This window comes from Quercus suber, unplaced genomic scaffold (assembly GCF_002906115.3).
Source record: "Quercus suber isolate HL8 unplaced genomic scaffold, Cork oak 2.0 scaffold_208, whole genome shotgun sequence".
In the NCBI taxonomy this organism is placed as follows: Eukaryota; Viridiplantae; Streptophyta; class Magnoliopsida; order Fagales; family Fagaceae; genus Quercus; species Quercus suber.
Genome location: NW_027069666.1, coordinates 460,966 through 530,880, shown reverse-complemented (window position 1 = coordinate 530,880; position 69,915 = coordinate 460,966). Strand labels below are relative to the sequence as shown.

The 69,915-nt window shown below is 36.7% G+C and overlaps 2 protein-coding genes across 3 annotated transcripts; one reads left to right on the top strand and one right to left on the bottom strand.

The window, feature by feature from the left end:
* Nucleotides 1-31,374: 31,374 nt before the first annotated feature.
* LOC112012381 (transcription factor bHLH35) lies at nucleotides 31,375-37,684 on the bottom strand. Of its 2 annotated transcripts, none has more exons than XM_065779441.1 (5): nucleotides 37,491-37,684; nucleotides 37,228-37,390; nucleotides 36,767-37,000; nucleotides 36,451-36,621; nucleotides 31,375-31,764 (listed from the first exon to the last, which is right to left on the bottom strand). In XM_065779441.1, the coding sequence occupies exons 1-5, from the start codon at nucleotides 37,571-37,573 to the stop codon at nucleotides 31,675-31,677; spliced, it is 741 nt and encodes a 246-aa protein (XP_065635513.1). In that variant the 5' UTR covers nucleotides 37,574-37,684; the 3' UTR covers nucleotides 31,375-31,674. The 2 variants fall into 2 exon arrangements, with proteins under 2 accessions (XP_065635513.1, XP_065635514.1); XM_065779442.1 differs by lacking the exon at nucleotides 31,375-31,764 and adding an exon at nucleotides 31,803-31,933.
* A 21,903-nt stretch (nucleotides 37,685-59,587) lies between these two features.
* LOC112015769 (MDIS1-interacting receptor like kinase 2-like) lies at nucleotides 59,588-66,050 on the top strand. Its single transcript, XM_065779457.1, has 7 exons — nucleotides 59,588-60,569; nucleotides 60,669-62,030; nucleotides 62,113-62,381; nucleotides 62,519-62,523; nucleotides 62,589-62,629; nucleotides 64,708-65,000; nucleotides 65,481-66,050. The coding sequence occupies exons 1-7, from the start codon at nucleotides 59,588-59,590 to the stop codon at nucleotides 66,048-66,050; spliced, it is 3,522 nt and encodes a 1,173-aa protein (XP_065635529.1).
* Nucleotides 66,051-69,915: the final 3,865 nt, after the last annotated feature.

The following is a 69,915-nucleotide window of genomic DNA, read 5'->3' as shown; positions in this document are numbered from 1 at the left end:
TTTACCATCCCAAAAACTACTTTATTAATTATGATGTCGCGGAAGCCTGAAGAAAGCACACACGATGCTCTCTTGATGAAACAGAAACTAAACTGTTAGTTTCTGGTAGTAAACCTCGAATCCACGAGGGGTTTCCCTGAATCCACAAGGAGATAAAACTGGAATCCACCAAAAGAGAAAATTGACAAAGTGTCGTGTTTATTGAAAATAGTCTGTTTTGCCTTTGACGGCTACAAAACATATAAATACTGAGCAAAAACGTTTAAAACCCTAATTCGCACTAATTAAGCGATTAGGTGACAAAATTACCGAATTTTACCAAAAATGGCAAAATTGAGTTAAACGCAGAATCATAAACTACTAACCTTAAGGGTCGTCCCAAAACAGACGGGACCTTATTCTGACTTTTAAACTAAAAGTTATTAAGGAAAAACAAATATTACTATAAATAGCAAAAACATTGTTTTCGGGGCCTTAACGAAGGAATTTGCCTAAAATTTGGCGACGTTCATGTTATCATGAGTCTGGATCAGAACGCCGTTTCCCTTCAACCTACCAAATTTCATGCAATTCCGACACTGTTACCTCTGATGGTCCCTACTGGCACCCCCCTTTGATCTTGCGTTGTGACTTCCTGTGCCCTTGCTGCTCCAAGAAGGCACGTGCTGTCTGTTCTACATCAAATTATACCATATTATTTTACAATACACCCACCATCCCAAAACTCTATTTTTTTCCCATTTTAAATATTTAAATATTCTTTTTTAATCCTTTTTTTTTTAACTATTTCGCTTTTTTTCTCCCTTTTCCTCTCTTTCTCCCTCAACCTTTAGCACCGGCTTCAACCTCTAGCAAAACCATACCTAGCAAAATCACCACAAGCAAATCACAACAAAAAATCACCAAAATCAATAGAAACTTAACCATAAAAAAATCACCCAGAAACTTAACCAACCATAAAAAAATCACCCATAGCCACGCCGATCTCACAACCACAACAACTACCAAACAGCCACTGACCTAGTCTTCAAGCCGTCGCTTCCGCCACCGTTGTCACCCAAATCCGACCCAAACATCAGAAACCCATGCCCAACGGCGATCTTCACATCCCATGCCCAACGCCCAACTTCAATCTCCATGCTCAATGGCGACCTCCACATCCCACGCCCAATGCCAATCTCTACGCCCAACACTAATCACCACACCCAATGCCGATCTCCACCCCACACGCAAACATCGATCTCTGCGCCAAACCCCAAACACCGATCTCCATGCCACCACACTAATCTGCAACGAGAGAGAAAGAGAGAGAAGAAAAATAATGAGTGGGTGGTGGCTTGCCATGGTCGGTGACAGTGAGTCAAACCATGGTGTGGTGGCTATGGGGTTTTGAGTCTGAAGAGAGAAGAGCAAAATGAGAGAAAGAAGGAAGATAGAGAAAAGAAAAGAAATAATGAGAGAAAAAGATGTTACTGTAGCACAATTGTAAAAATTTTTACAATTCCAAATGTTTACAAGTCCAAATATTGGGTGATTTTTGGCTCCTAATGCTAAATAATTCTTACATTTCCCATTTGACATTCCCACTGGAGGTGCTCTTACCGTTAACATATCCTTAACAATTATCTTAACAATTATCTTAAAAGTACTACTTTTGTTTTTTCCATTTTCTTTGTTCAATGTCTTTCCTCAATAATTGAATAGATCAAATCACAGTTTTTATTACCCAATGTGACGTGTGGTAATGTGACGTATCACTTGGGGAAGAGAGAGACGCAACCATTGTAGGGCAACATATAATTGGCAACCATTTTTAATAATGTTTTCATGCAAAAAGAAAAAGAAAAAGAAAAAGGAAAAAAAAGAAAAAAAAAATCTTACCACGATATCATGGGCGACATCATTTGTCTTGTTCGGCAATGAATTGCCCCTCATCTAGCCATCTTCCATTGGCTATGCAAAAAAAATAAAATAAAATCTTATCACGATATCATGGGCGACACCATTTGTCTTGTTCGGCAATCAATTGCCTAGCCATCTTCCATTGGCTTAGCAATTGAAGCACCCTTCTTCCAATCAACTTCAAGCGTCTTTATATTTGGGATATATAATATATTGTATCAAGCAGTTTACATCAATTGTACTTGATTCTCAAAATATAAATATATATATATATATATATCACTTGTACTCAAGTGCTATATATCAAACTTATATCCTCGTATCAATTGGAAAGTGTTGATGACCACTTGAGAAGTTCATATTCATCTTCATATTTCCGTGTCTTACTAATTATTTCTTTTATTTCATAATACGTGATCAACATAAAACTGTCCAAATTAAAGCAACAGGTGGGTCTGTTTAATATTTTTGAGCTATGTTCACGGTCTTTAGTGCGCTTTGAGTGCTTGATGTAGGTGTGATTTTGATCATAATTTTTTTATTATCTAATTTATCTTCTCTTACACCATTAGTTCCATACTTTTATTCTAAGATCATAAACATACCAAATATGATCATTTCCAATGTCACAGGGCATAACTAAGAAATATTTTTTTTTGGGCCAAACTTATTTTCATAGATTATATCTTTAAAAATAATATAAAGGGTTTTTTTAAAAATAATCCACAAACCTTTTTTTTTTGCAAAAAATAGTATTATTTTTATTATTTATTATTAAAAATAGCGCTTTGGCCTTTGGGAGAATAATTTAGGAGAATAGTTTCATTGCAAACTGCCTAAGGCAGTTAAGGCAGATGAAAACAGTAACGACGAAGATAAACAAGAGTTATGAACTTTATTTGAAGGCATTTTGAGCAGTTTTGAGAAGAAATTTCTTTTCCATTATAAAAGTTCCTGAATCCTCTATAACTCGTACTGCAGAATTCGGGCTTCGCCTTACGGACTTGTTCCTGAAGTTGAATGATGTGGGCGGACTTGAGACTTGCAAAGAGGTTTTGATAGAAGCTACCATATAGCCTAAAAAGTGTCCCCAATTTTTTACAAGTAAATTCCTCCTCCATCAACCATCATTGTATTTAACTTTTGGGTTTTCTAATCTCTGCTTTTAGATATTTTATCTGTATATTCTTAGTTTCAATGCTAATAAGAATGGCTGGACTTATGGTGACCACTAATGTGGTCCATGTGGATATTATATTGTTGTTTTGGATAAAATAATCATTTGTTCGCCTGTTTAGGGAATCGAAAACCATGGAGGGTTGTATTACTATATGGTCCACCTGCAAGAGGGAAGAACATTGTAGCAAAGGCAATTGTAGCAGAAGCAAAATAAACTTTCTTTAGGTAATATATATGCATATATTTTTACCAAAACCAATACCAATGCATAGCAAGCTATTGGATTACAATAATTGATGATGAAAGAATTATACATGGCAAGAGATATAAAAGAATTATGCATATATATATATATATATATTGTATGTTGTAAACGTGAAGGAATTAGAATGGTTAAACCTTTTCTTTAATTGACTTTTCGTGGTTGCCTTACTTGAAATAATTTTACCACTACTGCAAATTCTGTAGTTGGTAGTCACAAGATCTTGTAAACGGAAGATGATAAAAATTGCTTTCAGCATATAAAAACAGAAAAAAGGAAAAAAGGAAAAAAAAAAAAAAAAAAGAGTTACGGATGATGATAGTATGTTCACTATCCAGTTGTTTATGTTTCATTTCTCATTAATTAAATTACACCATCAATGTGTTTTCTCCCTCATGAACTTGGGAATATAGCTTACAAGTAACGTGAAAAAGATCCTGAGTGGAAAATTAAGAACAAATACTATTTTCTAGTATTCTAAGGCCTGCGTTTTAGGGACTCGTTACCCGTCATTTTGACACAGCTGAATACATGGATATATGGTATGAGATATATGGAATTGCTTTTTCCTCTCTTTTTCTCAATGGTGTTGCCTTACGTTATTCATTTTGAGTCACCAAAAATCTTTCTATCCTAAATTCCTAAATACCTTTTCATATCTGTATCTATAGACTTCATGTCATCCAATGATTCATATATTACTTACTGTTTCTCTAACATTTTCTGGAACAGTCCCATGGCATCACCATGACATGGAAGATTGATGTGCAAGAAATATATACAAAAAGTACTCTTATATTTGTATTTTAGCCTCACTTTTATGCTATTTTGTGATTAATTATAAGTTGTCTTTGTTTATAGGTAATAAAGGATTTACATACAAAGTGAGCCTAGGCCAATTTTCAAGCTGAGTTAAGGCCCAAGTGTGAAGCATGAAGTAAAGATTCCCCAAAGTGAACATCCAACCCAGGCGTGAATTCAAGAGAAGACAAAAACAAAGAAAGAAAAAAACATAAGAAGAAGCCCAAGTTTCAATTCAACATGGATGAAGTTTGCAAGGAAATAACCTCCTCAATAGAGGTGTGCAAAAAACCACCGACCCAACCCAACCCGCCGGGTTGGGTTGTTTTAGGGTTTGGTGGGTTGAGTTGGGTTACAAAAAAAATTTTATAATGGGCCGGGTTAGGTTTGGGTCATAAAATTACAAATCCGCCAAACCCGACCCGACCCACCGACCCACCAATATTTAATATATATTTAAAATATATTATATATTAATAAATTTTTTTTTTAAACTAGTTGTAGGGCACTTATATATATTTAAATATATATATATATATTATATTTAATAATTTTTTAAAAAAACCAGCTGTAGAGTAGAACTTTCTTGGTTCCTCCGACTAATACTAATTTAATATATATATATATATATATTATATAATTAAATTTTTTTTAAATAACCAGCTCTTCCTATCTCATATAAAAGCCAATTAGTTCACACAAACCTTAATAAATTACTATTGTTGTTTAGTAATTAGTGTTGTTTACCTTTAAGGAGTTATATTAATACTAATCTTTGGGTTTTTTTAATATATTAATATTTATATTTTTTTTCTACTCAATTTAATAATAATAAAAAAAATTTGTCAAACCCATGGGTTCAACCCGACCCAACCTGACCCATGTGGGTTGGGTTGGGTTGGGTTGGACTTATGTGATTGGTTGGGTTGGGTCAAATTTTTTTGACCCACCATAGTGGGTTGGGTCAAAAGATTCTCTTAACCCGACCCATGCACACCCCTACTCCTAAAATCAAGCAATGGGGCGTGTCACAAAAGAAATAGGAGTCAGCGTTTAAAGCAAGGAATCCCTTGCATGTGCGTGGCTTGGAAATATGAATTCCTTGTTCTACTTGTATTAGGATTATAGCATAGTGTGTCAAGCGGCTCTTTTCTTATATAAGTCCCTAGGTCAGTTTGTACGTTAACCAGGAAAAAAAAAAAAAAAAAAAAAAAAAGGGCTAGGACTGTATTGTGATTATTTCTTTCTCAATTTTATTTGTCTAGCTTAATTCTTAGTATTTTATTTTTGTGTTTTATTTCAACAAACATGAGTAGCTAAATTTTCAATTAGGGTTAAGATTATCAGTATTATTTATGTAATTTAATTTTCCTACAATAGTTGTTTTTTAATGATTCAAATTGTTCTTGCTTCATACTAATTGACTATGATATGATTCTTAATATGAGTTCAATATGATCATGTTTTTCTCCTGATTTTGGATTTATCTTAATTAATTGAATGCTTGGTTTATAGTTGTTTGATTTTAAAATTAGATATCTTTTGTGATTTGTTTGTTAACTTACACAATTGATAATTTGATTTTATAATTAGGAAGCGAAAAAGGGCATGTTTTAGATTTTTAAAATAAGAGTTTTAATGATAATATTTTCCAGGATAGTAAGATTGACTTCTAGATTATCTTGCAAAGGGTTGGAAAAAATTAATGATCATGAATATATACTTATATGAATTAACAAAGCGGATTTTGAAACCTTAATTTCTTTATCTTGTTTGTTTACATCTTTTATGAGATATACATCCCAAAGGTACTTGTAAATTTTTCATTTTTAAAAATTCAACCCAAACAATTCATACCAAGTACCAACATTAAGAATTTTTCATAATTATTTCATTAAAGATTCTCCCAAAGTAAGTCAGAAATCTATGCAATAATTACAAGGACTATTGACCACAAAATAATGGAGCTCTAAATAAATATAATTACATATCATTAACTTGTCCTATAAGTGGAAATAAAGTCATAACCACTCGTAGATACAAAAGAATGAGTCAAGTATACTCTAGGATGTACATTATTTAAATATCATCATTACAAAGTCCAGCCTTCATTCGTAGTTAGTCTAACTACTACTAGCCACAAACACCTGTCTCAAAATGATCGTTGCCTACTTTGAAAAATGTTTGTAAAAAAATGAAATGAGATGAAATAGAGCCCAGTAAGTAGCACAATTAATGGAGGTAGGTGAAATGCAAGTTTCATGATGATATATAGTTTACAAAGTTTGGGAAATTCTAACTAAATACTGCAAGATCATTTTCAATAATAATATGATGACAAGAATGATTAAGTAATGAAATGTAAAGCTTCTCAAAATAAATACTATAAAACTATATACTATAATCTGTGAGCACTAACAATATAATTTCCAAAGCCATAAAATCTAACAAAAGGTAAATTATCACAAAGATATCACACTACCATATAGACCGGTCAAGGGAGCCTCTCATTTGCAATTAGCATGATATTGTCATTTCTGGTATGTAGTCTCTTGGCCCCATAGGCAGCAATCTCACCCACACACAATCAAGGAACCTCTTTCCCCTATGGGTAGTGGGAAAGAACGTGTCATCCAAAGTAAAAGAATACTAACTTGGATTTGACACCATTGTCATAATGACTTTAGAAATCAAATCGGGTGATCACTAAGAAATCACACATGGCATGGAGTTAAAACAACATAAAACTTACAAGTTACATGTATTTTCAAATACATAGTTTATATCCAGGTAATTTTAGAAAAAACATTAAACAATCAAAATTTTCATAATGTTTGTAAGGTTTTCAATTTCATTCTTTGTTAAAAATAAATTTCTATCAATTTTGAAAATAATACAAGACAAGATAAGCACCTTTAAATTTTCCAAAATACCATAAAATCCATGAATTACTTATCAAAGATTAAATCAAAGATGCTTATATTTTCCATGTCAACAATTCATGCATTTCCTCGTATGTAATATTAAATATGATGCGCTTTTCATATATAATCATATATAATAGGGTCACAACACAATACTTTTTAGAAAAACATAATTCCACAAATAATTTTCCAAAATGTGTTTAACCCAAAAACAATGTTTATGCAACATAGTTATTTTCGAAAAGTCCCATTAAAAAGTTACTTATCTTACAACCCACAAAAGTCTAATTCTCCAAATTCCAAAGGAGATTAGCTAGAACCTAAACAATATTAAGCAAGTCTATCACAATAAACATAAGACTTGAAATTGTATCTTGCTACAAATTAGGAATTGCCAAATAAGCAGCTAATTAGGCAAGCCTAGTATTTAACCTCACAAATAATATATTCTACTTCGAAAGTTTCTCAACAAATTAATTCACAAGATATAGGCTCCAATTTATAAAATTAACCTATCATACTCATAAATCATTCAAGGTATTATCTCTAACATCAAAGCCTCAACCCATTATAAGTAGTTTCCACAAAATTTATATAACATTATCAAGGGACGCATGACACCAAAATCATAATATCCTCCAGGACAAGCAATTTAGAACTTCAACTAACTCCAAATAAACCCAGTAGTAATGGAAAAATTAGATTTACCAACTATCACATGTTATAACTCAAAACATCTAAATTTCCACCACAAATAAGCCTTAAATAACCACCATTAATACAACCATAAACCCACTCATCAAATAAATCCACCAAGACAAAATCCATACATATAAATACAAGAATATCACTTCCAAAGCTCATAAATCACATGAATATCATTATCAAAGCTTAGATTAAAAGAACTTCAATCAAAAGTATAAAACCCACTAAAAAGATTAGAATTTTTTACCTCAAATAAAAGGGATGAAGATGCTTAGAGGTTTGTAAGGATTTTCCAATGATCTTGCCTGAAAAACGATGGTGGAGATGGTGGTGTGGAGTGGGTACTAGTGTGAGAGTGTAAGGGAGTGAGAGGAGCGTTTGTGTGTTTGTGGAAAAAAGAAAAAAGAAAAAGAAAGTGATGGCTGGCCAAGAGAGAAAAGAGATAGTGAGAATGTGTGGTGGGGAATGGTTGGGTAGGTGGGGCAAGTGGGACACAAAAATTTGACCTTTATTTTCTTTTCTCTTTTTGGAAGCTGGGATATGTTACAATGAGATAATTTTATAAAAAAAAATTAGTATTTAACTAGTGCAATGTACGAGAACATTTCACATATTTTAAATCCAATCAAGTTCAAATAACAATACATTAAACTTTATCGGGTAATCTTACGCATCCATTCGTTTGTCCTTATTGTAATCAATTCTTCATGCTTTTTATTTTTATTTATTTTTTAATTAATACATTGTTCCAATAAAATAGTGACGCATAATTAGTGCCTTTGGTGTAATTGCAATACAATTTATATATTAGCATAATCTTTAGCATAAAATAAATTATAAATTATTTAAAATTGCATGTACAAATATTTATGTAAGATATTATGAAGAATTTGATAGATCATAGATCAATGTAACAGCTCTTGTTTTTACATTAAAAATTGTATAAAAATTCACTACATTAGAAACATAGTAAAAAATAATTTACAATTTACTGAGGCAATAGTTGAGAAGTTAATGGAGCAATGTCTTTCCATTCTGCTTTTCAACAACATTTAACATTAACCTATTTTCAAAATACAACACATTAACTGAAATTTATTATTATTTAATTAATATTTAATGATATTTTTGAAAAAAAAAAAAAAAAACCCTCTTATAAAACTTAATTAAACCGTCACCATAGGCCCCGAAATTAGTGGCATCGACTAGCTTGAAAAAAGTGTTTTCCATCTTTTCTCTAGTCGCATAGGCCACCTTACATTCCTCATTCGATGTTGCCTCTCTTTCTGTGAATGAAGAGACAGAGATAGATGTTCTACTCAATTGAAAGCTAGTCTTAAAAATGAAACATAGTCACCCCTACCTTCATGGACTCTGTTAGGTTCTAAAAATTTAGAACAATTGGCAAACCATGAGCACAAACTTGTCTAGGTATAGATCTTAGAGTCTATAGAGTTTATTAGACAATGCTTAAGGTATTACAAATCTGAACACAAGAAAATACAAGCTGCAAAAAGAAGAGTTCAAATTTAGTGAAACTCGACCGATCAAAAATTAGATCTGACTAATCGAAAATTGCAGACATGAAATTTCTGCAGAATTTTATTTCAGCCCAAACTCTGCCTAAACGTTTTGGGTTTCAAGTGAAACACTTCTAGTATATAAAGGAAAATCCTAACTATGTTTTTTAGGCTTTTGAAAGACTTTGGAGGTGCTATTGTGTGATCTAAAAGGTATTTTGGCTTCTTCAATCAAAGTCACTATTGGAAATCATTCTCATACCATTAGAACCAGTATATCTAAAGTTGCTACAACAAGATCAACAATAGCTGATGATTTAAACCTTCAAGGGTGGTCTTGGAGTCACAAACTGGAGAGTTTGTGTTGCTAAACCTCTGAGTGGGATTTCAAAGTCACAAGCAAGGCGGCTTGTGTTGGTGTAAATGAAAGAAAAGAAGACGTTTATGGATTCAGAACTTGCACGTGGTTGTGTCAGTAAGTTACTACTGTAGGTAGTAATAGATTTAGGGTTAAATCTGATTGTAAAAACTTCAATTCTCTTATAGTGGATTTGTTTTACCTTGAGGATAGCTAGATTAAATCATTTTCAGGTTTTTACCTTGAAATGGTTCGTTTCATCGGTTTTCTTGAGTCATCATATTATGTTGTTATTTACTTTTCCATTGTTTTGCATGATATGATATATTTCTGTTTAACCTAAATTTGAATTGTTAGGTAGATCCCTGTAAATTAGATTGTTTAACCTAATTAATTAACCAAGTGAATACTTAGGTTTATGATTCAGATCTAGGTTAAAACAAAACAATTATATCATGCAAAGCAGCAAAAAATATAAAGAACACAAAGATATGATCACCCAGGAAAACCAAACCAGTAAAAAACCTAGGGAGGATTTAACCTAACTATCCTCAAGGTAAAAAGCAAATCCACTATAGAGAATCGAAGATTACAATAAGACTTAGACTATTAACATCATATTGCTACCACATGTAAAACTTACTGACAAGACCACGTGCAAGCTCCGAATCCACAGACTCTTTCTCTATTAGGCCTTTGCAACACAAGCACCCACACTTGTGACTTTGAGACTCCACTCAAAGGTTTAGCAAAACAAACTCTCCTGTTTGTGACTCTAAGACCACCTTTAAAGGTTTAGATCATTAGCACCTTTAATAACTAGAGAAGGCAGCAACTTCTACAACACCGGATCTAGAGATTTTTCAAGGAATAACATTGGTAGAAGATATGAGAAAGCCTTATAAAAACATTCTTAGGGTTTCCTTTATATACTAGGAGAAGTAAATTTGAAACCCTAATCCTTTTTGGGCTTGAACTACTATAGGGCCGAACATAAAATTCTGCTGACCTGTATTTCAATCTGTCGAGCCTGTCTTTCGATCGATTGAACCAGGTAGATTTCGAATTCTTCTTTCTAACACGTTGTATGTTCTTGAATCTTGACTTGTATCACCTTGAGCATTGTCTAATAATACCTATAGACTCTAGGATCTATATCTAGACAAATTTTTATTCACGATTTGCCAATTGTTCTAAACTTTTAGAACCTAATATGAATAATTAATCTAAGCAATCACTTGGTTAATATATTAGGTTAAAAAATCTATTTAAGGGGTCTAAACGAACAAACAAATGGTATCACAGCGGGTTCACTTTGATTTGGATTAACATCCTTAGTGAGATACTTGATCCTTGCTGTCATGGATAATTTTAAGTGTCTGTTTGCTTATACATGTGAAAATTTGAATAAAAAAAGTCACTACTGTTTCTGTTGACCTTGTTGATGCCTGTGAAACTCTTCGTAGGAAATTAACTAAATCTATGAAAATTGCTAAGAAATTCAAAGAAGAGTTAAAATTGGCTAATCTTGAAAAAGAGGAATTGATTGTGAGATTAAATGAATCTAATAAAAAGAATGAATTTTTTAGAAATCAATTTTCTTCTCAAGATGAAAAGATGAAAAGTTTGGAACAAAAGTGAGTTAAGGCTAAAGCTAAAATTGAAAATTTGCCTTATACCAAACTTGCTATTGAAAACATATCTATTTTTTTTTATGTTCCTGTTAAGCCTAAAGACAAAATTTGTATCCCTCCCTTCAAGAGGAATTATAAGGAAAATGCTTATTTTGCTAGGTTAGACAAAGATAAAAGTTCTGATGCAGACATTGAAGTTTCTAAACCTATGTCTAAACCTTTTGTTAGAGTGCATAAGAAATCTGTTTTTGTGCCTACCTGTCACCTTTGTGGTGTTGTTGGTCATATTAGACCAAATTGTTATTTGTTGAGGCAAAAACCAAAATATGAAACTAGATCTGCTGTTAGGAATACTGATATTCCTAGATTTGTTCATGTGTGTCACTTTTGTGGTCTGTCTGGTTACATTCATCCTAACTGTCATAAATTGAAATTTAAGCATTTTGTGTTTCTGTTTAGGATATGTGATGATATTTCTCCTACCATAAGTCCAAATAAATTGTTTTATATGCTTTTGAAAAATTTAAGTTTGTTGGCTTGTGAAAGGAAATTGCAGGATTTGAGTCTCTCTTAGAAGATTTGTGTGATCCCTCAAATACACTATGCTTTTCATGGTTTTTCACCTACAAAGCCAAAGATGCATGTTGTATAGGTGAGAAAAGACTTGCTAAGGTGAGTATTGTTTATTTGTCCTTGATATAATTATTTCAATTATTTGTGGAAATTTTTTTATTTTTGTTTTAGGTTGTTTTTGTTTTTGTTTTTTTTTTTTTTTGAAAACAAACATTGAAAATTTTCAAAAAGACAAAAATATTTTATTTTGTGTCTAGTTTTATTTTTCTTGAGAATTACATGAATTATGATATCTCTCTCCTGATTTAGAACTTACTTTGTAAGGTTGAATCTAATCAACCATTTAATTGGCTTTATTCCGTGACCAATTTTCTTGTAATTTAGCACTTAGCAACCCTGTATTTAGGTGGGAAAATTGTAAGGGTAGTGTGTGAGAAGATGTGAAGAAAAGCTCAAGAGTGTGCAAGAAAAACAGAGTCTCGCGGCTAGGGCTCGCGGGTGGATCGCGACTAGCAAGCCGCGAAAGGCAGGCACGTGAGAGGCACACTAGGAAGCTGAAGGGTCGCGCCAGCTGTCACGCTACAGGACAAAAGTTCTAGTCTGGCCAGGCCATTATGTCATGACTTGAATTCGCGACTTGGTCAAGCCGCGAGATCAAGTCACCAACTTGCCCTATTTGGCAAAAACTAACGTTTTGCATTCCCTTCTCACCCTACTATATATACACCCTTATACCCATCATATTGTGAGAGCTTCCAGAGAGAATTTTGTGAGAGAAAACCCTAGAGAAAAACAAGATTGATTCATCCCCAATCTTCATCTAAAGAGACTCTACAAATTCCTCTACTCTCTTCCTCTCCATTGTCATACCCTTGAGAGGTCATTTACAAAACCCTTATCTCACCACACCCATGTCTGTGAGAAGGTCCATTTGGTGCTTTGGGAAGCAGTTTGGAAAGGAACCAATATACATTGGTTGATGCTATGGTTAAGTAGCGGAATCCGGCAAGCTAAAGAAGAAATAGGTTCAGCGTAACCTCGTTGGAGCAAGAAGCTTGGAGGGCTTAGGTACTTCGGTAGATTAGGCTTGGAGGGTCTTCTGTTGTTCATGTATCCCAACTATATTCTTTAGTGGATTTTATCACCGCTTGGAGGGCGGCGAAGAGGTTTTACGCCGAGGACTTCGGTTTCCTCTTCGATAACACATCGTGTGTTGTCCGTGTGTTTGCATCTCTCTTTCCTTTATCTTTGCCTTATATTTACTGTTGTGGATGTGTTTATATTTGGCTTAGATTGTTTTATCAATTCTGTTATAAGCTTGTTATCATATTCTGCACATTGATTGTTTGATATAAAGCTTGAATTGGTATTTTGTATCTGGGGGTCTAAACGTTCAAGGGTGTTTCATACCCATATTGAACTTTCAATTGGTATCAGAGCGGGTACACTTGTTGTGGTGTTAATACCTAAGTATGATCCTTGACCCCTTGTTGAGATGGATAGGTCTCAATCTCTCACTGTTCCACCATTTTTTGATGGTAATAATTATGCATTTTGGAAAGTCCGAATGAGAGCATTTTTATGCTCTATAGAAGATACCGTTTGGGATGCAGTTGAGATAGGTTGGACTAAACCAGAGGCTCCTAAGGCCAATTGGGATAAGGCTGCTCTTGCAGCAGCCAATGCTAATAGTAAGGCTTTAAATGCTATTTTCTGTGCTATGTCTCCTGATGAATTCCACAGGATATCCCACATGATTGTGGCCAAGAAAGCTTGGGAAATTTTGGAGACAACTTATGAGGGGACTAAGAAGGTGAAGGACACAAAGCTTCAAATGTTTACCACCAAATTTAAAGAGCTCAAGATGGGTAAAGATGAATCATTTGATTCATTCTATGGGAAGCTCAACGAAATTGTCATTGCTAAACTCAATCTTGGTGAGAAGATTGAAGACACCAAGGTGGTAAGGAAAATCTTGAGGTCCTTACCTGAATGTTTTAGAGCAAAAGTCACAGCCATAGAGGATAGTAAAGACTTGGATGAGATCAAAATTTAAGAGCTGATTGGGTCTCTCCAAACATATGAACTGGGACTGCCTTCACACAAGACGAGTAAATCATTTGCTCTCAAAACCATCACCGAAAGAATGGATGATCCCTCCGAAGAAGATGGAGTGGAAAAGGAAGTGGCATATCTTGTAAAGAACTTCCGAAAATTTCTGAAGAAGAAGGGCAGTGGGAAACCATTTAATAGAGGGAAATTCTCATCTTCAAGAGGTGATAAGAAAGAGTTTACGAGGAAAGAAGGGAAGGAGTCTCAATCTCCTTCGGACATTGTGTGCTTCGAGTGCAACGGACATGGACACTTCAAAAAGGAATGTCCAAATTATTTGAAGACAAAAGGAAAGGTCTATGCCACTACTTTGAGTGACTCAGACTCATCAAAATTTGACTCTGAAGAAAGCTGTGACGGAGAGGGAAATTACTTAGCATTTATGACCATTGCTCATGTGGGATCTTCAGATGATTTGAGTACTCTTGTGAATGAGCTGGGTGAATGTTCTGATGATGAGTCCATTGGGATTGTTGAAGAATCAGAAGGTGAAGAAGAAGAAGACGCATCCAGCCTTAAAAAGAATTACGCAATACTCCTTGAGAAATCAGGAGAGTATACAAAGGTGGCAAAGGCAGCCATAAAGAAAATGAAGAGAGCTGAAGAAGATTTCAAAAGCCTGTTGGTTAGATATAAGGAGGCAAAGTGTGAGATTGAAGCACTTAATGGTGAGCTATCAGAAGCATACACGAAGGTGAGGTTTCTCGAGCAAGAGGTAGTACAAGCTCATGCCAAGGTAGACAGGGTCTCCTCCAAGAAGCTAGATGATGTTATTTCATCTCAAAGACATGCCTCAGACAAGTTCGGGTTGGGATATACCGGAGGGAGCAGCTCATCAGCCAAAGTCACCAAGGAAGTAAAGTTTGTGAAAAACAAAGAGACAGCTGTTGATAAGTCCACTCCAGAGATAGTTAAGGCTGAAAAGAAAATGAATGTGGCTAATCAACGGATGTTTAACAAGTCCCGAAACCAATCTGAAGTCAGATTTGGAGCTAGAGGAAGATCTCTCCCAAGATAGCAGCAGGGTCCTAGAATAAACTATATTTGTCACTATTGCGGATTGTAAGGACACACTAGACCAAACTGTCAAAAGCTAAGAGCAGACAACAATGCGAGTGTACCTCGGTCCCAAGGAAGAAGAAATGACTTGAGGTCTTGGGGTGGTGAGCAATCAAGGAGCCAAAACTGTGATTCCAGAATGACGGACGTGATGAAAATGATTGGCGCCTTCACCACTTGCTTGGAGAGCTTCAACAGGAGGTTTGAAAGTCCTAACTCTTGTACCCGATCCGTCAAGGATATCACCCTAAACGCACGTGACGTGTGGGTGACAAAGGGTACTCATGCATAAGATTATAACATGTCCATGCATCAATTCTTCCTATGCTTTGTGGATATGATTGGTTATTTGCGTTGTGTTTTTGAGTATCTGTTTAATTTGTGGTTTGTTTGTGTTTAAAATGCTTTTTCATTTTTCTTGTTTTTGGTCATTTTTCTACTGCTTTCGTGTCAAAAATCCAAAAACACATAAAAAAAAGTTGAAAATCCAAAAAGTTTGATCACTTTGTTGAGTTTTGTCTCAAAGCATGTTTAGCCTTGTACCTTTGTACTAATGGCTCTGTGCATTTAACGAGCTTAGCTTGTCTCTCATGCACTCATATCATTGTGGAAGAAATTCTGAAATCTATGTGATTGTTGTAAATAGATCTTCAACCTTGTCATGAATGATTAGTGAATAGTTTTGTTGATCTTGAGACATGCATAGACTCATGCCTATATATCTTCCCACCCTTTTTTTTTTTTTTTGCTTTATAGAGCTCTCTAAATGTAAATCTCCAAATGAAAAGAGATATAGAACTGCAAAAGCCAGTCGCACATACTAGTATTTGACTAGAAAAAAGGGAAAGCGACCATAATAAAATGCATGATGCTCAAAAAGCCAAAGGCTAACTCATCAATTGAAATATCAAAAATTTCAGGCATCTATCTCACAATGAGAGTTTCTTGCATTCTTAACTGAATCTAATCAAGTTGCTGTTGATTCTCTGTGGTATTGCATTTGGTACTTTTCTGTGTGTTTGCTATCTTACAGATGTCTCGACAATCCTCGAAAGGAAAAGAGGTGATGTCAGAAGAAGAAACAGTGCCTGTTGCAAAAAGAACATGGTCTTCCTCACAGCCATCTACTGAACTCAATATTGAGTTATTCAGAACTCCTCAGCACCAAGATGCCTACTCCAACATTTTTGACCGGGGAACTCCTATAGTGGAACGGAATGTCAGATTTGACACTTTGGACACAACTTTTGTCCCTCGGATCTTCGAGACAAAAGATTGGGCAGCATTATTTGGAAATTTTGTTGATCCGATGATTGAACTAGTGAATGAATGTTTCGCCAACACAGTTGATCTTGAGAGTGAACTACATTGTCTGGTAAGAGGAACGGAGTTCATCATTAATCCAGACACCATAGCTGGACTTCTCAAAATCACACGACCTGCGGATGCCAACCTTACTCCGTATGATGATCGTACTCCAGTGATTCAAACCTTTATCCGTTGACCAACACGGTGTATATAAACCTTGGAAGGGCTCAATTTCTATGTGATCTCATCACGGGCACCACCATTGACATCTGTGCCCATATTTATCACATCATAAGAAAGACAACAACCAGAACAATAGCACGAGGGTGCCTTCCATTCTGTAGTCTTATTATGAAGTTCGTTCTACGTGAAAGTGTTACTCCTCCCTCAATTGGGAACATGATTGCTCGTCCTCGACCAATCTCTATGTTCACTCTACAGGCCAGCAAGAGTCATTCATCCAAAGCTCCAAGGAGTGCACATCTGTTTTCACCTACTTCCTCTACTTCTGAGCAAGCTTCACCTGTTCATGCCACCCACGCGTCACAGCAAGCAGGCACTACACAACCACAGCTTGCCCCTCAGCCTGACAAGTTGCAAATGCTCTTTGATAACCTTCACAAATGTCTTACGGAAATGGAAAAGACCCTCAGAGATGGCCAGAAAGAGCAGTCGGAGAGATTGGTTGCCATGCAGGACCAAATTAATGTGTTAGCAGCTCAAGTTGATGGCATTTTCACAAAGCTGAAACAGTGACCCTTTGGCCATTCCAGTCAAAAAGGGGGAGAACTTTTGAGGGCAGCTCTTAAGGGGGAGTGCTCGTTTTGAGGGAGAGATTTCTTCATCATTTTTTTTCAGTTGTTTTTCTGTATATAAAACTTTGATAACTTAAAATACTGTGGTGGTAGTTGTTTATTTCAGCACATATATAGTATGATGTTATTCAGCTTCAGCACTTTTTATGTTGTTTATTTGTACCCACTGTTGCTTTTGTAAGTTTTGAGGGTTGTTTCTTGTACTTATGCACAGTTGTAGGCTTTTATGGTTTGTGCCATGTATTTGCAAAACTTTGCATATGCAGCCTTTGTGCTTTGTGCTTTGGTACTTGTTAATGCCTTGCATTATCTTAAGTACAACACTCTTGTGCCCGTGTAGGATTGTTCCTAGATGCATATATGTTTGTATGCATTGGTTGAGTGTTGGACTTGCAAATGATACTCTTCAATTGAGTTTATCATTTTTGCATGTCCAGATGTTCATTCCTTGTGTGAATGAACATAGTAATCACTTTTGCTTAAGTGAATACTGTTGTTAATCTTGCCATGAATTATTGCTTTTATGCTTATGTTCATTTTTGCCTGATCATGCTTATTTTGCTCCATATGCATATTAAGTTTTCTGCATACAATGATATTGCTATGTTATTGTGTTTCAGGAGTTACTTATTCATATGTTCAAGAGCTTTACAGAATCTAAAGTTAGGTGTGAGTAAGTTTTCCAACTGTTCCCAACTCTCGTTTAAGTCTAGAGTCTGTTTTAGGGTTTTGTCAAGGAATAGCCAAAGGTGGAGATTGTAAGGTTGAATTTAATCAACCATTTAATTGGTTTTATTCCGTGACCAATTTGCTTGTAATTTAGCACTTAGTAACCCTTTATTTAAGTGGAAAAATTGTAAGGGTAGTGTGTGAGAAGATGTGAAGAAAAGCTCAAGAGTGTGCAAGAAAAACAGAGGTTCGCGGCTAGGGCTCGCGGGTGGGTCGCGATTGGCAAGCCGCCAAAAGCTGGCACGTGAGAGGCACACTGGGAAGCTGAAGGGTCGCGCAAGCTGTCACGCTACAGGAAAAAAGTCCCAGGCTGGCCAGGCCGTTACGTCGCGACTTGAACTCGCGACTTGGACAAGCCGCGAGACCAAGTCGCCAACTTGCCCTGTTTGGCAAAAACTGACATTTTGCATTCCCTTCTCACCCTACTATATATACACCCTTATACCCATAATATTGAGAGAGCTTCCAGAGAGAATTTTGTGAGAGAAAATCCTAGAGAAAAACAAGATTGCCTCATCCTCAATCTTCAGCTAAAGAGACTCTACAAATTCCTCTACTCTCTTCCTCTCCATTGTCATACCCTTGAGAGATTATTTACCAAACCCTTATCTCACCACACCCACGTCTGTGAGAAGGTCCATTTGGTGCTTAGGGAAGCAGTTTGGGAAGGAACCAATATACATTGGTTGATGCTATGGTCAAGTAGCGGAATCCGGGAAGCTAAAGAAGAAATAGGTTCGGCGTAACGTCATTGAAGCAAGAAGCTTGGAGGGCTCAGGTACTTGGGTAGATTAGGCTTGGAGGGTCTTCTGCTGTTTATGTATCCTAACTATATTCTTTAGTGTATTTTATCACCGCTTAGAGGGCGGCGGAGAGGTTTTATACCGAGGACTTCGGTTTCCTCTTCGATAACACATCGTGTGCTGTCCGTGTGTTTGCATCTCTCTTTCCTGTATCTTTGCCTTATATTTACTGCTGTGGATGTGTTTATATTTGGCTTGAATTGTTTTATCAATTCTGTTATAAGCTTGGTATCATATTCCGCACATTAATTGTTTGATATAAAGCTTGAATTGGTATTTTTGTATCTGGGGGTCTAAACGTTCAAGGGTGTTTCATACCCATATTGAACTTTCAATTACTGAGCCATTAAATCCACCACCTCAAGCGCAACGTAAGGTTAAGCCAGCAGGCAAAGCATTTAATCTCAAACAGGCTATATAAAGCCAAAAGAAACAAGTAAGTGCATTACGTTTTTCATTACACACAAAATTACTCTATAGATTATTGATCTCTAAAGAGTCTTAAGCTAACTTAAGCATTGAAGGGTCCTTGGCAGGCCCCAAATCGGTGATGTTATTTACATTGTGTTCTCTCTCAAACAGGAATACTCATCGTCCACTAGTACAAACAAGGAACATACTGATGAGGCAAAATCTCGTTTTATCAGTTTGGCACTATTTGTGGGGAACAACAATCTATCAATCAATAAGCCATTGAATTCTCTACCGATTAAGTTCCTTAAAGCTAATGAACTTAACCACAACTACGCTACTAAATTTGGTGGTAATGGCCCAACAAATCCAAGTACTAATAGCCAATGTGCAAGAATTGATGAAACAAAATGAAGATTTGAAGCAGCGAGTGCATCCAGAAGACACTAACACGTCACAGTCACGGTGTAACCGCAATAACAATGACGACGAGGCCCACAACCTGGAAAACAGTAGGAGAGAGACTTCTAAGTACACTACACAGTCAACTCATAGCAATGATTAGATGATGAAAAACATGAGGAAGGAGTTAGACGAAGTCAAAAATGCCATGAAAGGGAAGACAACAATAAAGCTTGACGGCATGATCAAGAAGACAGATTTCCTTCACTACCAGTGTTTTGGAGTGCCTTTTGCCTCCCAAATTCTGTCTTCCACAACTAGAGGTCTACGATGGCACTAAGGATCCCTTGGATCACATAGGGGCATTCAAGACAATATTGAACCTCCAGTAGACTCCAAACGAAGTGATTTACAGATCTTTCCCAGCAACCCTTAAGGGAGTAGAAAGGGTTTGTCGCGTCGTCAGTTGCCAACTTTGAGCAGTTGAGTGACTCTATCGTCCATCATTTTATTAGGGGCCAACCCCATAAAGGCCCACCTCAAACCTACTGATTGTGAAACAAAAAGAAGGAGAAGCCTTGAGGGAATATGTGAAATGCTTCAACAAGGCAATGTAAAAAATCAACGAGGCAGATGATCAGGTAATAATGATGACCTTCCAAGTGGGGTTGAATAATCCTAACCTCGTCTTCTCCCTAGGGAAGACCCCACCAACCTCGATGAAAAATCTGTTGTTTAAAGCTCAGAAATATATGAATGGAGAAGACGCACTAACTGCATAGGGATTGGTGGGCAAACGGAAGAAAGAAGAAAATGTTGAGTCACACACCAAGAAGAGGGATTGCTACACCAAGGCCAGTAAAAGTATTTCGAATGCACTACTAAAGAAAAAGTTGAATTTCACTCCTTTACTAATGCCTGTGGACAAAATCCTCATGTAGATAAAGGACAATCCTACTCTGAAGTGGCCCAAACCGCTGAGTTCATCCTCAAAACGAAGAGATCCAAAGAAGTACTGTCATTTTCACAATGATTATAGTAATTACACTGACAAATGTCGGAACTTGAAAGAGCAGATAGAGGAGTTAATCTAGAGAGGGAAACTCCAAAAATTTTTCAAGAAAGACTATCAATCCTGCCACTGGATGGAAGAGAAGTCTAATGACGTACAAAAAAACGATGAGCGGGACTGTTCTAAATAGGTTGTGGGAGAAATAAGGATGATAATTGGAGGACTGGTCGCGAGGGGGTCATACAGGTATTTGAGAAAGGCAGTTTAGAGACAAGTCAATAAAGTTCATATAAAGCACCCAATAGCCAAACATCATCGCTCTGGAGATGAAGACATTGTTTTCTCCGAACGAGATGTAAGGGGAGTCAGGCAGCCACATGACGACCTCCTCATTATCATGCTAACCATCAAAGGGTACAATACTAAAAGCGTTTTGGTAGATAACGGAAGCTCGGTGGATGTGATGTACATGACGGCGTTCCAATAGATGAAGTTGGATTCAAAACACCTCAGACCTTTCGAATCTCCTCTAGTCAGTTTCAATGGGGACTGTGTATTTCCAAAAGGTATCATTTCCCTATTGATTATAGTAAGGACTCACCCAGCACAAGTAACAAAGGAGGTAGCATTTCTAATTGTTGATTGCCTTTCATCTTACAATGTGATTCTAGGATGACCAACTCTTAATTGTCTCAAGACCACAACTTCTACATATTGCCTAAAGGTGAAATTGCGAACCCCTTAAAGGGATTGGAGAAATCTGTGGAGACCAACTTTTTAGCTAGGGAATGTTACCAAGCAGTACTAGTGTCCAAAGAAAATCATACATGGATGGTGGAGGAATGATGAGAATCCACAAGCATTCAAGGATCCATTGCATTCCAGTTGGGCCTATTACTAAAGCAAGATCCAAGAATATCAAAGAAGCACTTAATGGGCTGATTCAAGAGATTTGGGCTAATTCTAACGCAGGACATTCCAAGCTTGGCCCAAAGGAAGATGAAAGTATAATAAATTTAATCCAAGCTATTGAGGGCTAATTTGGCTTGATTGGGCGTGATTTTTGGCTTGGATTAATGGCTGATTGACTTCCAACTCCATATCAGTTAATAGACATTTTTCCTATTTTGGAACTTATAATTTCATACCAAATCTACCTTACTTTAGGGCTTTTATTATTTAGAACGTTTTTAGCCATTTTCCTATTTTGAATCTGCTAATTTCAGACCAAAATCAACTTTTATTTAGGGGTTTTATTATCAAGTACATTTTTTTATATCTTTTCTATTTTTAGTCATGTCTTATAAATAGCATGCACTCTTTGTAATAGGGAATTATTAAATAAAAATCAGAAAAGGTGAGGCTTTACTCTTTTTTGGTTCTTCAAGAACAATGAACTTATTAGGGATTCTGCCTTATGGCGTTCAAACTTTATACCTTTGGTTCATGATTCAATTATAATCATTGGGTCAAGGTGTTACACTTATACCTTTGGTTCGCGTTTCGATTATAAACGTTGGGTCGGGGTTTCTATCAAAAATCTAAATTTTAGTTTTCTTGGGCAAGTATTCCAATATTTTTGTTAGGTCTCAAAGCGTATCGATTGAGGTTCGCATCAAGGAAGAGCCTCCTAAACCCACAAAAGAGGCGGAGAATGTAGAGTTGGTGGAAGGAGATCCTTCCAAAACTACCAAGGTAGGGAAGGAGCTCTAACCGTCCTTAAAGGACGAAGTGGTGAAGTTCTTGAAAAGGAACCTAGATGTCTTTGCATGGAGCCATAAAGATAATCTAGAGATTGACGGAGATGTGATAGAGCATTGCCTCAATGTCGACCCAATGAAGACGCCCGTCCAATAGAAACAACGAGTATTTGACCCAGAGCGAAATAAAGCAGTTATGGAAAAGGTAGAGAAGCTCCTGACTGCAGGCTTTATTCGAGAGGTGTACTACCCCAAATGGCTAGCGAATGTCGTCATGGTAAAAAAGTCCAATGGAAAGTGGAGAATGTGTGCGGATTTCACAAACTTAAATAATGCATACCAAAAAGACAGTTTTCCCCTTCCTAGGATTGACTAGCTCATTGATTCAACAACCAGCCATGAAGTACTGACCTTCATGGATGTTTTTTTAGGTTATAACTAGATCCTCATGAATAAGGAAGATGAAGAGAAAACTGTATTTGTGACCAGCCAAGGCCTGTATGGTTACAAATTCATGCCATTTGGACTGAAGAACACAGATGCCATGTACCAGAGACTGGTAAACCAAATGTTTAACAAGAAAATAGGCAAGAATATGGAGGTCTATGTGGATGACATGCTCGTAAAAAGCAAGTAAAAACTCACCTTGACAACCTCCAGGAGACATTCGGTACTTTGAGAAGATATAGAATGAAGCTCAACCATGCCAAGTGTGTTTTTGGAGTCTCGTTAGGGAAATTCCTTGGTTTCATGGTCTCTCAACGAGGAATTGAGGTAAATCTAGAAAAGAAGAAAGCTATACTTGACATGACTTCTCCAAGGATAGTAAAGGAGGTGCAAAGGTTGACAGGACGGATTGTAGCATTGAATAGGTTCGTCTCGAAGGCCACTAATAAGTGTCTCCCCTTCTTTAAAACTCTTAAGCAGCCCTTCCAATGGACAGACGAGTGTGAAACAGCCTTCTAGAGCCTTAAGGAGTATTTGGCTAAACCTTCACTCTTAAGCCCATTAGTAGAAGGGGAAGATCTATTTTTGTATCTGGTTGTATCACAAATGGATGTTAGCTCGGCCTTGATTCATGAAGAGTCCAGGGTGTAGCGATTGGTTTACTACACTAGCCAAGCTTTTTAGGGAGTCGAAATGAAGTACCCACAGATAGAAAAGATGGCCTTCTCCTTGATTGTCACTTCAAGAAAGGTCCATCCATATTTCCAAGCTCACACTATCATGGTGATGATGGATTAGCTAATCTAGAAAGCCATGAGCAAACCCAATGCAGTAGGACGCATGGTCTAGTGGTTAATTGAACTAAGCCAGTTTGATATTGAATACAGTGAGGACAACGATCAAAGCCTAGACATTAGCAGATTTTATCGTTGAATTCACCCTTTTAGACCCATATCTAGAAGCAGAATACTATACAATATGTGCAGACGGTTAATTTGTTGCAAGTCTCAGAGGCGTCAGTGTGATTGTAACCTCAACTAAGAGGTACGTCCTTAAATATGGGGTTCAACTCCAGTTCCCAGCGACGAAAAATGAAGTAGAGTATCAAGCAATCCTTACCAACTTGAGGATTGCAAAAGCTCTAGGAGTCAAGAATTTGAAGCTAAGAACTGATTCCAAGCTAATTGTTGGGAAAATAACCAACGAGTATGAAGCAAAAGAGGAAAGAATCAAGAGGTATCTGAAGCTAACAAATCAATTGGTTGATTATTTTGATGATGTCAGGTTCAAGCAAATCCCTTGGGAGAACAATTTAGCAACTAACGAGGTAGCCAAGTTGGCATCGTTAGAAAACGCCCTAGAGAAGCCCAGGCTATACATGGAAATTCAAACAGTCCCTAGGATAGAGGGATTACAAGCCTTCCCAGTTCAGCAGTCATGCACCTGGATGGATCCAATCCTTTCTTACATTAGAGACGACCAGCTTCCATCGGACCCGTTCAAAGCAAAGAAGTTAAAGTTAGAGCCGCAAGATTTACTATCGTGAACGATAAACTCTATAAGAGGGGATTTTCATTGCCCTACTTAAAGTGTCTGAATCCCAAAGAAGTGGTGTATGTGTTGCAGGAGATCCATGAAGGTATTATGTGGGAATCATTTAGGACCTTGGTCTCTAGTTGGGAAGGCAACCAAAGCAGGCTGCTTTTGGCTGACCATGCAAAGAGACATAGTTAAGCTTGTAAAAAAATGCGATAAGTGTCAGCGGTTTGGAAATGTGTAGCACATTGTAGGAGAACTAATGATGAGCATTTCTTCACCATGACCATTTTCCACTTGGGGGATCGACATTGTTGGTCCATTGGCACAAGGGAAGAAACAAGTTAAGTTTTTACTTGTTGCTATTGACTATTTTACAAAATGGGTTGAAACGGAACCTTGAGCAATAATCACAGAAAGCAAGATACAAAACTTCATTTGGAAAAACATTGTCTGCAGGTTCGAAATCCCAAGGGCGATCATCTCTGACAATGGACAGTAATTTGATAGCCAAAATTTCAGAGAATTCTGTGTAGAGTTGTGAATAAAGAATCGCTACTTGTCACCTGGCCATCCACAGGTGAATGGACAAACAGAGGTAACAAATTGTACTTTGCTCAAACTGATCAAAAGACTACTTGAGGGGGCAAAGGGTGCATGGCTAGAAGAGTTACTAGGTGTACTATTGGCTTATCGACCAACTACAAGAACACCAACTGGAGAAATACCATTCAAGCTGGCCTTCAGTACAAAAGCAGCTACTACCGTCGAAGTGGGGTTGTCAAGCCTTAGATGAGCCCATTATGACGAGAGTTCAAACAATGATGAGTTGAGGCTAAGTTTGGATTGTTTATCCAAAGTCAAAGACGAGACAGCTCAAAGAATGGCCCGATACTAGCAGAAGATAGCAAAGTACCATGATCAGAGGGTGAAGCTCAGAAAGTTCAACCCTAACGATATGGTACTGCAAAAAATCTCACAAGCCACCAGAGACCCAACCCAAGGAAAGTTAGGCCCTACTTGGGAAGGTCCATATAAGGTCATCCGTTACTCGAGAGGAGGAAGCTGCTACCTGAAAGACCTCAACGGCAATCCATTGCCTCGTCCCTAGAATGTGGAGTACCTCAAGAAGTACTATCAATAGGAAGTACCTAAGTTAATAAAATCCGTCCAGAGGAGTACCTCATCAGACGATGCATTAGATAAGCGAGATTTCTTTTGCTTTTACTTTAGCATTTTATTTTGGTAAAGTTATTTCCCTTGTAATCCTTTCATAAATAAGGGTGAATGAAATAATAAGGCTCCCTAAGCCATCTCTTTTTCAAAAGGCTTGATCTCCTGTTTAGTTGTCCATAACAACACAATCTCAAGGGTAAAGTTGTAGACGAGGTTAGATCATGAAAAAGAGACACCTATGGTAAAAACTTCAAACAAATTTTTTAAATCATGAGGGAACTATTAACGGTAAAAACTCCAATGACGGGTTTAAATCATAAGGAAAATTGTTGACCGTAAAAACTCCAATAATGAGTTTAAATCGTAAAGGAAATTTGTTGATGGTAAAAACTCCAATAACAAGTTTTAAAAGAAACTTATTAGTGGTAAAAACTCCAATGACAAGTTCAAATCATAAAAGAGACCTATTAATGGTAAAAACTCCAATGATAAGTTCAAATCATAGAAGAAACCGTTGGTAGTAAAAACTCCAATGACGAGTTTAAAGTATAAAAAGAGCCACTAACAATAAAACTCAGATGACGAGTTTAAATCGTAAGACCATGAAAAAACTGTTAGTAGTAAAAGATCGTTAAGGAACTTGGTTGATGAACCATTAGTATGTCTCATTGATGAGTTGCAAAAAAGGCGCTTCCAAAGGAAAGGTCAAAGCAATCTAAACTAAGAATATAACAGGAATTGAAGTTGCATTCTAAATGATTGATGTCTTTTGAATAGAAATAAAAAAAGCCTCAAAACAAGGAGGCAACCAGCATCCAAAATATTCATTGTCTTTAAAAGATGAGATATTAAAGCCCCAAAGCAGGGATGCAACTAAACTTTCAAACAAAAAAAGAAAAGTTTCTTTAGGGTGCAACAATGACCTAGTCCTCGTGACCTTGCTTCGTTGGTCTAGCATCAGTAGCACCATCTGCTCCATTAGCAACGACAATAGCTTCCTCTTGCTCCTTGGCTTCATCAACAAGAACCTCAGTATCAATGACCTTAAAGTCGAGGTTGGAAAAATCCACAGTTTGACTATGATGCTTCATCGTCCATCTACGAAGGAGCTCAAAGCCTTTATAATACTAGGTGAATTGAAGGTCAAAAAAGCGCTATACTTCAGGAACTGGTCAATTAATTTCTCACGCTCCTCATCAGTCCTTAGAAGAGCAGCCTGAATTTCGTCATCTTTCTACGCAATGAGTAGTTTCTCCACCATCAGCGCTTCGTTGAGCTCCTTGATCTTCCCTTTTGCCTTCGTAGCCTCGTCTATAGCCTCAATCAAGTCCTTTCTAAGTCTTGAGCTTTCAGCTTCAACAGATTCAACCTTTGGGTTGGCCACCAATACCTTCTCCTTGGTGCTCAAATAATCGGTCGTCAGATGCAGTGATTCTCTAAAAACCTGAAAGAAGAGTACAAAATCAAGTTGATGCAAACCTCAATCGACATGCTTTGAAACCCAACAAAAATATTGGAATACTTGCCGAGGAAAACTAAAATTCAGATTTTTGATAGAAACCCTGACCCAACGTTTATAATCGAAACACGAACCAAAGGTATAAGTGTAATACCTTGACCCAATTATTATAATTGAATCATGAACCAAAGGTATAAAGTTTGAACGCCACAAGGAAGAATCCCTGATAAGTTCACAGTTCTTGAAGAACCAAAAGAAGAGCAAAGCCTCACATTTTCTAATTTTTATTCCATAATATCTGAAAAACGTTTACAGAATTAAGGGCCTATTTAAGGGCTCCATAAAACTTGATAGACAAAAAAATATATTCTAAAATAACTCCTGATTGATACCTAACCATATCAGGAATCAAATTTAACCTAAAAAGCATTAAATGCACCTAAAAACAAGGAAATAAATCACCTAACCCTAAAATAACGTTTTTTACATAAAAATACCAAAAATAATAAATTACAATAATTAAATAGTAAATTGTGTTGTACATTAGACCCCTCCACTTGAATCAAACTCGTCCTCGAATTCATCTTTGAAATCTAAAATCTTCCACTCCAAATAAACAAATACTACGAATGCTTTAATAACATGATCCGGTCCTGAAACTTGAATCCTTTAAAAAGTGTAGCATAAAATTTTTTCTCATCTACTTTTAGTTTATTTGCAACATCAATCAAAGAAAGGTTAATAATAAAATTAAAATTTTCTACTCCAAGAAAATCAACATATTGTATAGTCATCTTCAACAAATCAACCGTGACTTGAGGATTGTGAGTTGTGGACTTATGCTCATATTTGACCTCAATTGAATCTTCCACAGTGTTTTCAATAATTACCATCTCTTCTTCTTTTTTTTCACTTTTTTTTTTTTGGTAGCTTGGTGCATGATTTTAACCTAGTGCACATCACAAAATAAGAACGAGGAATAAAGAACACAAAAGGAACAAGACATAATGATAACAGGAAACAAAAGATAAAGGGAAAGAAAATTGATTTTAGAACCTATGCTCTGACACCACTTGTCGGACCGTGTGCCATACCAATCCATCCAACGATCAATTAGTGAATGATGAGGGGGCACAAATCTTTTATAGCATTCGATTGCAGACCAAGCCCATTGGTATTTGAGCGAATTGTGAAATCCTTCACAATCCCTCCCTCACAATGTGGCTCCAACGACTCGAACCTATGACCGGGCTCTAATACCAGATGATGTGAACCTCAATCGATACGCTTTGAGACCCAACAAAAATATTAGAATACTTGCCCAAGAAAGCTAAAATTCAGATTTTTGATAGAAACCCAAACCCAACGTTTATAATCGAAACACAAACCAAAGGTATAAGTATAACACCTTGACCCAATGATTATAATTGAATCACGAATCAAAGGTATAAAATTTGAACGCCACAAGGAAGAATCCCTAATAAGTTCACAGTTCTTGAAGAACCAAAAGAAGAGCAGAGCCTCAACTTTTCTGATATTTATTCAATAATATCTGAAAAATGTTTACAGACTTAGGGGCCTATTTAAGGGCTCCATAAAACTTGATAGACAATAAAATATATTCTATAACTCCTAATTGATACCTAACCATATCAGAAATCAAATTTGACCTAAAAAGCGTTAAATGCACCTAAAAACAAAGAAATAAATCACCTAAACCTAAAATAACGTTTTTTACATAAAAATACCAAAAATAGTAAATTACAATAATTAAATAGTAAATTGTGTTGTACATCACAAGCTCTGTGGACAAGGAAAAAATTTAATGACAAAGAAACAATTAAGTGTAATACCTACAACAGTTTATGTATGTAACAACTGACTAGTTCATGGGACAGGATGGCAGACAGCCCCGTAAGCTCCTCGTCTATAATCACATTATGGGCCCGACCAAGACCCATAGCCGGATCCTCCCAGATGCTTTTTCCGACTTTGCTCTTCCCTTTAGAGCAAGTAGTGGGAGGCGTAGACATCATCATTTCAAGAGATGGAGTTGGAGAGGAAGGGACAATATGGACGGAGGGAGAAATGATCGTCTCACTTCTCTTCTCATTTAGTTTGGGCTTCTTTGTGTTAATGGCTAGCTGAGACAAAGGTTCATTCTTCATCCCCTTAACATGTGTGTATTTTCCTTGCTATACTTGGTGGCCATCTCTACGAAGACAGAGTTAAAGAAAGATGTAAGGTAAAAAAAAAAAAAAAAAAACCAAAGGTGTTGTACGTACTTTTCTCTTCTCGGAGGATTTTTCTCAACATATATTTAAGGGCTTGAGTCAAGGCAGTGATCGTATAGATGATGAGGGTCCACAAGGTCGTCGAAGTCGTCAATCCCATAAGCAAATTCCAGGTAGTTTCAACTCGACTCTAATAACGACCTTCTAAGTCAGGACGTTCAAAGCTATAAAACAGGTCTCAAGAGAATGATTACATACATGAAATAAAGGTTGTCTTTAAAAAAAAAAGTATGAAAAAACACACCAAGAGATGGGATCTCCTATTTCTGTAGTAACCACGGGACTTCGCCCCAAAGGTCATTAGACATGGTTTTCCATCTAGAGCCAGAAATGAAGAAGTATCGTGATTTCCAATCACAGAAGGAAGAAGGGAGTCTACAGACAATCCTAGAGTTCCTATTCCAAGGCAAGAGCTCATAATACCCATAATGGGTAGAGGGTTTCAGACGATACAAGTGTAGGAACTCGTTCAGAGATATCATGTCCCCTTCATGGACGGACACCCAAATCAACATACAGCTTATAATCATCCTCTAGGCATTTAGGACAAGCTGTCCAGGGCAAGATTGAGGGAAGAAATAAGTGACATTATGAACAGGTGGATGGGAAAGCGAAGACCACAAGAAAAGACAGCTTCGTAGAAGCACACCTCGCCGTGGGCAAAGGTGCAAGCCTTCTCATTTAGACAAGGTAAGCAAGCGACGGTGCCATGAGGGAATTGAAACCTTCTTCTTATAGATTTCAGATGTTTCGTCTTTAAACAGTAAGATTCAAAAAGGGCATGGAAAAGGGGTGAAGAAGAAGACGAAGGAGGGTTTGGGGGTTGCAAAAGCTTCGACACCACAGTGTCCATGCCTAATTCCTTTTACTCATAGTTTGAAGAGAGGCTCGTCTCCTCTATGACGGCCATCTCCAAATGGTATTTAATCAGAGAGCATCGGATTAGGGGGTAGAGGAACTAAGACAGGCCTAAAAGCAACGCAACAGCGAGGTAAAACAAGCCTACTTGAGGGTGTTTCCCACCAAAGTGTTCAAGAAAAACTCCTAATCTAGCAAAGAAAAAGGAAACAGAGGGGTTTTGCTGCCTAAGAGAAACAAAATCAACCATTAATGGAATTTCGGAGTATAGAAAGCTTACTAGGATGCAGTTGAGAGTTTATGAGAGCTTCAAACTTTAGATACAGAGGTTGAAGAAGAAAGAAAAGAGAAGACACGGTTTCTCTAAAAGGAAGAAGCAAAATTAAGGCGCGGGAAATTCAATAAATATTCCACTCGCATGGAGAATAGGGAAGGGACACATGGCAATCACCAAACGGGAAAGTTGCATTGCATTAATGGTGATTGAATGAGAATCTTGGGAAATGAAGAGGAAGTGGGACTGCCAAAACCGTTTTGTATTCCTTTGCTCTTCCAAACCAATGACAACAAAATGAATAAAGGGGGCAACTGACGAGTAGCGATAAGTGCTCGTCCAAACCAATGACAACAAAATGAATAAAGGGGGCAACTGACGAGTAGCGATAAGTGCTCGTCCAAACGAGTAACGTCATTATGGACAAATGTAAAGTGCATTGATCTCAGAGGTAAACTCAAGAATTAATGGCGAATGATGAATGGATACGTAGCCATTACCGCCATCCTTTTCCAACCCGTTGGATGACCATTACAAACCTTAAATATTAATGATTAAATGGTCATTACTGAGCCGTGAAATCCACCACCTTAGGTGCAATGTAAGGGTAAGCCAACAGGCTAAGCATTTAATCTCAAACAGGCTATATAAAGCCAGAAGAAACAAATAAGTGCATTATGATTACACATAAAACTACTCTACAGATTATTGATCTCTAAAGAGTCTTAAGCTAACTTAAGCATCGAAGAGTCTTTAGCAGGCCCTAAACTGGTGCTGTTATTTACATTGTATTCTCTCTTAAACAGTAATGCACACCGTCCACCGATTATGACGAGAAACATACTGACAAGACGAAATCTTGTTTTATCAAGTTCCATTAAACATCATTAATGCATTGATTAGAAAAGATTATTAGGTTGATGCAACGAACTTCTAGTTCTTGGATTTAGGTTTTTTCAACTTTCAAAAATAAAATTATCCTTCTCAAAGAAAATGAAAAAAAAAAAAAAATTGATGATAGTGAACATTTGATATGTAGACATTTCCTAAATTCTAAAATGGATTCCAATTATTTGACTCGTTGAAAATTTAACTAATTTCATATGATTCGAAAAGCAATGTGAAACGGCAAACAAAATTTTATTTCGAAGGATACTTCAAAAGGCAACTTTAATCGGACAAGAAGTTATTCTAGTATTGAAAAACAAGTTGACAACATATAATTATTTCAGATGGCGGAGTTAACTAAAAACTATGTAGCTTTCCCTTGAGAAACAACACCAAAGACTCTTCATCAAGGAAAACAATGATTAAATTTAAAACCCCAACAAAGAGTGGAACTAAATCTTCATGAAAACATGAAAAAGCCATAGTGACCAAACATCCCACCAATAGAGGATTCAAACTTCAGTCCCGCGTCATTAGATGCTCATAGGGCTTTGTGGATCATTGAGAGCCGCAATAGCTGTTTCGATCCTTATCTTCAAATGATCTTTCTCCTCTTCATCTGCCTGCAAAACATATAGAATGTTAGCAAATAGCAATGAGAGCTCTACTTCTCAAATTACATCAAGTGGGGGAAAAAAGCGCTATATTAAGTCACTGGCCATCATCTATGTGCCTTGTACACATCATGAATATCACTTTGTTCTTGATTTAGCTCTCGACCGCTGTATTTATCTGGTAAAGATAGAATAGTACGGATTAGAACACCAGCATTTTCTTTTGGAAGCATTTCAGGTAGTGGATTCAGTCCTTGATTGACGTGGCTTTTACGCCCAAGACATAACCACATATGAGCATTGCCTAGTAGAGTTACAATGGTTCTATTTGGTACAAAATTTTCAAAGGATTGATTACTCCTTTCATCAAATCTTGGAAAAGGGAAGGGTTTGTGTTTTGTGGGCGCGTATTGAGAAAAAATTATTTAGTACTCGCAGTGTACAATATGATTCTTTCCTTTTTCACATAAATGATGAACCTCACAACTAATATAAGTTGTCGAACCAACTATTATGTAAGAATAGAAAATACCAAATCGATGAACTTTTGGAATACTGAATTTTTACTCGCGTGAGTACCACCAAGATGAAGAAGATTCAAGAAGAAGAAGGAAAAGAGCGACATGAAAACCAAATCCTAAGAACAAAATATTTAGAGTTGTATATTTTATAATAGTTGTAGTGCTTGGAAGATGTCGGCCATTAACCTTATTTTAGACTTTAAAAAAAACTCTAGCTGTGGAACAATAATTGATTGATAATAGTTTTTTTTTTTTACCCCTTAATTTTTAGTTAATTATGAAAGTACTAGAAGATTTGGACAGAAACGAGAAAATGACCGCAATAAAAACTGGTTCTTTTCCGTGGATAAATGGGAAGAACAAAATGTGCAAACCAAAACCTTCAAAATTTTCATTTTAGAATCATAACTAGTACCGATTGACAAGTGACATAAACTATTTTATTGAATTGGCCCATTAGAAAATTTGTCAGATCTGCTTTGCAAGTTGCAACCAACAAAACAATAGAAACATGATGATATGAAACTTAAAGAATTAAAAATTGAGGAACACCGAATTTTCGGCTTCATTCATGAATAGAAAAGCTTAGCTGTTTCTAAAAAAAAAACAAAGCTTAGTCGTTTTCCATTAAAAAAAAATGGAGAAGCTTTTTAGTTTCTTCTTCTTCTTTTTTTTTTTTTTTTTTTTTTTTTTTTTTTTCATGTAATTATTCTTTGATATTTTTACTAAAAGTTATACTGCAGAGAAGTGCTGAAGCTTTTGCTACCCACTCAATTATAAAGTATCAAATAATTTTTGGTCTCTTCTGTCACTAAAATCCAAAGGTCTGTTACCTAAACAACTAAACTTAGCAACTTGTCAGTATACAATGCGTAGTATGTAGTAAATACTTATAGGCTCCGAAATCGAAATGCAAAGAAAGTAAACGTGACTAATTAAAAGACCTAGCTAGCTCCAAACTAACAGTGAAAAATTAAAGCTTGTGGGAATTGTGTTTTTGATGAAATCGCGTGGGAAATGAATATCAAAATGGAAACACGTGCAAATTTTCAATTTTGCCACGAGATTTGCCAAAGAATTTCGTTCCTTTGGGTTGAAGCTTCAAGGAAACAAAAAGGGCATTGGCAGCACTCGGGATTTGATTTGCGGGAAACTTTGACCCATAAGGGAAACATGTTAGTATTTGGTATTCAAAATTCAAGCACTAGTAGAGAGTCATGGAAGTGGAACCCAGTGACGTTGCATAGTGGGAGACGACACGACAGACATATGCATGTGATGTTGCTTTCACAATGGCGGACCAATTTCTTTAATTCATGGAAAAATTATTAAGTACTCCCGGAGTACAATAAATGCGTACTCCCTCCTCTCACATAAATGTTGAGTCCCACTATGAATTTAATTAGTGGGACCTACCATTCATGTGAGAGGAGAAAGTACGCATTTATAGTACTCCGGAAGTACACAATAATTTTCCTAATTCATAGGTCTACTCTAGTTTTATTCACCCAATTACTATAAGCTTCAAGCTCATACAACAACACTACTCGGCTACAGTTTTACCGAATCCATCTCATTAAACTTCTTTTTTTCTTTTTTCATGACCCCGCAAAAATAACAATAATTGTTTAAGTTTTCTTTCTACTGCTTCAATTTTTGTCTTTCATCGATCTATATAAATAATAGAACTCCTACCCTACTCTCTAAAACAACCGATGTCAATACCTAAAAAATAGGATTTCTGCTACAATCACCGAATGATTCTTCACTACGCTCCGTTTATCCAAAAACAGATAATTCACTTAATTGGCTCCACTATAATAATACAAAAGCAAAATGGATGTGTGAAAATTTGGATACAAAATTGTGTTGTAAAATGTTTTCAGATGCTACAACAGTCCAAATCCAAATCCTACTAATTAGACTAGGCCCATTAAGGAAACCCAATTAATTCTAGATTAGAAATTTAATTAGGGTCTATTGAAATCTTACATTTAATTTAACCCATTTTAAATCAATCTTCAATTCATGAGAAAAGGAAAATCTAATTGGATGATGGCATGATACATGAATACACAAAAATAAAAAATAAAAAAAATTTAAGTGGACAGACAAATGATGATAGTGTCGTTTTATTTTTTTTAAACAAGATTTCAACTTAAGATGTATATATAGGGTCCGTTTGGATACAACTTATTGTTGCTGAAAGTGGCTAAAAACTGATTGTTGCTGAAAACACTGTAGCAAAATAATTTTTAAATGTATGAATAGTATCGTGGGACCCATTTTTAATATATAGTGCCAACTGCCAACCCTATCCAGTTATAGTATCCACTCTTCTACAAGCACGACTCAAGCATGTCCTTAATTTCTCGTCTCGAATTGGAAAACAATGTCTAGTGATTTCGATAGCAATCTAATCCAACTCAAATAATATAAATAATAATAAATAAATAAATAAAAGACTAGGAAAAAGAATCTAGCTAGCATGAGTACTTACTGTGTCTTTAATTATGTCACATTTAAATTCACAGAAAAGAATGGAAATTTATTAGGATCCAATTAGCCCCTAGTATTTCCTTGGTCTCAGTCGCACTGAAGCTAATGGGAAGGGAGAGGAGACTTTTGGTTTTTATTTAATCGGGAGGATGGGAGAGGAGAGTTGAAAATCAGAAGATTCAAAACCAATATATAAACTATAAACTATTTACGAGGAGCCAATCTAAGTTAACACTTCCGGAAATTGTAAATATACAAATAGATAAAGCGTATGTCCTATAAAATAAAAATAAAAATAAAGCGTATGTAATGTAGGATTCATTTGTGGTTAAAGTGGCTATCTTTATCTTATCTTATGGGGTCCTTCCCTCAGAATCTGGATTACGCAACTCATCATTTCCCTAAAATACCATATGACAATCACATAATGGATGATCCGCTTTATTAAAGTGTGGTCTATCAGTTTTCAATCCCATAGACCCCACTCTTTCAGCTGTTTCATTTCTTTTCCTATCTCTCTGCGTAATATACTAATATTCCCTAATCAAACAATAAATTGATCAAACTAACACAAGGTATCCTAACACTACTATTGTCAATTATTCTTGTTTTCTTAGATAAACACATAGATAGATCATACACCTAAAGAATAAATATTATTACAATATTTAATTTCGTTAATACAATTCTAGCAGCCAATCCACCTTTTATGATAATTTTTAACCAGAAAATTGCTATGTTTATGACATTTTCCCAATAAGTTCAATGCGACATATTATTATTAGTTGTTATTAGTGAAAAAAAAAAAGTAATTTTAGTGGTGGGTTTAAATTGAAATTAATAACAATTTACTATTTAGAATTTGTTATAAATGCGTGGTAAAAATACTATAGACATATCACTTCTCTATTTTAACAAAGGCATCCAGCATTTGAATTTTCGTCATCCACTTACAATGTCTTTTAAATTTTTTTAAAAAAAAAAAAGAAAGAAAAAGAAAAAGAAAAAGAAAACCACAATAACAATAACAACTATAATGAAATTTATAACTAAACTTGGTTGCATCTTTACTTTCTTAGAGGACGTTTAATATTTAATATAGTACGAACCCCATCTTCCCCCAGGTTATCGATTATACCTCTAAGGTACATATATGGTCATTAATCTTTAATTTCTATTTAAAAAGTAACGGTGGAGATTAAAATTTATTAAAAATGTATGATTAAAAACAAACATTAAGCGTATTATAATGAATGAAACATAAACAGAAACATTAAGAATAAATTTTTTATGGATGTGTATTATTTTCATTTTTTCATAAAAAAACAGAAATATCATAGAATTTTTCATAATTTTAAATAATCTTACATTATTTAATAAATTTTTATTATATTAATATTTTGAAAATTTTATCATTACATTATATGTTCTTTAAATTTATAAAACACAAGTTAAATTTCAAGCTAATCAATGGTTATTTACTATTTAATTTATAAATTAATTTTTAATACATATTTTTTTAATTTTTAAATTAAAAATTAAAACTTTTTTTTTTTTTTTTTTTGAGAAGCTCAAATCACTAGTTTGTTATGCTAAATGATCAAAATATGGAATATTAAGAGAGAGAGAGAGAGAGAGAGAGAGAGAGAGTTAAAAGCAAGGAAAAGGGACTAACCTCCACGAAGACTGTTTTGACAAGCCTCCCAGAAAAAGCGGTGATGTTCGCAGTAATAATTTTGAGCTTTAAAGATTCAAAGACCTCACAAAGTTTCACCATCGTATCTGTCCTTTTACTACATGTTAGACTCACCACCACAGTTTTCTCTCCCATGTAAGTAGCTCTGAGCTGCGCCCCATTAATTATTTTGACCAAAAGTATCAGTAATAATATATATCAAATCCAAAGTTTAATTATTTACTAGTATATATAAGAACACGTTTTGTCTTTATGCGAATATTAGAGAGAGAGAGAGAGAGAGAGTTGTACTCACTTCTAGGACTTCAATAGGGGAAATTCTTGAACCCCCAGAATCATAAAACTGGTCAGTTTTCTTTTTCTTTGATCTCAACAAGACAGGTAACTCCTGATCATCAAAGTCATAACCGGGATTTTTCTTCAATTTCCCGGATTCAAGATCCATTATCTCAGCTTGGATTCTTTTTTCTTGGTCATGTAGCTCTTGGATATAGTCAATTGCGTCCTTGATTATTGATGCCTTATCCATCTATATAAAAATGTCAACCAAAGGATGGAAAATTAAATAAATAAAATTACAGAAGAAAATGGTGCACATTAGCACGGTGATAAACCGATCGATGATCATAATTATTATTGCCAGTGCACGATAGCATACATAAGAACTACTAGTTTTAATTAATTAATTAATTAATTAATAATTTAAAGTAGGGTGCATGTGTACGTGTAGTTTAATTAATGGATGGAGGTACTGACCTTGCTAATATTGGGGACCACCGCTCTAAGTGCAAAGAGTCTTTCATTCAGCTTCTTCCTCCTATTCCTCTCTGACACAATGTTCTTTGAAGCTGCCGATGATGCTGCCCCATCTGGTGAGCTCGAATCATAGTACCCAGAAAAAGCCTCATCCAATCCCCAACTGCCATATCAAAATTAATTAATTGTTGCTATTTTTGTATTTGAAATTGAACGAGCAAAAAACACACAGATAGGTAAGTATAGATGGATAGATAAGATACCTATCAAGCTCTTCAGTTTGGAGGAACATATTGGTTTCCCAATAATGTTTGTATTGTTTATATTCTTCACTCATATTCTCCATATATGGCTTTGTGTTGTTGTGGGAGGATAGAAGACAACAAGCAGTATTAATAGAAAGAGAGGGAGAGTGGGAATGATTAATTATGATGCTTTCTTGAAATGGAGGTTTCTATATATATATATATATATATATATCTTTTCTTTTTCTTTTCTTTGGTGAGCTCTAAATTGGGCATTTATAGTTGGGGGGAGACTGGGTTTCTCAAGTTCCACGTGGGAAAGGCAAACCACAAATCATATGTTCTTCTTTCTATGTTTAATTGTTGCTTCCTAGAAAGATCATTAACCGTCCATTTGAGTCTGAGATGTAAAACATTTTGGTCTACAAGGCCGCGTAAAGACATTTTTACCAAAGAATAATATATATATATATATATCTTTGTTCCAACACGCCTAGTGTGGAGCGTGTATTGTACGCTCCTAATAATTGGATTTGGGGTTGCTTTCAACTTCTCCTTTGTCTTTCAATTTGGTTGTTGGGTGAAATCAGCAAAAAAGGTGAGTGCCACACACGCTGTTGCGTGAGACTTCGTATTGTCTTTATAACAAACTTATATGGATTTCAATGGACAGGGGTGCTTAATTGTTTTTCTAAGCCACAAATTTGTCGAATCAGGGCCGTTACTTTAGCATCTTTTATCTTATATAAATATTGCCTCGCTCCAAGTGAAGACGCTTCGCAGTTTGCTAAATGTAAATAGGAGTTGTTCTTTTTCATGGTCGGACTACAGCGATGAAATACTCGTTGATGACCAAGACCAAAGGTTAAAAAAGAGGGTCAAAGTTTGTAGTTCTACCAATTTCAATGGTCATTCATAAAGTATTGCATCTCATACAATATTCTAGATTTCTAAGTATTGCATTGCATGAGATTCTAGTTTTACTCTTACCCCTTTATCTATCAAATTATCAAAATAAAAAAAAAAACACAAAATTCGTTATGGCCTAACAATAATTTTCTTAAAAACAAATTCTCAATATAATAGACCTTGATAACGTTATAGAGTTTTTAATAATATATATATATATATATTTATTATATATATAAAACCGAAATATCTAAAACCGAAGCCTCTGAAGCTCTCACAATTTTTCACGTCAACACAATATTTAAATAAAATTATTTTTGTTTAGTCTAAACTTAATAAGGAGTGACACTCCATCTCTCTAACAAGTCCAACTAGGGGCGGAACCAGGAATTTTTGTTTGGGGGGGCCAAGTTGCAACGCTAATATATTTATCAAAATAACTTCCACACCCACACACACATATATATACACACGCGCGCTTTTTATTATATATACACCCATATATATACACACTTTTTTATTTGATAAGTTATATATATACACACCCAACAAAAAAAAAAAAAATCTTAGTATTTTCAATCAAAATTATTTTTGATGGCGATCTTTCATAAAATAAAATTCATTTTTTCCATTTTCGTAGGCAAAATCTTAAAAAGTTTCATTTTAAACACAAATTATCAAATTTTATGCTAAAGTAAGTAAAAAATCTTTCAATTGAACTAATGAAATTTTCAAAAACATGAATAATCCAAAACTTAGAGAAATAAGTTAGGCTCCAAACATATTTAAAGCTACTTTGTTTAACACATTATATGGCAACTAAAGACACATTTCATGTGTAGTTTTAGTGACAATTTTTTTAATGAGTCAATGACTTGTTAATCGTCACATAACAGGTTGAAAAATATAGATTTAAACATGTTTGATACCAAATTTTATCAAATATTTAATAGATATAAAAGCACATTTTACAATAAAAAATAAAATTGTGAAAAATAAAGTTATATCTTTATAAATATTAGACCAATTATTTTTTTTAAGAACATTATTGGACTAATTCAAATATTTGGAGGGGCCAACTCTTATTTTTTAGACTAAATTTTGAAAGCATAAAAATAATTTTATATATATTTTAAAAAATTTTAAAATTTTGGGGGGGCCATGGCCCCCCCACCTAACTCAGCCCTACTTCATTAAACGTTTAGGGTTTTATGTTTTTACCCTAGGTATATAAACTAAACCCTAGCCACGTTTTTTAGGGTTGCTCCAATTGTATTGTTGCTCATACATTGCTGTTTTGTGTAAATCTCTTGTGAGATCTAGTGGAGCTTTCCTTTACACAAAGTTTAGGGTTTTCAAGTTAGAGATAATATCAATATCTTGATGATCAACTTGGTTGCTACCATTGAAGCTTAAAGACTATCAAGCGGGGGTGCTTGTAGCTGATTAAAGAATCCAAGAAAGGAGTCCATGGATTCGGAGCTTGCACGTGGTCGTATCAGTAAGTTCTACTGGTGGATAGCATTAGGAGGTCAAGCGGGGAGCTTGTAGTCCTTCTGTATGAACTTCAATTCTTTCACATAGTGGATTCAGGTTTACCTTGAGGATAGCTAGGTCAAATCCTCCCCAGGTTTTTACCGTGTGGTTTCCTGGGTGATCATATCATTGTGTCTTTTATTATTCCGCTGCTTTATATGTCTGATATGATTATTTGATTGTTTTTAACCTAGAATTGCTTAATTTGACTAAGTAACAACTTAGCTAATTAACTAGGCTACTCAATCTGATTGTGTTTTAAGGGGTCTAAAATCGTTCATAATCTAGTTTCAAGGTAAAAAACCTAGGAAGGGTTTTATCCTAAACAATCCACAAGGAAATTCACTAATAGAATGGAAGTTTATACCATAGACTTAACCTTAATTCTACTGCTACCTCATGTAGTACTTACTCACGTGACCACACATAACTTCGAATCTATGGACTCTTCTATTATGAATCTGTTGCACACAAACACTCCAGTTTGTGACTTTAAGACCTCCACTCAAAGATTTAGATCATCAGTTGAGGTGTCTAGTGATGGCAGTAACTTCTACAACACTAGGAGGTGCAATATGCACTCTTTTATCTCTTAACAAAAACATGCCTTAAGGTTTTCTTTAAATACTAGGGGAATTAGATCTAAAACCCTAACAAATAATACAATTATATGACATGTAGTATAAAGCATCATTGAATCTAAGCTACATGTTGCTGTACAAGTCATTCTTTTCATGTCTTTTTTAAATCCACTAGTTTAGTTGCTGGTTTAGCTAGATTTCAAACAAATGTATTGTGGATAACGAAATTAGCTAGATGAACCTTACCATGACAGTTGGGCTTAGTTACCCATTCATTACACTTACCAATAGCATGCCTATAGCTGTATGAGTTATCAACACAATGAGCTGTAAATGAACTAAGCTTGGGATTAGCTAGAGAAAAAGTTTGTTCATGTTTATGTATAAACAAGCCAAGCTTAAGCCTTAGTTTTAGACTTATTTAATAAACAAGTTAGCCTAAGAAAAAACAATTATTCATGAACAAGCTCATGAACATTAGGGATTGATACAAAATAAGATAAGTCTAGGCTTCTTTATGGGTTTGGTAGTAAGTTCGATATTGTTGAGGAAAAAACCTAAATTCCCACAATGTCTATGTGTAAATTAAAATAATTGACCACCAAGCAATAGCAATATATATGGAATCAAAACTTCAGCAAGCACCAATAGAAATTCAACCACACAAGAATACTAAATCTTACTTATAAAACCCCACCGGTGTAGTGGGAGAAACCACAAGGGAAGATCTGAAAAATATCCACTATGAAAATAGATATTATAACTCTCAAGTTTATTCCAAACTTGAGTTCACAATAAACTTTAGATACAACAAATATTGTGGAGTCGCCACTTAGTTTTTGTTGGGTTAAGAGAGATTGACCTCGGTTAATTAGTTCAATTACCCAAGTTGATTAATTATGTCAAATTACATGCAAATCATTGAGACAGCAACAAATCACCAAATAAACTAAATGCAGCGGAAATTAAATTGACACGATGATTTGTTGACAAATGGGGAAAACCTCTCGCAAGCCAAAAACCTTATCAGGTGAATTTAAAGTCACCACTCCCAAAAATCCACTAATCAATAATCAAGCAGTTACTAGTATAAGAAATCTTACCACTAGCTTGGCCTATCCCAAAATACCAATTTACAGTTGCACCTTCTCCAATATCCAATTGGACTTGATATTGTAGTAGCCTTTTTTCCTTTGTTGCATAAGTCTCCAATCTGTGACTAACTCCTTTGCATAGATCCTAGTATGTGACTAACTCCAGCAACTTGAATGATTGTTGTTTAGCTGCAAAGTTCTTCACTTCATAAATGATGAAGACCAGGAAACACTTCGTTACAAAACCCTAAGGCATAAAAACGCAGTAGCTTCACACAGAGTATATGAGTTATGTATTTTTGAGAGGGGTCAATATTATTCGAGATCAATTTGTATGGGAAAAAAAGCTTGTCATTGGTTGCCGTAAAAAATGGAGCAAACGATGTTAGATCATAATTCTAGACATTTCTTTACATTCAAAGAAGGTGATATTGTGTATATGTTCCAGAAGTGTTCTAATGCTTTTGGAAATTATATTGTCATGATTGAACATAAGGCTGGGGGTCATAGAAGATTGGTGATCATACCAGAAGGAAAGGTGATGCGTGGTGAAGGGGGTTTGACTTTGAGCTGCAGAGTTTAATAACACCCAAAAACCAATTAAAATCTTAGATGGGATGCACAAGCAGCCGTAATCTAATGTGAATGTTTCTTATTCTTTTGTAGCAGTGGTTAGAGGAGAGAAGCAAAAGACTATTGTGGTTTCGGATTCTAGGCCTCTTGCCATAGAAAAGGGAAAAAGTATCATTGGAGATCCTTTATTAGTTGTACAAAATCCAATGAAGCACTACATGATGAGAAGGAAAGGAACCAGAAAATTTTTCCAGAGGGGAAACTGATAGGTAGTGGTGAGGGGCAACGGGGCACTTTCAGAGCATTAAAATTCAACCGAAATTAGTGGGAAATTTTCAAATAAGATCACTGTTATGATTTGGTTCAAAATCAAAAGGAAAGAAAATGCAAAAATCATGGGAATCCCAAGTATTAAGGAGGGGTTAATGATTGTGTGCAGTGAAGGAAATAAGAGGCGGGTTCAGTGGGGTTTCCATAAAGGAATAGACAAATTAGTCTATTCAGCCGGTCACTCACAACATATACACAGATGGATCAAGGACTTTTAAAAACAGTCGAACAAGCAGTGGGTTCAGTTAAGCCCAGTCAAAGCAATAACCTGGGCCTATATCAAGCCCAACTAAGGGTTCGTTTGGATGGAGGAGTGGAAAAGTGGGAGGATGGAAAATTGTGGGAGGATGGAAAATATTTAGTTTTTCCTCTTATGTGTTTGGTTGGGGAGGTGGAAAAGTGAGAGGGTGGAAAACTCTTTTGTTTGGTTGGAGAGAAAAAGGGAAGGATGGAAAATGTAATTTATATAAATTGACTATTACATCCTTGTTACATAATATGTAAGAAATAGATTTATTTGTACTCATTAAATGATATAAAATTTACCACATCATATATATAAATTTATATTATTATTTTTATTATTATAATGTAAAAATTACAATAGTGTAAAAATTACAAAGCCAACTTTTGTAATCTCTTCAATAACATAATTTGTTGTCAAGTAGGTATAAACATTATCTCACCAATGTCAAAAAAAAAGAAAAAACAACTTGCAAGTTGAGGATAAGTCAATGACCCACAACTAGATATGCAAGATTCGCACTACAGTTTAGATATTACATTGTCAATTAAAATCATTAGAATTTCAACCCCGCAGTGGTAAAAATATCTAAGACTATGAAAGAAGATTTCTAAAATTTATAAACCTTGAGAACTATTGCAAAATCATTTTAAAGAAATGAATTTACACATGTACTCTTTACACAAATCATACAAAGCAAAAATTTTCAACGTCAGATAAAGAAATAAGGCAACGGATAGGTGTCTGATGGATACCAGATATTGATCATCGGTGAGACCTGTGATTGATCATCGATGAGAAATGCGATCTATCCTGTGTCCTTGTAGAAGACGAGCATAGGGGCAAGACCCCGTCATTATAATTTGTGAGCACAGCTCAACACCCAACGGATAGCTGGCCTTCCCTAATTACATCAGGAGCAGTTATGAGAACAAGAGCGGCGCAATGGTCGTTCATTACACCGTAATTGAGGCAATCATTGTTCATTAAATGCAACGATCAGGAAAAGAAATGCTCAAACCAGCATTAAACGAACATAACTATGCCGACCCAGGGAAGGGTATAAAAGGTGAGCTCGATGTGAAGAAGAAGGTGAGAGAACAAGAGCTAGAAAATAGCAAACTGTGAGCCAGTTAAGTTTGGATTGTGTAATCTGACTTAAGCATCAGAGTATTCCTAGCTGGCCTCACGCCAACGAAGTTACCCTTTTTTGCTTTCTTTTTGTATTGACTACAGGTTCGGAGGTCGTCTATCACTCTGACGAGGAACATATTGACGAGGCACATTTTCAGCTTTATCAATTTGGCGCTGTCTGTGGGAAATGAACATCGTGCTCCTACCGATAAAGTTCCGGTCTAGAGATGGACGGCGAAGCAGTAACACCTCCAAATCCTGTGGTGATGGCCCAGCAAATCCAAGCTTTGATAGCAAATGTACAGGAGTTAATGAAGCACAACGACGAATTGAAATGACGAGCCCGTCCGGAGGGGAGTAACATTTCTCTTCATCGGCAAAGTCAAAGCAAGCATGACGAAGAAGCCAACAGCCCTGCGAATAGCAAGGGAAAGAGTGTGACGGAGTATACTAGACAGTCTGTACCTGGCAATGGTAATTTGATGCAGAATCTAAGGAAAGAGCTTGATGAAGTAAAAAACGCCATGAAGGGCAAAATGACAATGAATTTGGATGGTATGCTGAAACGGACAGACTCGCCCTCCACGCCCAGTGTCTTGGAATGCCCCTTGCCTCCAAAATTCTGTCTGCCACAGTTAGAATTCTATGATGGTACAAAGGACCCTCTTGACCATATAGGAGCCTTCAAAACCATCCTGAATCTGCAACAAACCTCGGATGAGGTTATCTGTAGGTCGTTCCCGACCATACTTAGAGGAGCCGCAAGAGTTTGGTTTAGCAAGTTGCCAGAGTCTTCCATTGAGAATTTCAAGCAACTCAGTGACTCCTTTGTTCGCCATTTTATCGGCGGATAGCGGCACAAAAGGCCAACCTCTTACTTGCTGACGGTAAGACAATAAGAAGGGGGGAGCTTGAGGGATTATGTGAAGCGGTTTAACTAGGCTATATTGGAGATTGATGAAGCTGACGACCAGGTCATTATGACGACCTTCTAGGCAGGGCTCAATAATCCCGACCATATCTTTTCATTAGGCAAGACACCACCAACCTCCATGATTGATCTCTTGTTTAAAGCTCAGAAGTATATAAATGGGGAGGACGCCCTTACGGCCAAAGGCTTAATGGGAAAACGAAAGAAGGACGAGACCAGCGAGTCTCATGGAAAGAAAAGGGATCGCAAGGACCCGTATTCGGACACAAAGACTGGCAAGAGCGGTCCTGATGCCCCGAGGAAAAGGATGAATTTCACGCCATTGGTTATGCCTGCTGATAAAATACTTATGCAAATAAAGGACGAGCCAGGGTTGAAGTAGCCTAAGCCATTAAGTATGTCCTTGAGGAAATGTGACCCAAAGAAGTATTGTCGTTTTCACAAGGATCATGGTCATTACATTGATGAATGTCGTGATCTGAAAGAACAAATAGAAGAATTGATTCAGCGTGGAAAGCTTTAAAAGTTCATGAAAAGGACCATCAGCCTTAGCTTAAGACTGAAGATAAAAATCATGACGACGCGAAGGGCGACAGATGAGATCATCCAAAGCAAGTCATGGGAGAAATACGGATAATAGCTAGAGGGCCGGTATTAGGAGGCTTATACAAGTCTTTGAAGAAGACGTACTACAGACAGGTCAATAGTGTTCATATGAAGCACCTGTCCCAGAAGTATCGACGGTCGTATGATGACGACATCACATTTTCTGAAAGGGATGCAAGTGGAATAAAGCAACCCCATGATGATCCACTTGTCATCACTTTAGAGGTGGAATGATTTGCCACGAGGAAGGTGCTAGTGGACAATGGAAGCTCAGCAGATATAATGTATATGACGGCCTACCAACAACTGAGATTGGATCCTAAGAGGCTCAGATCCTTTAATTCTCCCTTGGTCAATTTCAGTGGAGATAAAATTTATCCAAGGGGAATCGTCACGCTATCCATTACAGCTGGAACAGACCCAGCACAGGTGACAATTCAAGCAGATTTCTTGGTCATCAATTGCCCATCATCCTACAATGTCATCTCGGGACGACCCACACTGAATAGGCTCAAAGCAGTAACGTTGACCTATTGCTTGAAGGTGAAGTTTCCGAATCCAAATGGGGTAGGTCAGATATGTGAAGATCAACTGTTGGCAAGGGAATGTTACCAAGTAGTCCTGGCCTTAAAAAGAAAACCACGCGTGGGTAGTGGAAGAGGAATCAAAAGAATCGTCCTAAGAGCTAGAAGAAGTACACCTAGTAGGTGGGGAGATGATGAAGGTGACGAAGGTAGGGACAGGACTAAGCACCGCTTCGAAGAGAAAAATTGTGGAGTTCCTCAAGCAGAATCTAGATGTCTTCACTTGGACCCACGAAGATATGCCAAGGATAGAAAATGAAGTCATAGAACATAAGCTGAATATCAATCCTACCAAAAAGCCCGTCTAGCAGAGATGACGAGTTTCGCCCCAGAGCGGAACAAAGCAATTATGGAGGAAGTAGAGAAGCTTTTGATAGCTGGATTCATTAGGGAGGTATATTATCCAAAGTGGTTGGCCAACGTCGTTATGGTGAAGAAGTCCAACGGAAAATGGCGCATGTGCGTGGATTTTACAGATCTTAACCGAGCCTGCCCTAAGGATAGCTTTCCCCTGCCTAGGATTGATCAACTAGTGGACTCAATAGCAGGCCATGAGTTACTAACTTTCATGGATGCGTTCTCAGGCTATAACCAGATCTGCATGAGTGAAGAAGACCAAAAGAAGACTACGTTTGTTACCAGTCAAGGGTTATATTGTTACAGGGTCATGCCTTTTGGTCTGAAGAATTCAAGAGCTACATACCAAAGGTTAGTGAACCAAATGTTCTTGAGGTAGATCGGACGAAATATGGAAGTTTATGTCGACGACATGTTAGTGAAGAGTAGAAAAGCCAAGCAACATCTAGACGACCTCAAGGAAGCTTTCGATGTATTAAGGAAGCACGAAATGAGGTTGAATCCAGCCAAGTGTGTATTTGGAGTGTCATTTGGCAAGTTCTTGGGCTTCATGGTCTCACAGAGGGGTATAGAGGCTAACCCCGAAAAAGTCAAGGCCATATTAGATATGATGTCACCGAAGAGTATGAAAGAAGTTTAGAGGTTGACAGGATGCATAGCAGCCTTGAATAGGTTTGTGTCCAGAGTGACGGACAAATGTCTCCCATTCTTCAAGACTCTGAAGTAGGCTTTCCATTGGACAGACAAGTGCGAAACGGCTTTCCAAGCTCTCAAAAGCTACTTGTCCAAACCATTGTTGTTAAGCCCGTCCATCGAGGCGAAAGATTTATTCTTGTACTTAGTTGTCTCTGAAACAGCAGTAAGCTCGGCTCTTATCAGAGAAGAAGTCCAAGTTCAAAGACCAGTATACTACAACAGTCAGGCTTTCCAGGGGGCAGAAGCAAGATACCCCAGGATAGAGAAGCTAGCCTTTGTTTTGATCGTTGCGTCGAGGAAGCTTCGTCCTTACTTCCAAGCGCACACAATACTGGTTATGATGGACTAGCCACTACGAAAGGCCATGGGTAGACCAGACGCAGCAGGAAGAATGGTTCAATGGGCGGTAGAACTGAGCCAGTTCGATGTTGACTACTGGCCTAAGACAGCAATCAAAGCCCAAGCACTGGCAGATTTTGTTGCTGAATTCACTACAGCCGAGCAAGGTCTAGAGTCAGAACACTAAACAATACACACGGACGGATCAGCAGCATTGGGCATTGGCAGAGTAGGTGTGATTCTCTCATCCCCAGAAAATGATGTCATCAAGTATGGGGTAAGACTCCAATTCCCTACGACAAATAATGAAGTAGAATATGAAGCTGTCTTAATGGGCCTGCGAGTGGCAAAGGCTATTGGAGTAAGGAGCCTGACATTGAATTCTGATTCAAAGTTGGTGACTGGACAACTGAACAATGAATACGAGGCTAAGGAGGACAGAATGAAGAGGTACATGGCCTTGGTTAATCAGTTAATTTCTAATTTTGATGATGTCAAGATTATCCAGGTGCTTCGGGAAGAGAATTTTAAAGCAGACGAGGTTGCTAGGCTGGCGTCGCTAGACACCAGCAAGAGACAACCAGATTTGCTACTGGAAGTACAATACTTTCCAAGTATTGAAGGCCCAGAAATAAGTTATGTACACTCAGAAGAGAGTTGGATGGATCGCATAGTCATTTACATCAAGACTGGAAACCTTCCGTCGGATCCAGTTGAAGCCCGTAAAATCAAGATCAGGTCATCCAGATTCACAATCTTAAACGACGAGCTATACAAAAGGGGATTTTCCCAACCCTACTTGAAGTGCCTGGGCCCAAAGGATGCTGAATATGTCCTAAGGGAAATACACAAAGGAGTGTGTGGGAGTCATTTCGGGCCACGGTCACTCGTCAGTCAAGTTGTCCGTGAAGGATATTTCTGGCCAACAATGTAGAAGGATGCAACTCAAATTGTCCAGATGTGCGACAAATGCCAGCAGTTTGGGAACGTGCAGCATGTCCCAGCCGAACATTTGACCAGAATAACTTCGCCTTGGCCATTCTCCACGTGGGGAATCGACATAATGGGCCCCTTACCTCGTGGTAAGGGACAGGTAAAATTTCTCGTCGTTGCCATTGATTATTTTACAAAGTGGGTGCAAGCAGAACCTCTTGCAGTTATAACAGAGGCAAAGATACAGCACTTCGTATGGAAGAATATTGTATGCCGATTTGGAATCCCCTGCATTATCATCTCTGACAACGGACGATAATTTGACAACAGAAAGTTCAGAGACTTCTGCAGAGAGTTAGGGATAAAGAACCATTACTCCTCATCTAGTCATCCACAGTCCAATGGACAGACAGAGGTTACAAATCGAACTTTGCTCAAGCTGATCAAAACCTGACTTGAGGGGGCAAAAGGGGCATGGCCTGACGAGCTCCCAGCAGTCTTATGGGCATACAAAACAACGACAAAGACCCCGACGGGCGAGACTCCCTTCAGAATGACTTTTGGAACTGAAACGGTGATCCCTGTAGAGATTGGAATATCAAGCATTCGAAAAGCTTGGTATGACGAGCAGAGAAATGACAAAGGTCTTAAGCTGGCCTTGGATTGTCTACCTGAAGTTAGAAGCGATGCTGCATAAAGGATGACGCTGTATCAAGAAAGGATGATGAAAGTTGAAGTGGTTCAACCCAGGAGACATGGTCCTGCAGAAGGCTTCACAAGCCTCTAAAGATCCAAATGACGAGAAACTAGGCCCTAACTGGGAAGGCCCATACAAGGTCATCCGTTATTCAAGAAGGGGCAATTACTACTTAGAAGACGAGAAAGGGAAGCCTTTACCTTGTCCATGGAATGCAGAGCATCTCAAGAAATATCATCAGTAAGAAGAACGAGGATTCAGCCTTAATAAGTTCCGGGATTCGGGGCATCTCGTTTATTTACAGATAAGCGAAGAAATCTATTTTTCGTTATGCACTTGTTTTGTTTTCCATTCAGTATTGATTCATTATTCAGTACTTTACATATAGCACTTTTGTGTTTCCATAAATTTGTGTCCTTGTAACTCATCTCTATGAACAAGGACGAATAAAACAGGCCAGATGTTTTCACATTTACTTTCATCGTGTCTCATGACAAACGCCCCAAGAACTTTCATCGAAGCAAAAAGAGGAGGCAAGGATAAAAATCCCGTCAATACGAACAACGAGGCTGAAGTCCAAACTTAAGTGATAAAAACTATAAGTTTAAATCACAAGGATAAAAATCCCGTCAATACAAAGGACGAGATTGAAGTCCAAACTTAAGTGATAAAAACTATAAGTTTAAATCACAAGGATAAAAATCTCATCAATACAAATGACGAGATTGAAGTCCAAACTTAAGTGATAAAAACTATAAGTTTAAATCACGAGGATAAGAATCCGGTCAATACAAATGACAAGATTGATGTCCAAACTTAAGTGATAAAAACTATAAGTTTAAATCACAAGGATAAAAATCCCTTCAGTATGAATGACGAGATTAAAATCCAACCCCAATATGTGAAAACTTAAAGTTGTGGGGTAGAAAACCCCTGACGAGTCAAAATCATCCTGAAAACTACGGGATAAGGTTCATAAGAACAACCATGGGATAAAAATCCCTCAGTGGTGAGATTCACCTCATGCGACGAAATCAAAGCAATTACTAATTCTATGTCTAAATCAAGCACAGACTTCAACTAGCATCAAAAAAGATTGCAAGAATAAAAAGTTCAATGAAGAGAAGCAACAACATATGACGGCATAAACAAAGTAATAAGTAGTTTAATAGACGGCCCCAAAACCAAGGGGAAACCCGTCACTACAAAAGAGAAATATTTACCTCAAAACAAGAGGTAACCAGTGTTTGTTAACAAAAGAAACCCCCAAACATAGAAGGGGAAAATATATTGTTTTCAAAATAGATACTTATGAAGGAAGGGTTGGAGGTTCATCAGCAACCTTATCCGCTCCATCGTCTTCCTTGTCTTCAGCTACTTTATCCTTCTCTGGCACCCCAGACTCAGCTTCCTCCAATTCCTTCGCTTCGTCTTCCAAGACTTCAGTGTCAATCTTCTCAAAGTCCAGGCTAGAAAAATCCGTAGCCAAGCTATGATGCTTCATGGTACAGTGACGCAAAAGTTCAAACCCTTTGAAATATTGCAAAAATTGGAGGTCTGAGAATTCTTCTGATTGCTTGAATTTTTGAATGACATTCTCCCTTTCCTCGTCAGTCTTCAGCAAGGCAGCTTGGCTCTCTTCATCTTTCTGAATGACAAGAGCTTTCTCCACACGCAAGGATTCAGTGAGCTCCTTTACTCTTTGATTAGCTTCGTTCTGTTCATTCATTGCAACGATCAGACCCTTCTTCAGCTGAGAACATTCAGCCTCAACAGATTTTTCCTTTGATGAAGCCATCACAATCTTCTCCTCCGCACTCAAATAGTCTGTTGTGATATGCAAAGACTCTCCTAGTACCTAAAGAGAGGGAAAAGAAGGTTGTACACACTCCATAGCAAATAAGTAAAGCAAGGAAATCAAGACGACATACCTGCACTAGCTTGTGGATATGTCGACTGATGACCTCGTGTGAAGGAACGGACGACAAACTCTTCAGTTCGTCACTCGTGATTACGTTGTGCGCCCGACCTAAAGCTGTGGCAGGATCGTCCCATACATTCATCCCAATCTTGCTCTTACCCCTGGCATGAGTCACTGGGGGAGAGATAGCGATCACTTCTAAAGATGGAGTTGGAGAGGGAGGAGCAATGTGAACAAAAGGGTTTAAAAGAGAAGCTTCAGCCTTCTCATCACCTAATTACCTCTTCTTTGAGCCTGAATTCAAGTTGGCTAAAGGTTCGCTCTTCAGGTTCTTAATCTGAGCATATTTATCTCTACTGTATCAGGTCGCCATTTCTGCAAAAAGGGAGAGAGAGATGATCAGATAACAGGCGAAGTCAAAGGAAGTAAAATAGTTGACAGACAAACTTACTCTTCTCTTCTCAACGAATTTTTTCTAAAACGTATTTTAACGGTTCAGGAGCTAAGCAGCAATCATATAAGTGACGAGGATCAAGTAGATCGTCGAAGTCCTCTATTCGATGGGAATAATCAAGTGCAGCTCAGACTCGATGATGATATCGATCTTTGGGATCTGGACGATCAAGATCTGCAAATCAGAACAATAACAACGTCAGATAAACATTCAAGGCATGGAAAGGAGCAGAAAGAGTTCACAAGAATACGCACCAAGTGCTGGAACCTCCCATTTTCGGAGCAATCTTGGGACTTGCCCCCACAAATCGTCGGATAAGGTTTCCCAACCTGATCCAGAGACAAAAAAGTACCGTGATTTCCAATCACGGAAGGATGAAAGGAAATCCCTCACTACTTTGAATTTCCTATCCCAGGGTAAAAATTCAAAATACCTATAATGGGTAGACGGCTTCAAACGATACAAAAACAAAAATTTGTTTACTGTAATCATTTCTCCATCACAAGCAGATACCCAGATGGCCATACAACTTATTACCATCCTCCAAGCATTGGGGACGAGCTGACCAGGAGCAATTTGAAGGGCGTTCAAAAGGTGTAAAATGAAAGGGTGAACTGGGAATCGAAGGCCACACAAAAACTGAGCCTCATAAAAACAAACCTCCTCGTGAGCAAAGTTGCAAGCTTTCTCACCCAAATGAGGCAACCTGACAGAGGTGCTTTTGGGGAATTGAAACCTCTTCTTAAAACCCTTCAAATGACTTGCCTTTAAGCAACAAGACTTAGAAAGGGCGTGTAAAGGGTGAGAAGAAGAAGATGAGAGTAGCCTAGAAACTACTGTATCAATCACTTGATTTAAAGACTCAACGTTGGAAGACAACCCAGTCTCCAACTCACTTGAACTAACATCGTCTGCCCTATACTTGATTGGATCCATCCCTAAGTGATACCTAACTAAAGATTGGTGGAGTAAAGGATAGAGAGTAAATAAAACAGGCCTAATAGCAGAGTCACGAGACACAAACAGACCCAAGGGAGGGCATCGACCGGAAGAATGCTCAAGAAAAACTCCCAACCTAGCAAAGAAAAAAGAGACCGAAGCGCACTCTTGACTAAGATGCTCAAAGCCAACCATTAAAGCAAAAGCAAAGAAACCTTACCAGGATATTTCTGAAGTTGAACCGCTTGGCGCTCTAGGAAACAGGAAAAAATAGGAGGATGGAAGGGGAACAGTTTTCTCTAAAAAGAAAACCCAAAATTAAAGCGCACAAAAAATGAGGAAAAATCACACACACCTCCAATCGAGAGTCAACATGTGCTCATTTCCTAGAGAGGCAATCACGTCGCATTTAAATCGGGACAATTGGCGTTGGAAATTGCAAAAAACTGAATCGTCGTGTCTAATCACATTCCGAATATCGTCTAAACTCATGACGATCACGGAATGGGAGGGGGCAACTGATGGATACTAGATATTGATCATCGGTGAGACCTGCGATTGATCGTCGACGAGGAAGACGATCTATCTTGCATCCTTGTAGAAGATGAGCATAGGGGCAAGACCCCGTCATTATAATTTGTAAGGAATACGTGCATTAATAGCACAACTCAACACCCGGCGGATAGCTGGCCTTCCCTAATTACATCAGGAGCAGTTACGAGAACAAGAGCGGCGTAATGGTCGTCCGTTACATCGTAACTGAGGCAATCATTGTTCATTAAATGCAACGGTCAGGAAAAGAAACGCTCAAACCAGCATTAAATGAACATAACTACACCGACCCAGGGAAGGGTATAAAAGGTGAGCCCCATGCGAAGAAGAAGGTAAGAGAACAATAGCTAGAAAATAGCAAACTGTGAGCAAGTTAAGTTTGGATTGTGTAATCTAGGACAAAATTGGGAAATGCCCCATTTGAGCAAAAAAAGCAGCATTATGCCCTCTTTTGAAAATCGAGTTTCTCAAAATCGATTTAGGCCCTATAGAGACGTTTTTTAGGAGCCTACAGAGACGTTTTTAGGATCTATAGTGGCGTTTTTTAACTCGATTTATATGAAATCGAGTTATAGGTAAAAAAAATTAAAAAAATTTCCTATAACTCGTTTTGATGAAAGTCGAGTTACAAAACGTCACTATAGGTCTTGAAAATGTCACTATAGGTCTTTAAAAACGCCGCTATAGGGCTCCAGAATTTTTTTTTTTATAACTCGATTTTGAGAAAATCAAGTTACAAAAGAGGGGCATTTCCCTATTTAGTTTGAAAAAAAGGGCATAATGCTGCTTTTTTTGCTCAAATGGGGCATTTCCCAATTTTGTCCGTGTAATCTAACTTAAGCATCGGAGTATTCCCAGCTAGCCTCACGCCGGCAAAGGTACCCTTTTTTGCTTTCTTCTTGTATTGAATGTGATAATAGGATACCATTAAATGTGATAAAAAGTACAATCAGATGTGATATTGATATTGCCCAATGTGATAATAGAATTGTCAAATGTGAGAAAATAATAATAGTACCACTGAATGTGACAAAAGTATAGTCAAATCTAATGTTGGTACTGCCCAATGTGAAGATAGAAATGTCATATGTGAGAAAATAATAACGGTAACACCAAATGTGACGAAAATATGGTCGAATGTGATGTTGGTACTGCCTAATATGATGATGAAATTGTTAAATGCGAGAAAAAAACTTAGGGTACCACCTAATGTGACAAAAATACGATTAAATGTAATGTTGGTACTACTTAATGTGATAATGGAATCATCAAATGTGAAAAAAAAAAAAAAAAAAAAAAAAAAGGGAATCTCCGAATATGAAAAAAATACAGTCACATGTGATGTTGGTACTGTACAATGTGAGGATGGAACCGTCAAATGTGAGAAAAGAATAATGGTCCCATTGAATGTGACAAAAGTTTGGTCAGATGTCATGTTGCTATTGCTCAATGTGACGATGGAACTATCGAATATGAGAAAAAATGAGTGTACCATCGAATGTAATGCCAATACGACCAGATGTGATATTGGTACTGCCCAATGTGACAATGACAGTGTTAAATGTGAGAAAAAATATAATAGTATCACCATATGTGACAAAACTACAGTTAGATGTTATGTTGGTACTACTCAATGTAATGATGGAATTGTCAAATGTGAAAAAAAAAATAGGGTACCACCGAATGTAACAAAATTACAGTCAGATGTGATGTTGATACTTCCTAATGTGACAATAGAACCATCAAATGTGAGAAAAAAAAAATAAAGAAACCACCGAACATGACAAAAGTACTATACAATGTGAGGATGAAACCGTTAAATGTGAAAAAAAAAAATTAATGGTATCACCAAATGTGATAAATCATGGTTAGAAGTGATGTTGGTATTGCCTGATGTGACAATGGAACTGTCAAATGTGAGAAAAAAATATAGGGTACCACCAAATGTGATAAATGTAAAATTAGATGTGATGTTGGTACTAGCTAATGTGATAATGGAACCATCAAATGTGAAAAAGAATAAAGGAACCATCGAATGTGACAAAAGTATAGTCACTTGTGATGTTGGTACTGCATAATAATGATGAAACCATCAAATATGAGTAAAAAACAAAAAATGAACCACCAAATGTAATAAAAGTATTGTCAAATGTAATGTTGGTACTACCTAATGTGACAATGGAACTATTAAATGTGAGAGAAAAAAAAAAAAGAGAACCACCAAATATGGCCAAAAAAAAAAAAAAAAAAAAACAGTTATATGTGATGTTGGAATTACACAGTGTGAAAATGGAACTGTCAAATTTGATGTTTTGGTAACCTAGTATAGCAGGTTGCCTACTAGTAGGTATCGTACCTAAAAAAAATAGGAGGTACCGTAGAATTACCCTTAAAATAAAAACAAACTTATGTCCTAGTTCCATGGAATACAAGTAATAAATTAAATTAATTTTAAATTATTATATTGATTTGTTTCTCAAAAACAATGATTATATAGTTCTAGAATTGAGTTTTTTTTTTTTTTTTTTTGGTTCAAATATCAATATAATAGCTATATTATTGAAACTTGAATTTTAAGGTAATCTTTTGAGTATTTATCATTTTTATTTCCTTTTTGAAGTCCATCTCTAATTTTTAATGCCTATTTTATTTTTAATTTTTAGTCCAAAAATAAAGAGCTTGACTCAAAAAGAATAAAATTTTGTACTTTCAAGCCAAAAATTAAGAGGGAAAAAAATGGAAATTTGGGCCGAAAACTAAAAATGCAACCCACAAAATGAATCAATTTAAGGTTCAATTAGTCCAAAATGGACCGAAGTAAACCGAAGTAGATTGAATAGATTGAATGAGATTAAAGTAAACTGAAACAGACCAGATGAAACTGAAGTAAACAGAAGTGAATCAAAACGAATCAAAATAAACCAAAGTCGACAAAATAGAACAAATTTGACCAAATGGACTAAAGTGGATTGAATGGTATGCTATTGTGACATTTATTATTGCTACACTAATGTGGCACAAAATGAGTGTGTCAACAATTTTATTGTTGCTATTTTTGGATTTTGACTGAGTGCTAATTTGAGCTTCACGTAATCTCTTGGAAAAATTATTACGACGGGTAGCTTCCTTTCACAGGGGTGGGCCCCTGTGTAGGGCCCAAACCCATAAACCCATTGTGAGTGTGTTGGGATGACTCCACCAAGTGGATATACAATAATTTCTCGTGAAGAACAGTCAAAGTCAATAATCATATGGTTTGAAACAATATTGTTGTTTCAAACCATCTATTTTACATTAACTAGGAAAAATATTTAATATTTGACAAAACAAAACAACAAAAATTGATTAACAGAACCGCATCCAGATGTTTATACCTATACATTGTGTAAGAAATTATTGTGGCACAAGATAGAGTTCTGAATCAGCTTGCAAGTTGTAAAACATAACCATGCCAATGTCTAGCTTGAAAAAAGTGGTTTACCTCGTTTCTTTGGTCTTGTTGGCCATAGGGGTGGCAATTTTTACCCATATCCATGAACCTACTCATTACCCACCTTATTTGGATAAGTCTTAACCCAACCCATTTGAATATTCGGGTTAAATGGGTAAAGACCCATTTGGTTATTTAATTAGATGGGTCTAAATGGATATATCCATTAATATTCACTAAACCCATCTAAATTTTTAGAAAATGATCAAAATACTCTTGAAACCTAATAAATGACCAAAATACTCTCAAAATCCAAAAAATTACCAAAATACCTCCAAAACAAAAAAAAAAATGACCAAAATACCCTGAAACCCAACAAATGACCAAAATACCCCCAAAACCTAAAATTACCAACATACCCCCAAAACCCAAAAAATGACCAAAATATCCCTAAACCTAAAATTACAAAAAAAATGACCAAAATATTCCGAAACCTAAAAATGACCAAAATACCCTCAAAACCCAAAAATGACCAAAATGCCATCGAAACCCAAAAAATGAACAAAATACCCCCAAACCTTAAAAATGAACAAATACCCCAAAAACCTAAAAATTATCAAAATACCCCCAAAACCCAAAAAATGAACAAAATACCCCCAAAACTAAAAATTACAACACACCCCAAAACCCAAAAAATGACCAAATACCCCCAAAATCTTAAAACTACAAAAAAAAAAGACCAAAATACCCTCAAAACCTAAAGATGACCAAAATACCCTCAAAACCCAAAAATGACCAAAATGCCCCCGAAACCCAAAAAATGACCAAAATACCCCCGAAACCCAAAAAATACTAAAATACCTCTAAAACTTATAAAATGACTAAAATACCCTCGAAACCTAAAAAATGACCAAAATACCTCCAAAACCTAAAAATTACCAAAATACCCCTAAAACCTAAAAATGACCAAAAAACGACCAAAATACCCTCAAAACCCAAAAAAATGACCAAAATACCCCCGAAACCCAAAAAATACCAAAATACCTCTAAAACTTATAAAATAACTAAAATACTCCCGAAACTTAAAAAATGATCAAAATATTTCTAAAACCTATAAAATGACTAAAATACTCCCGTAACCTGAAAAAATTACCAAATTACCCCGTAACCTAAAAAATGACTAAAATACCTCCGAAACCCATAAAATTACCAAAATACCACCTAAACTTAAAAAATGACTGAAATAACCTAAAACCTAGAAAAAGGACTAAAATATCCCCCCTGAAACCTAAAAATGACCAAAATACCCCCGAAACCTAAAAAAAATTACTGAAATACACTTGAAACCTAAGAATTACCAAAATTCACCCTAAACCTAAAAAATTACCAAAATGCCCCCTAAACCTAAAAAATGACTGAAATACCCCTGAAACCTAAAAAATTACCAAAATACCCTGAAACCTAAAAATGATCGAAATACCCCAAGACCTAAAAAATGACTAAAATAACCCCAAAACCTAAAACAATGACCCAAATACCCTAAAAACCTAAAAAAATGATCGAAATACCCCCAAAACCTAGCAATTACCAAAATACACCATAAACCTAAAAAAGTACCAAAATACTCCCTAAACCTAAAAATTGACCAAAATACCTCCAAAACCTAAAAAATAACTGAAATACCCCCTAAACCTCACAAAGTGACCAAAATACTTTGAAACCTAAAAAATTATCGAAATACCCCAAAAACCTAAAAAATGACCAAAATAACCCCAAAAGCTAAAAAAAATTATCGAAAAAAACACTTGAAACCAAAATTATGACCAAAATACCGCTAAACATGTAAGATGACCAAAATACACCAAAAACATATGAAATTACCGAAATAGAGGTTTAGGGTATTTTGGATGTTTCGAGGATATTTTGATCATTTTTTAGGTTTCAAGGGTATTTTGGTCATTCTTGGGTTTCGCGGGTATTTTGGTCATTTTTTGAGTTTCAAGGGTATTTTGGTCATTCTTGGGTTTCAGGGGTATTTTGGTCATTTTTTGATTTTCGGGGTATTTTAGTCATTTTTTGGGTTTCGGGGGGGTATTTTGGTCATTTTATAGGTTTCAAAAATATTTTGGTGATTTTTAGGTTTCGAGGGTATTTTGCTCATTTTTAGGTTTTGGGGGTATTTTGGTCATTTTTTAGGTTTCGGGAGTATTTTGGTCATTTTTTGGGTTTCGGAGTTATTTTGGTCATTTTTTGGGTTTTGGAAGTATTTTGGCCATTTTTAGGTTTCGAGGGTATTTTGGTCATTTTTTAGGTTTCGGGAGTATTTTGGTTATTTTTTGGGTTTCAGGGTTATTTTGGTCATTTTTTGGGTTTTGGAAATATTTTGGTCATTTTTGGGTTTCGGGGGGGTATTTTGGTCATTTTTTGGGTTTTGGAAGTATTTTGGTCATTTTTAGGCTTCGAGGATATTTTGGTCATTTTTTGAGTTTCGGGGGTATTTTGGTCATTTTTTGGGTTTTGGAAGTATTTTGTTCATTTTTAGGTTTCAGGGATATTTTGGTCATTTTTTAGGTTTCGGGAGTATTTTGGTCATTTTTTGGGTTTTGGAAGTATTTTGGTCATTTTTAGGTTTCGAGGGTATTTTGGTCATTTTTTGGGTTTTATGGAGTATTTTGGTCATTTTAGATATTTTGGGAATAATTTTGGACGTTGAAGAGTATATTGGTAATTTTGGAAGTGTAGGAGTATTTGTATCATTTTAGGTATTTAAGGGTATTTTGGTAATTTTGGAGGTCAAGAGGCTATTCAAGTAGTTTTAGAGGTATTTGAGTCATATTAGGTTAAATGGGTGGGTTACTAATTAAATGGGTTTGGTTGGTAATGGATAATTAATTTATATATAAACGGGTCATAAATAGATAAATGGATAATTACATACCCAACCCATTTATGACCCAACTTGGCCATGTTACACTCCTCATTTAATGCTGCTTCTCTTTCTGTAACTGAAGAGACAGGCAGATGCTCTTCTCAATTGGAAAGCCAGTCTTCAAAATGAAACCCAATCACACCTGACTTCGTGGACTCTCCTTCACAATGCAACCAATTCTTCCAGCAATCAAAATACAAGCTCAATCCCATGCAGTTGGTCCGGCATTACATGCAACCAAGCAGGAAGTGTTATTTCATTAGACCTGACTAACTCAGGCTTGAAAGGTACGCTGCATGAATTTTCATTCCTGCCTCTCCCCAACCTTGCATATGTTTATCTCAGCATGAATGAACTCTTTGGCACAATTCCTATTGAAATTAGCGGCCTTTCCAAACTCATATATCTTGACCTATCCTTTAATAAGTTATCAGGGGAAATCCCACCACAGATTAGACTGCTAACCAATCTTGAGGTCTTGCGCCTTGGTGAAAATCGGTTAAATGGTTCAATTCCCCTGGAAATAGGTCATTTAAAGTCACTCGTTTACCTTTCTTTGCATGCCAATGATCTCCATGGCAGCATTCCTAATTCATTAGGTAATTTAAGCAACTTGGCTTATTTGTACCTCCGTAATAATCAACTTTCTTGCTCCATTCCTTCAGAAATTGGAAACCTCTCCAATTTAATTGATGTTGACATGAAAAACAACAGTCTAACAGGTCCCATTCCTTCTAGTATAGGAAACCTAGAACAGCTGACATGGTTGTATATATATCAAAATCAAATCTCTGGCTCCATCCCTCCAGAAATAGGGAATTTGAAGTCTCTCAACTCTTTATGTCTTCAAACAAATAATCTTTCTGGCCCGATTCCCTCATCGTTAGGTGCTCTCAGCAACCTAACACTCTTATATCTATTCAACAATCAACTTTCTGGCACCATCCCTAAAGAATTAGGAAACTTTAAGTCTATAACCAGTCTTCAACTAGGCATAAATCATTTAAATGGCACTGTTCCTATTTCCTTGGGTAATTTGAGTCACTTGGAACTTTTATTCCTCCACGATAACCAACTTTCTGGTCCCATTCCTCAAGAGATAGGAAACTTGATGAAGTTGGTTGTGCTGCAGCTCGATACAAACCACTTCACTGGCTTATTGCCACAAAACTCATGTCAAAGTGGATCTCTTAGAAACTTTACTGCATACGACAATCATCTCATAGGTCCAATACCGAAAACCTTGAGAAACTGCGTGAGCTTAACTAGAGTCCGCCTTGAAAGAAACCAACTCTTTGGAAATATATCTGAAGATTTTGGTGCCTATAGTAAACTGAAGTTCATGGACCTAAGTTACAATAGATTTTACGGTGAAATCTCACACAATTAGAGCAGGTGCCCACAACTAACCGCCCTACGTATTGCAGGGAACAATATTACTGGTGGCATACCTCTTGTAATTGGAGATTCAATTCAACTCCAATTACTTGATCTTTCTTTTAATAGGTTAGTTGGGGAGCTTCCAAAAGAATTTGGAAAGTTGACTTCCTTGTTGGAATTGATGTTGAATGGAAATCAACTTTCAGGGAATATACCTCTGGAGCTTGGGTTGTTAACAAATCTTGAGTATTTGGATCTATCCACCAACAAATTCACCAACTCAATCCCCAAAAATGTGGGGACCCTTTTGAAACTAAATTACTTGAATATGAGCAACAACAAATTTAGCCAAGGCATTCCAGTTGAGTTGTGTAATTTAGCACATTTGTCACAGCTGGATTTAAGTTATAACTTGCTCGAAAGAGAGATACCTTCACAAATCCACAAAATGCAAAGTTTGGAGGTTTTGAATGTCTCCCACAATAAACTCTCTGGTTTCATTCCGATTGCATTTGAAAAAATGCGTGGGCTGTCAGATGTTGACATATCCTTCAATGAGTTGGAGGGTCCTCTTCCCAATAGCAAAGCATTTCAAAATGCACCCATAAAAGCATTAAGACATAATAAGGGATTGTGTGGAAATGTTTCAGGATTGCAACCCTGTGTGGTAGGAAAACATATTTCAAAAAAGGAACACAAAATCATTTTCCCTCTTCTAGGTGCACTTTCACTTGTATTGGAATTCCTCATAATTTTCATTGTTTTACAAAGAAAAAGGAGAGATCCACAGAAAAACCAAGCAAACGGCATGGACAGGGAAGAAATGTTTACAATATCCTATTTCGATGGAAGAATGATGTTCCAGGAAATCATAGGCACAACCGAGGGATTTGATGCTAAGTTTTGCATTCGGAAGGGAGGAAATGGAATTGTCTATAAAGCCAAGCTAAAATCAGGAGTCATAGTTGCAGTGAAGAAACTTAGATCCTTGTGTGATGGTGAGATTGCGCAGCAGAAAAAGTTCTTAAATGAGATAAGGGCATTAACAGAAATTCGGCATCGAAATATTGTAAAATTGCATGGCTTTTGTTCACATTCACAATTCTCAATTTTGATTTACGAGTACCTTGAAAGGGGTAGTTTGGCCACAATTTTGAGCGATAATGGAGGAGCTAAAGAATTGGATTGGAGCAAGAGAGTGAATATCATCAAAGGTGTGATGCACGCTTTATCTTACTTCCACCATGATTGTTCACCACCAATTGTTCACAGGGACATATCAAGAAAAAATGTTTTGCTGGATTCAGAGTACGAGGCTCATGTTTCAGACTTTGGCATAGCTAAGCTTCTTAACCAAGACTCATCCAATTGGACTTCATTTGCTGGCACATATGGTTATGTTGCACCAGGTACTAGACTTAATTTTTTAATCAATATAGAGTATATATACATCATATGAACACATTGGCATGATATTCTGTTTGTTTGCAGAGCTTGCTTATACAATGAGGATAACTGAGAAGTCCGACATGTTTAGTTTTGGAGTTTTGGCTATTGAAGTGATTCAAGGAAGGCATCCTGGTGAAACCATCTCCATTCTATCTGCTTCAACTGTGGGAGAGAATTTATTGTTGAATAATTTGTTAGACATACGCCTTCTGCCTCCTACTTCTGAGGTTGAGAATCAATTGATACTCATCATAATGTTGGCAATAGCATGCTTGAATGCTAATTCAGAATCTAGACCAACCATGCACATGGTCTCTCAAGTGCTATCAAGATGAACTGCACTTTCCTAAAGCCATCTACAGTCTGACTAGGACAAGAAAGGATATGAATTATATAAGACACTATATTCTATTAAGTTTATGTTGTTGAAGGAAATTGTTTGTTTCAGATTACGTAATGCATAGAGTACTACTAGAACTTTCATTGCAAGTACTAATAAATTGCTTTTGGTAACACAGATTTCAGGGCAGAGATGATACGTGTTTGATTGGTTATTTTGGTATGCATTATAAAGATTCAAAATGTAAAATAGATATTAGGGACGTATTATTGTGATCTTGGGTTTTAGCCATTTATATTCCAACTAAGGCGTATTAAAGGTAATGAGAAAATTCTTAGTTATGGTTTGCACTTTGTACAACCCTGTTGTCAAAATCAGATACTTGGATGCAAAATCAGTATCCCTTCTAGGCTAATTGTCAATAAATGATGGTAACAATTCTTGTCTACCAGATGCCATTAGAGAAAAAAAAATGTTTTTAAAAGAGCCATTGTGCAAGAAACTTGCTGAGTAATTTTATTGGTTAGCCGAAATAAAATATATCAAGATGCTGTTATTATATAGACTTTTAGAAACAGAGCAAGAGAGATTAAGCAAAAACAGAAAACAGAATTTAACAATTTTCCTAACTGCCAATTAGGGACTGACACGCATGTGAATCAAGGACTTAAAGGATCACGTGATCAGCACATGTATAAAATATTACACTTACTTATTCCTTGTAGTAAAAAACATGATTGAGCCTAACAATTCATCTTCTTCATGTTTTCTTTAAATCCATGGTTTAGTTGCTGGTTAGCTAGATTTCTAACAAATGTATAGTGGATAACGAACTTTATTAGATCAAAATTGAAATGACCCTCAGCATACACAATTTGAAAATAAAACAAAGAAGATGCTGAGGCTGTGCACAGTCATTGTAGTTGGTAGACTCTTGTGTCCAAAGTCCAAACTACCCAAGAAAAATGACAGCAAAGCAAAATGTTATGGCTAGCTATTTGTAAGGTTGAAATTTATCAACCATTTTGTTGGTTTTATTCCGTGCCAATTTGCTTGTAATTTAAGCACTTAGTAACCCTGGATTTAGGTGGGATTCATGTAAGGGTAGTGTGTGAAGAGAGTGTGAAGAAAACCTCAAGTATGTGCAAGAAGCAGAGTTTCGCGGCTAGGACTTGCAGCTGACTCGTGACTGGTAAGCTACCAAATGCAGGCACGTGAGAAGCACATAAGGAAGCTGAAGGGTCGCGCCAGCTGTCACACTACAGGACAAAAGTCTCAGGCTGGCCAGGCCGTTACGTCGCGACTTGAACTCGCGACTTGGACAAGCCGCGAGGTCAAGCTACCAAGCAGCCCTGTTTGGTAAAAACTATCTCTTCGTCTTCCAAACACACACCACTATACATAAACCCTTATACCCACTAAATTGAGAGAGCTTCTAGAGAGAATTTTGTAAGAGAAACCCTAAAGAGAAACAAGATTGCCCCATCCCCAATATTTACCTTAAAGACTCTACAAATTCCTCTACTCTCTCCCTCTCCATTGTCATATCCTTAAGAGGTCATTGACCAAATCCTTATCTCACCACACCCACGTCTGTGAGAAGGTTCATTTGGTGCTAAGGGAAGCAGTTTAGAAGGAATCAATATATATTGGTTGATGCTATGGTCTAGTAGCGGAATCCGGGAAGATAAAGAAGAAATAGGTTTGGCGTAATCTCGTTGGAGCAAGAAGCTTGGAGGACTTAGGTACTTGGGTAGATTAGGCTTGAAGGGTCTTCTGCTGTTCATGTATCCCAACTACATTCTTTAGTGGATTATTTAACCGCTTGGAGGGCGGCGGAGAGGTTTTACGCCGAGGAGTTCGGTTTTCTTTTCGATAACACATCGTGTGTTGTCCGTGTGTTTGCATCTTCCTTTCCTTTATCTTTACCTTATATTTACTGCTGTGGATGTGTTTATATTTGGCATAGATTAGTTATCAATTCTGTGATTGGCTTATGTTCATGTTCCATACATTAATTGTTTGATTATAAGCTTGAATTGGTATTTTATAATTTGGGGTCTAAACGTTCAAAGGTGTTTTAGACACATATTGAACTTTCAATTGGTATCAGAGCGGGTACGCTTGTTGTAGTTTAAATATCTGAGTGTGATCTTTAACCATTTTTGAGATGGATAGGTCTCAATCCTTAAATGTTCCACCATTTTTTTATGGTAACAATTATGCCTTCTGGAAAGTTAGAATGAGGGCATTTCTATGTTCTATTGATGACACCGAGTGAGATGCGGTTGAAATAGGTTGGACCAAGCCGAAGGCTGAAAAATCCACCTGGGATAAGGCAGCTCTTGCGGCAGCCAATGCTAATAGTAAAGCCTTAAATGCTATATTCTGTGGTGTGTCTTTAGATGAATTCCGTAGGATATCTTACATGACAGTGGCCAAGGAAGATTGGAAGATTTTGGAGACAACTTATGAGAGGACTAAGAAGGTGAAGGACACAAAGCTCCAAATGCTTACCACCAAATTCGAAAAGCTTAAGATGGGAGATGATGAGCCATTTGATTTGTTTTATGGGAAGCTCAATGAAATTGTAATTGCTAAACTCAATCTTGGGGAGATTATTGAAGATACTAAGGTGGTGAGAAAAATATTGAGGTCCTTACCTGAAAGTTTTAGAGCAAAGGTTACAGCCATAGAAGAAATTAAAGACCTAGATGAGATCAAAATTCATGAGCTGATTGGGTCTCTCCAAACGTATGAACTGGGACTGCCTTCCTACAAGATGAGTAAATCGCTTGCTCTTAAAACCATCACCGAAAGAATGGATGATCCTTCCGAAGAAGATGGAGTGGAGAAGGAAGTAGCGTACCTTGCCAAAAACTTCCGAAAATTTCTGAAGATGAAGAATAGTGGGAAACCATTCAACAGAGGGAAATTTTCATCTTCAAGAGGTGATAGGAAAGAGTTTACGAGGAAAGAAGGGAAGGATGTTCAATCTCCTGCGGACATTGTGTGCTTCGAGTGTAATGGACATGGACACTTCAATAAGGAATGTCCTAATTATTTGAAGGCAAAAGGAAAGGTCTATACCACTACCTTAAGTGATACTGATTCATCAAACTCCAACTCTGAAGATAGCTGTGATGGAGAAGGAAACTACTCCGCTTTCATGACCATTACGCATATGGAGTCATCAGATGATTTTGGTATACTTGTGAAGGAGCTTGGGGAACATTCTGATTTGGAGTCTATTGGAATAGTTGAGGAGTTTGAAGATGAGGAAGTTGGAGAAGCAGGGGGATTGCAGGAAACTTACAACTCACTACTTGAGAAGACTGGTGAATATGCTAAGGTGGCTAATGCAGCCACTAAGAAAATGAAGAGGGCTGAAGAAGATTACAAAAGTCTTCTGGCACGATATAAGGAGGCGAAGTGTGAAATTGAAACACTAAATGGTGAGCTGTCAGAATCTTATACCAAAGTAAGATTCCTTGAGCAAGAGGTGGTGCAAGCGCAAGCCAAGATTGAAAGGGTCTCCTCCAAGAAGCTGGAAGATGTTATTTCATCACAAAAACCTTCCTCAGACAAGTCCGGGTTAGGATACACCGGAGGAAATAGCTCGTCAACCAAGGTCACCTAAGAAGTGAAGTTTGTGATGGCTAAGGAGACGACTATGGATAGGTCCAGTCTTGAGAAAATTAAGGCTGAGAAGAAGAAGAATGTGGTTAATCAACGGGTGATAAATAAGTCTCGTAATCAATTAGAATCCAGATATAGAGCTAGAGGGAGATCAGTTCCAAGATCACAACAGGGTCCGAGAACAGAATATGTTTGTCACTATTGTGGATTGCAAGGACATACCAGACCCAACTATCAAAAGCTGAGTGCAGACAACAATGCAAGTGCACCTCGATCGCGAGGAAGAAGAAATGACATGAGGTCTTGGGGTGGTGAGCAACCAAGAAGTCAAAATCGTGATCCAGGAATGATGGACGTGATGAAGATGATCGGTGCCTTCACCAATTGCTTGGAAAGCTTCACACGAAGGTTTGACAATCTTAACTCTCGTACCTGATCCATCAAGGATATCACCCCAAATGCACGTGACGTATGGGTAACAAAGGGTACTCATGCATAAGCATTACAACATGTCCATGCATCAATACTTCCCATGTTTGCGAATATGCATGGTTGTGTGCTTCTTGCTAGTATTTAGGTTATTATTTTGTGTGTGTGATTGTCTTTGGTTCATATGTTTTTACATTTTTTGTTATGTTTTTTTATCAATCTTTTATTGCTTTTGTGTCAAAAATCCAAAAACACATAAAAAGTAGAAAATCCAAAAAGTTTGATCGACTTTGTTGAGTTTTGTCTCAAAGCATGTTTTGCCTTGTACCTTTGTACTAATGGCTTTGTGCATTTAACGAGTTTCGCTTGTCTCTCATGCATTCATATCATTGTCGAAGAAATTCTGAAATCTATGTGACTGTGTAAATAGATCTCCAACCCTGTCATGAATGACTAGTGAATGATTTTGTTGATCTTGAGACATGCATAGACTCACGCCTATATGTCTTCTCACTTTTTATTTTTATGCTTAAAAGAGCTCTCTAAATGTAAATCTCCAAATGAAAAGAGATATAGAGCAACAAAAGCTTATCGCACATACTAGTATTTGACTAGGAAAAAGGAAAAGCGACCAAAATAAAAAATATGATGCCCAAAAAGGCAAAGGCTAACTCATCAATTGAAATATCAAAAATTTTAGGCATCTATCTTTAATGAGATTTTCTTTGCTCAAAAAGTGCAAATGTTATGTTAAATATGGAGACAAATGAAAAGCTTTAAAAAATTGTTATCAAGTGCATGTGGGAGGTCATATATGCATGTTTCTATAATTGAGATAGGTCACATTATCTAGTGCTAGTTGTGTATGCCTTGATTGAATTGATCATTGAAACTTCACACTGGTCTAAGGACTATTTCATTTTTGATATCAACACACAACACATAAGTCTATGTTCAATGAATACCATATTCATCTATGTGATTGTACTTGATTAAATGTGTTTTCACAAGCTTAATCGTTGTTAATCAAACACAAAAAGATTTTTGAGTGTTTTAGTTTGTTTTTAGAAAGTATTTTGTTTTACAAAAATGTCAAAATTTTCAAAAACAGTGTTACCCTGTTTTGGCGACTCAGTCACGGGTAGGTCTAGTTGCATGCTCTAGTCGTGAAACTCACTCCGAGAGTTTTCACAGGTTACTAGCGGGTCAGCATCCTAGTTGCGAAAAAGATTTAGAAATTTTTTTTCAAAATTTGTGTTTTTGCATATTTCGCGGCTCAATGTGGCGACTTGTTCGTGGGTGGAAGGTCTAGTCACGAGGGGTACACAGAGATTTTCGCGACTCAGCTCGCGACTCCCTTGTGGGTATATCTTCTAGTCACGAAAAACACTTAGAAGATTTTTCAAGAATCTTGTTTCATAGTGTTTCGCGGCTTACCCTAGTGACTTGATCCAATCGCGAAAAAGGCGTGTTTTGTGTTTTAAAGATAGTTTTTAAAATTGTTTTTCAGTTTTCCCTCGTACTTTGTGACTGTTCATTGTCCTTTCCATTTCTATCTCTGAAACTCGCCGTGCTCATCTGTAAAAATCCTTCATTTCTGCATCATTTTCACCTCTATCTTCAAGAAAAAGGTATAAGTTTTCTTTCCCTCATTTCAAATTTCTTGTTTTGAATGTTATTTTCTTAAATGTGAGAATGTTTTGTTGCTATTGTGCTCTATGAAATGTTGGGTTCGAACATGGTTTTGTTTAAATATGCTGAGTTTGTTGAATGGGTTTTTGTTGCCAATGACTTGTTCAGTGTGGCTTTACATGATGTTTTGACTTATCTGAGTTTTCTTACCCTCATATTTGTGCATATCACTTTCATGATATTGTGTTGAAATGCCTGTTGTCTATGACACATTGCTACTCATTTTTGACAGTGTGTGCTATAATGCTTGTTACTCTCTATGTGTTTGGCATCTGTTTCATGTTTCGTATGTTTCTGGTTTTTAGAAATGTGTACTTTGTCACTTTATGGACTTAGTTCTCATTCTATGATTCTATGTCTTCTAGATTTGTTTGGTCATTGCACTCTCATCTTTTGACTAGATCTAACAAAATGAGTTGGTTGTGGATTTGGTACTTTGCTGTGTGTTTGCTCTTCTACAGATGTCTTAACGATCCTCCAAAGGAAAAGAGATTATGTCTGAAGAGGAAACATTACTTGTTGCAAAAAGAACACATTCTTCATCACAGCCATCTATTGAACTCAATATTGAGTTGTTCAAAACTCCTCAGCACCTACCTAGATGCTTACTTAAGCATTTTTGACCGGGGAACTCCTATAGTGGAACGGGAGGTCAGATTTGACACTTTGGAAACCACTTTTGTCCCTTGGATCTTTGAGGCAAAAGATTGGACAGAATTATTTGGAAATTTTGTTGATCCAATGTTGGAACTAGTGAAGGAGTGTTTCGCCAACACAGTTGATCTTGAAAGTGAACTACACTGTCTAGTAAGAGGAACACAGTTCATCATTAGTTCGGACACCATAGCTAAACTTCTCAAAATCACTCGACTTGCGAATGCCGACCTAACTCCTTATGATGATCGCATTCTAGTGATTCAGGACATTCTCCAAGTTCTTGGTCCTGGCCATGACATCTTTAGTGCCAGCACATCCATAAGTACTACCAAGTTTTCACTTCAGTTGAAAATATTGAAACTGATTATGTTTACCAACCTCTATTCGTTGACCAACACGGTGTATATCAACCTTGGAAGGGCTCAATTTCTATGTGATCTCATCACAGGCACCACCATTGACATCTGTGCCCATATTTTTCATATCATAAGGAAGACAGCGACCCGAATAGTAGCACGAGGGTGTCTTCCATTTTGCAGTCTCATTATGAAATTCATTCTAAGTGAAGGTGTTACTCCTCCCTCAGTTGGAAACATAATTGCTCGTCCTCGACCAATCTCTATGTTCACTCTACAAGCTAACAGAAGTCATTCATCCAAAACTACAAAGAGTAAACATTTCTCTCCTGCTACTCCTTCTACCCCTGAGTCAGATTCACATGTACATGCCCTCCATGTATCACAGCAACCCAACGCTACACAAGCACAGTTTACCCATCAACCTGATAGGTTGGATATGCTCTTTGAGAACCTCCACAAGCGTCTTGAGGAATTGGAAAAGACTCTCAGTGATGGCCAGAGAGAGCAATCAAAGAGATTGGTAGTCATGCAGGACCAGATCGATGTTTTAGCAACTCAAGTTGATGGCATCTTCACCAAGTTACAACAGTGACCCTTTGGCCATTTCGGTTAAAAAGGGGGAGAATTTTGGGGCTAGCACTTGAAGGGAGTGCTTATTTGAGGGGGAGTTTCATAATCCTTACTGTTTTTGGTTATAGTTTTGTTACTTTGGGTTGATTAACTATTGTT

What these genes read in the sequence shown, in the direction of transcription:
- LOC112012381 (XM_065779441.1), bottom strand. Translation starts at nt 37,573, where the DNA reads ATGGAGAATATGAGTGAAGAATATAAACAATACAAACATTATTGGGAA. An exon ending in CAAACTGAAGAGCTTGATAG is followed by an intron (nt 37,391 to 37,490) that starts GTATCTTATCTA and finishes TTGATATGGCAG; the next exon opens with TTGGGGATTGGATGAGGCTT. An exon ending in CCCCTATTGAAGTCCTAGAA is followed by an intron (nt 36,622 to 36,766) that starts GTGAGTACAACT and finishes AATGGGGCGCAG; the next exon opens with CTCAGAGCTACTTACATGGG.
- LOC112015769 (XM_065779457.1), top strand. Translation starts at nt 59,588, where the DNA reads ATGAATGAACTCTTTGGCACAATTCCTATTGAAATTAGCGGCCTTTCC. An exon ending in TGAAGATTTTGGTGCCTATA is followed by an intron (nt 60,570 to 60,668) that starts GTAAACTGAAGT and finishes TACGTATTGCAG; the next exon opens with GGAACAATATTACTGGTGGC. An exon ending in ATGGGAAGCTCAATGAAATT is followed by an intron (nt 65,001 to 65,480) that starts GTAATTGCTAAA and finishes AATTATTTGAAG; the next exon opens with GCAAAAGGAAAGGTCTATAC.